At 46.5% G+C, this 72089-nt stretch overlaps 2 long non-coding RNA genes and 1 pseudogene across 2 annotated transcripts; 2 read left to right on the top strand and 1 right to left on the bottom strand.

The window, feature by feature from the left end:
• Positions 1–6613: 6613 nt before the first annotated feature.
• On the top strand, positions 6614–7501 carry LOC123167896 (uncharacterized). The gene is made up of 2 exons (XR_006484127.1): positions 6614–6682; positions 7182–7501. It is a non-coding gene; the product is annotated as an uncharacterized lncRNA (long non-coding RNA).
• Positions 7502–31624: 24123 nt separating this feature from the next.
• Positions 31625–38073, bottom strand: LOC123171252 (uncharacterized; annotated as a pseudogene).
• Positions 38074–61262: 23189 nt separating this feature from the next.
• Positions 61263–64565, top strand: LOC123169045 (uncharacterized). The gene is made up of 2 exons (XR_006484619.1): positions 61263–61895; positions 62240–64565. It is a non-coding gene; the product is annotated as an uncharacterized lncRNA (long non-coding RNA).
• Positions 64566–72089: the final 7524 nt, after the last annotated feature.

Genomic DNA, 72089 nt, shown 5'->3' with positions numbered 1-72089 from the left:
GGGTGGATCAAAAAAGTGTGAAACCAAGGCTTTAATTGCCACGTTGAATACATGCGGGTGGATCAAAAAAGTGTGAAACCAAGGTTTTAATTGCCACGTTGAATCGAAAAGTGTGAAAACAAGGTTTTAATCGCCTCGCTCGCATGCATGCACGTCCGCCACCCGCGCATGCAAACCCACGTCGCCGCCCTTCCCATGCATGCAGGCCTCAGGCGCAGACAACGAGATGGCCCAACGGTCCATCCAGCGACCCAGCGGGTGAGGCTGGCGTGGGACGGCCCACCCGAATTAGGCCCAAGCGAGCTTCGCGCCGGGCACATCCCAGGGGTGCAGGGAGTTTAGTCCCACCTCGCCGAGCGAGGGGAGCTAGCACCGGTTTATATAGCGGGCTGAGCTTTCCCTCTCAAGTTCCTTTCTAAAGCGGGCAGCACATTGCCTAACCGTCTCCGTCCCTGCCCTGTGGGGCCTACTTGCTACCTGTTTTCACAATCTGGCGGGCCTCTGCATCCTGGCCCAATAAATGATTGGGTTACTAGTCGTATGCAGGCCGTTGAATTGTGAAAGCGGGCAAGTAGGCGGGCTTTTTTTGTCTATTTCATTTTTTTCATTTGTCACCATTATTTCCATTGCAGCCTGTCCATAATGCTGCATTTTGGCAAGAACAAGCTAGAGTTGTACACACCCTGATTTAATGCTCAAAACGTCGATCTATGCCTCAAAAACTGGCTTTTGTTATAAGACCAAATGGTCCCTCCGGAATGCGGGCATTTTTTCGACCACCTCCAAATCACCTCAATTTTGGCACACATGATCTCTTGCACAAACAATGCTAGGTTTCCAAGGTTTTGTATTTTTTGAATTTTTTTTTGAATTTATAATGCCCTCTAGACTGACTGCTGAAAACATCGGTCTATGCCTCAAGGGGGTATTGTAAAATAATTTTTTTTAAAAATTTCTTTCATAGACATGTTTGGCACATGTGTGTCACCATGTACAAGAAAATTTGGGTGATTTGGAGGTGGTGGAAAAATTCACCTTTATAAAAAACTGGCTTAAGTTAGACCAAATGGTCCCTCCGGAATGCGGGCATTTTTTCGACCACCTCCAAATCACCTCAATTTTGGCACACATGATCTCTTGCACAAACAATGCTAGGTTTCCAAGGTTTTGTATTTTTGATTTTTGAATTTATAATGCCCTCTAGACTGACTGCTGAAAACATCGGTCTATGCCTCAAGGGGGCATTGTAAAATAATTTTTTTCAAAAATTTCTTTCATAGACATGTTTGGCACATGTGTGTCACCATGTACAAGAAAATTTGGGTGATTTGGAGGTGGTGGAAAAATTCACCTTTTTTCAAAAACTGGCTTAAGTTAGACCAAATGGTCCCTCCGGAATGCGGGCATTTTTTCGACCACCTCCAAATCACCTCAATTTTGGCACACATGATCTCTAGCACAAACAATGCTAGGTTTCCAAGGTTTTGTATTTTTTTGAATTTTTTATGCCCTGGGCAATGTCAGTTCGAAACACTCTAGAGATACTTCCTCAACCAATGATGCGACCCAAGGACCTTCATGCAAAAATCAGGCACCTGCATGCAAGAGTCGGGGACCTGCATGTGAATAGTGATTCATCAAGGCCTTGACAGCTGCTGGCACAGCGGCTGCCGCCCGATTTGCATGCAGCGAAGATGAACGTGCATGGAGGTTTCTCAAATATTTCCAAGCACACCCCACTGGGCCCCGCTTATTTAAAAAATACGTCAGTCATTAATGATCTCTAAATGAAGAATATGCATGATGATTATGAATATGCATGACAACCATAGTAAGGGTGAAGAATCATATTCATCCTACAATGAGGACCAACGCTTGCTAAAATCACCTCGATGAAGGTATTTAAGCAGGTAAAGGAGCTGGTCGAGGGGCGAGGTGGGACTATTTTTAGTTACACGAGAACAACGCGCGAGATCGTACGTGACGTGGGCCGTCCGGAGCTGCAACCTCGGATGGGCCGGTGTTTGGGTCGACGTAGGAAAACGGCCTGCCATGCATGAGCCATGCAGACCGTGGGATCGCGCGGGAGATCCGTCTGGCGGCCGTGCGTGCGTGCAGAAATACATCACAAAAATTATTCTACTCGACAATAACAAGTGCTCCATGCTAGCCCTTATTCCTGTTCGAAATACATCATCATTCTTAAAGTTGGACATCAAATGATACACACAGAAAATGGAAACGAAAGATGTCGAACTAATACAGTAACATGGCAGTACAACCGCACTTCACTAAATTACTGTCACGATGAAATAGAATGTAAAGACCACGTCACACAAAGCTGAATGGCACACGACTTTCTCTGGCTCATCGTCGGTTCATGCTGTATGTAGACATCACAGTTCAGCCTCGAGATCCTACACAGAAGAATAGAATAAATCACATGGACATCAATTATGAGTAAAACACATGCAAAAAATAAATATGAACATATTTCGTACCTCTAGCAATTTAGCGCATTTACGTCGATTGTGACCAGGATTCTTGCAATAGCCACAGATATTCTGTGATCTTGACTTCTTTGTCTTTGCCTGCAGCCTTTTCTTCGGTGCACCTCGGCCTGGCACATGCACGGGATCCAGAACCTTATCAACTTTCTCCGAGTGCGGCATCAACGGGCCAAACCTAATGTTGTTATGCTGAGCATTAGTTGACTCCTTGCTGTCAGCTTGTTCAAAACTTGATTGCTTGCCATGATGTTGTGCTTGCAAAAGCATAATTAGACGGTGATAGTCCTCATCAGAGTGGCATGCCTTGAAACTTGCGGCGTGACTACAATTCCGCAACTCGCGGTACCTCTGCAGGCTTACCGAATAGTCATACATCTGGTTTTTTCTGGTAGGTGCGTATGCACATTTTGCATTCATAGTCCACCTAGTGGGAACGCAACAACTGGGCAGAATTGTTTGTTTTAAAATCCCCAGTATGTAAAAAATGTGGGAACATGGTGTGCCTGCGCATTCCAGCTTACGGCAAGAACAACTCACCCTGTGCAAAAGACCTCCTTGCTCTTCAATGCGCACTCCAAACTTTTTATCCATTCTTTCCTGCTTGGACACAACATAAGTGGAATCTTCTGATCCATCTAGTATCTCTCTGATCTGACATTTGCTGACAGCATCTATGCTCCATAAGACCATCTTAAAGACACTAGGTGTGAAAACTGTTGCGGCGTGTTTCTCAAGCGGCGAAGCATTTTCTCTGTAAATGGAACGGACTGCAAGGCTTCGACGTCATGGAGAGCTTCGTTAATCCGTCGCGACGCAAGGCAACGCTCATAGTGCTCTAGCATTTCAAACAACGACATCTTACCCTCAAGATGCGTATGTAGCACAGAGTTCAAGCTCTCACTCCTCTGATTGCTGCTCAATCCTAGGAAACAACGCCCCTCAAGATATGGAGCACACCACAACTTTCTCATTTGATACATCTGATGCAGCCAAGACTCCTCACTGGTTACTTTATTCCGTTGTAAGAAGTATATCCATTCTATCTCATGCTCTTCAATGGAAGAAGTATCATAAATGAAAGATCTGAATTCCTCCTTTACGTCGTCATCATGCAGATGGCGTACAATGTTTTGCTGAATGTGCCATATACATAGTCTATGGTTTGAGTCTGGCCAGACCACCCTGATTGCTCTCTGCATTGCAAGGTCCCCATCTGTGATCACAGATATCAGATGCTTCTGTGCCATGCAATCAGAAAAGGTCCGCAACATCCACTCGTATGCCTGGCTTGTTTCATGAGAAATTATACCACAGCCAAAAATGGCAGTGCTCCGGTGGTGATTCAACCCGACAAACGGCACGAATGGTAGATTGTATTTGTTGGTTCTGTATGTGCTATCAAAAACAATGACGTCTCCGAAAGCCTCGTAGTCAAGTCGCGATTGACTATCAGCCCAGAACAGTCCCTTCAGATGGCCATGCTCGTCTACCAAGTACTTGAAGAAAAAATCCACATCTCGCTCTTGCCTCGCCATCATGTGCATGATCACCGTATTAGCATCACCGGCACTGATTGTCTCCTGCTTATTAGCATGGCAGAAATTATAAATGTCCCTCTTTATGCATCCAACCTTATCAAATCCACCATATTGAAAGCACAAAATATCCATAATACGGTATTTGCGGATCCCACATTTTTCCATGTCCGCAATGTCCGCTTTCTGCTCATCGCTAATTCGTCTATGCGAACGCAGCAGACAAGAAAGATCCCGTGGGGCTAGAGGATGGTTGTGCTCATCGATGAAATCCTTGACAAACCACCGACCGGTTTCCTCCTGTCTCGTAATGACCAATTTAGCATTACACCCAACATGAGTTAAACTTCGTGGCCTCCTCTTTCTATCTTCCATCTTTCTTTTCATGTGCTTCTCTTCGCGAAACCCTTGACGACTACACACAATTTTCCTTAAAATTATGTATTTGTTGGATCCATCCCACTCAACGTAGCTTTTCCTCACACTAAAACCTTTTTCAAGAGCATATTTGTTGTAGAATTCATAGCCTTCAGTCTCACTATCAAACATCTTGCTGACAACATTTAGATACTCGAACATACTCTCATCACTTGCATACGCCATGTCTTCCTGCATATGACATGTGAGGGAAACCAATCATCAACATCTTTCTGTTTATCAATGTTGCAGGTGTAAAATAGCTCATAGGCAAAGACAAGTGCATGGAAAAGACTTTGCTCGTTTGACATGTGAGGGAAACCAATCATCAACGCCCAACAAGTAGTATCTCATCTTCCTTTAAACTATATTTCATGCACTATGCAAACCTAAAGTGATGATGACTTTAATAAACTAAATTAAGTCAACTATGGAACCAGTATCTCATCTTCCTTTACTATATCTCATCTCAAACGTCAAGTATGTCACTTTTTTTCTGCGGTACCAAAGGAAGTAAGCAATGCCCTCAACATCTTAGTTAAACTAACATGATGCGATTAGCTCAAGAGAAACTATGCCACGATGAAGCTTTCTATTCGTTGTTCTAGTCCGTACAAATCTCGCATACTGCTAAATTACCCGGATCTTGTGGGGTTGAGGTTGTACTGCATGCACAGTGGAGGGGCGCAACGGCCAAGAGAACGAGCAGAACACCAAGCCGAATTCATACCTTAAGGATGGTACGCGCGAAGAGATGGGATCGCCCGCCGCCGTCGCCGCCGATTCAGCCGGCGCAGATCCGGCCTTCTTCTTCTTCGGTGACGGTGTGGGGGCTGGGGTTGGTTGGGTGGAGGACGAGGATGATGAATTTATTCCTCTCACCAGGCAGGTCGAGGACGGAGAAGGTTAGGAGCGGCGAGCGGCAACGAATACATCGGAGGAGGATTCTGAACTGGATCGAGTAGACATGGATCTGGTCCTCAGGTGATCGGTTCAAGAAAAGATATTTCCCCCTGGACCATTATGCCCTTATCGCAATTAACATATTAAATTTAATCAATTAAAATTCCCCGCAAGATCGGACGGCTAATAAAAATCAGACGTGATCAGACATGTAAGTACTGCTAAGTACTCCAAGTACTAACCCAATCACCGTAAAACAGCTCTCTGAATAATAGTTTGAATTTGTCTAATTAAACATTCAGTATACATATAGTGTTTTATGTTTTTCACCACCGAAATCCATGGTACTAAGTAATTTACTTAATCTATTAACATCTGACATACTTCATATATTAGGCAAATGCAACCTATGCCTCAGCTAATTGATAAATTGAACCTCCCTACCATATTCAGAACTGGCATGATGCAGAACTCGCATGGCGTACCCTGTTACAAAGGGAAAAAATATATAATTTTGTTACTTTGTACATTTTGTTCTTGGTTTCTGAAGAACCAAGTGGAACCTAGATTTTCATCGATCTCTACGTCATTGTTCATTATCTAGAACTATGCATGATATTGCATCTGGGCACTTAAATTTTGGTTTAAGTTTTGTGGGCTGTGCATATCCGATATGGAAATCATCTTGCCTTATCATTAGGTCAGCTCAATCCCAGCGGACAATTTCTTTGTTGCTCTATTATGGGGTTGTTTGGATTGGATCCCAGAGCCGCCGTGCCACAAAATTGGTCGTTGACAGAGTGGTTGCTATGCGTTTGGATGGACGCCGATTCTTTGGCGTGCCCAGGCTAGCTCCACATCTCAGTTCAATTCCACGCCAGTTATTTGGCGAGAAGCAGGCGGCCGATTGCTCTGCCAAAATTTTGGTGCCCCCGTGATTGGCAGGGTTGGCTCGGGCAGCATCCAAACAGGCCATATATATTTATATTAAACCATATGTTTATATCTTTCTGGTGATGCATTTGGTTTCTAAATTGATATTTTTTTAAAAGTGCATTGATCCTTGGTGGTGAGAAAAATTTTACTACAAGTTCAGTTTCTATAGTGTTGCAAAAAAGTTGACTACTAAATACTGATGCATACTAGACACACAACTTATTTGATTCCCATTGCCATATATCAACCTAGCTGAACTAAAGATGACTATTGATGTTTCTATATGGTTTGCAGTTCGGTCGGTGCCGTGGTGGAGGGTTGTCTTGTGGTTTGACCGGAGGGGGGGCACACCAAAGAAGTGATCTCGTCCCCATTGGTCAGGTACCCTTCATCTTTCTCTCGTTCGACCTCTCCAAGAAAGTTATATAGGTAGAGTAAGCTAATTGTGTTTTCCGGGTGCTGTATAGGACACTACGGTTAAAGATTGTTCTCATTTATATTGATGTTGCTAATTATCAAATCAATGGTTGTTATCTAGAGTGCTTCTCCTTCAGATTTGACGTACTATGTCTTCCAGCTTATACTATATATGATTTCTTTCCATGGTTTTAACTAATTATGGATATGTATCTAATTATGTTATTTTGGCATCAACAAATTACTCACCTAGCATTTATTCTGCTATATGGAAACAATCGGTGCCTATTTCTTTTTGATCTGAACACGGACATAATTCTGCTATATGTAAACAATCATTGGTTCTTTCCATTCTATCTAAACTGAGAAATAACTCTAATCAGTTTTTTTTTATTTACTGTCCAAGTATCATTCTTACCTAAAACTTGTGCTAAAACTGGTTTTTCTTTCATATGTGCCATAGATTATCCAACCCCCTCTGCTTCTGTACAATTTTGTCGACTTATCTGGCATTTTCTCGGCCGTGTGGAACCAGCACATCTACCTGCGAATCTCCAGGCTATGGTACCAGCGGGGTGGCTTTGATGATGGCCCTAGCAAGAGTATACATGTGTGCTCTTCTGTAGGGAAATCATGCCAACGAGACGGTGCCTAATGAGGTCATAGACATGTTTGTGGACACTTTGCATGAGAGAAATTTATACAAGTGTGCCAGGATCCATGTGAGGTTCCCTGTAACAATTCTGAGGGCAGTGGAAGGCACGTATACGTTATGGATCACTAGATCAACAATTGTCCATCACCTTAGGGTGTTCCATTTGGTCATGTTTGTTAACATGCTTAGTTGCTTCTTCTTTATTATGTTTCTACTCCAATAACTTTCTCATATTATATCACTTTTGTTATTAACCATCGTATCGAATGGCTGCGCTTTTGATTTCGAGCTTCCTATCGAGTGACTTTTTTTAATCTAATGAACGAACTGAGATCGATTATGCCTTATAGTTTCATGCTGGTACTGAGTGGTATTATGTCTCACTTCTATCATGTTTGAATGTTTCTCTTTCGCTGTATTGTTACCATATATGAATACATATGATATACATGTATTGCTACTGGCTAAGCATTCCCTACTTGACAAAAAACGTTTGGACCGGCACCCTCGCGCCAGGGCGCGATCCCGATCTAGTATGTATGAGCATGAGAATAAAAGGGACATCCACGCGTGCTCCTCCTTCGCCGCCCGCCTCGCCATGACGCGCCGCGGGTTGCGGGAATGAGCCGAGCCGATGTCTAAATTTTTGTCACGCACGACAGGTATACGAAAGGTCACGCGGGAGCTGAAACGTTTTTTTCTAGTGGAAACTAAATCCGAACGGCGCGCCTCTTTGGTTGAAGTCAGTTCGCTTCGTCTTCCTCTTTTGCTTCACCTCCCGTCGATGGCCTCTCGCCTCCTTCTCTTGCGCCTATAAAAGGGAGGTCGCTCCTCTCAGAGAGACGCACCAGAACTTCTTCTTCCTCTCGCCACCGGTTCCAATCTCTGGGTTGTTGTTGTCTTCCTCATCCCGGCTTGCGGCGTGCACCGCGTGTCAGCACAGTAGGCCTCCGAAACCGCACCACTTTGAGTCCTGTACGGGAGAAGGGTGATAAGGTTTTTGGGGAGCGCTCCGCGCGACTACTGACTCCTTCGTCACGGACGCCCCGGACTGCGACGACTACTTCCCCGATGTCGAAAACCTCTTCGACGACATGACTGGCGAGAACACCGACCCAAGACTGGTGCATCTGCTGCTGTTCAGTACGTTCTCATACTCTTTCTGTTTGAGGTTCTGCTTTAGTTTCTGGCTCTAGTGTGTGCTCTAGATATGTTTGGTTCTAGTTCATATATGCAGATGCTATTTACCTTCTCTCTAGATGCTATTTACCTTCTCTCTGCCAGATTGCATAACTTGTTTGATCTCTTCTTTAATAGTCATGTTTTATCTAGTATTTTTGTTAATAAAATCATTTGGTAAATTGTTCATATTTCCAACATGTTTTATATGCAGCATTGAAATCTCTCGAGGTTACTATGCTCTACTAAGAAGAGACTCGAATGTTTCGAGTTCCGATGATAATGTATTCCACTATTTTTTTACGGGGCTTTCTTCAGAAGACACCCCCCCCCCCGAAACGTAGAAGGGCAGAATGGTCATACGGAAGAAATGTATACCCACCTCCTATCATACCGTATAGACCGACGTTCGTATACCTCCAGGAATGCAAAAAAAAGACCGCCGCGCGTGTAGGGGAAAAAAGGCGTCTGCACGATCTTCTCGCCCGCCTGACGATCACGCACGCCGATCACGTCCATTTTCCAACTGTGCTATCGCCGCCGACTGAACCCCATCCGACGCCGCATCTGAATGTCGTCGTCCGGCGGCTTGTCGGCTGCGACTGACCGCGCTGTCGTCCCCCCGCCGCGGATCCAGCCCGTGTCGACCTACGCCGGCGACGTCTACACCGCGGCCCTCGTTTCCACGTCGCCACCGTCTTGCATCTCACCCTCGTCTTGCACGTCGCCGCTGGCTAGACCCCTGCCTGAGGGCCCATCATCGTACACTGGAGACGTCTACTCCGCGGCCCAAGGTTTGCCATCTAATCTCGTCGTCTAAACCTAGCATGCTACATGATAGGAGTCACACATAGTGATCTAGGGTTTATGGTTCACGTAAACATGCCGTCGCAGCGGCGCCTCCCCGGACGACCGCATGTTGTAGACAGTTAGTGTTGCACTTGGGCATGATCCACTGTACAAACTTAACAGATGATGAATTCACAATGTTGTGCAGTTTGGTGAGTTAGGCGTGTTGCCATGGATGAACAAACCGCATTGACGGGGGATGAGAGTGGTACTAATAAGGCGACTCAGAATGATAACGATATTTTTAATGAAGATGATGAAGCAGCGACAATGATTCCGTGTTGTCATATGATATCTTGCCTCCGGAGGATTTTGATCATAATGAACATGGCGCAAATAGTGAAAACGTAAGTGCCGTGTATTTTGATTTCATCTTTGAACCTGCAATGTATGGAATGGCTAACTATTTCTCTATGTATACAAATTTGCAGGAAGATGTGGATGTTGACAATGTGCAAAATAGTTTACAGGAATCATTCGCAGATAACTTGAGTCAGGTTCGTAGATAGATGTTGTACATCGATGAATAGTATGAATTAAATGATAGTAATTAACATATATATTTTCATATGAATTTTGTAGGAGTCAGATGGTATTAGCGGTGATCACGATGAGGTGGAGATCGACATTAAGGAGGCTCGAAGGCAGCAGCAAATGGTTGAGACACATTGGAAGGTGATGGCTATGACCTTTCGGTCGCAAGGTGATGCATACATATTCTATAACAATCACGCCAAAGAGAACGGGTTTAGCATCAGAAAACAGAAGGTCAAACGAGGTGCTTCAGGAATGATACGGTACCGGAGATTTCTTTGCTCCAGGGCAGGTAGAAGGCAGAGCAAGTTTTTATAACCATGGAGGGCCGCAAGCGCAGGCTTAGACCGGAGACTCATTGCGACTGCGGTGCACATATGGTGGTGAAGCTGGACAGAGAACGTGGCGTTTGGTTCATCGCGTCATTCGTGGATGATCACAACCACGCGATGGCTAGGCCCGAGGAGGTTTGTTTTCTGTGCTCACACAGACGGATTGGAGAAGGCACGAGGGCAGAGATATTGGCGTTGGAAGCGGCCGGGATAAGAAAGCATATAATAATGGACAACTTTATCAGCAGATACGGTTCGTACGATAAGTGCGGGCTTATCAGGAGGGACATTTACAATCTTTGTTGCGGAGAAAAAATGAAGCTCATTGCAAAGGGTGACGCTGAGACGGCAGTTGGCATTATGAGGAGCAGGAAGGAGAAGGACCCTGAGTTTTTTTGAGTATGTGCTTGACAAGGAAGGGCGACTGAAGAGTATGTTTTGGTGTGATGCACAGTCGCGGAGGGACTATCAGGACTACGGAGATGTGGTCGTGTTTGATAGCATGTATAAGATGAACAGGTATGGTATGCCGTTCGTCCCCTTTGTCGGAGTTAACAACCACCGTTGCACCACAGTGTTTGGATGTGCCATCATTGCTCACGAGACGGAAGGGACATATGTGTGGCTGCTGCAGACATTTATGAAGGCAAACTGTCAGGTGAAGCCAAAGTCAATAATCACACACGGTGACGCTGCAATGATCCGGGCTATTCGGACTGTCCTTTCAGATGTGTTCCATCGTCTTTGCTCCTGGCATGTCGGGAAAAATATGCAGAGGCACCTGCATTACAAGTCACTAGATGAGTTCAGATCGCTCCTATACTATGCCACCTCTCAAGCAAACTTTGAGCAGAGATGGACCGCTTTCTATATAAGTGGAAGACGGATAGAACTCAAGAGTGGCTTGACAGGATGTACAGGAAGAAGAGACTTTGGGCAGCTTCATATCTTTCCGATGGTTTTTTTTTGTTCGTATGCGAAGTAACCAGAGGAGCGAAAGCCTCAACTCCTGCCTTCACCTTCACCTGGACTACGGTATGACAATAGTTTATTTGGTTGTGCATTACGAGAACTGTATAGTTCGCCTGCGTGAGAATGAGGCGTACGATGACTGCGAGGCACACCAGAAAGAACAACCGTCGGTTACTGGATATAAGGCACTTGAGGAGCATGCCGCCAAAGTATTCACACCTGCTAATTTCTACATCCTGGAAGATTATTTGCAAAAGATGGGTCAGCTGGAGATATTTGAGACGCTCGCGGGAATTGAGCGTCAGACTTTTATGGTGACATGGAAGGATAACCACAAGTGTAGAATGTTGTTTATGAACCAGGTAACTCAGAAGAAACTATAACATGCAGTTGTCTTAGGATGGTTCGGAAAGGCCTGCCATGCAAACACATTCTTTTTGTTCTCCATCATCTGAGCATAACTGAAATACCAAAGTGTTCTGTCCTTCATCGGTTGTCAAAAAATGCGAGAGATGGATTGCCTGTGCAGCGGAAGAGTGATATGTTTGGATGGGGTTGGCCAGGGCCATTAGAGAGAGACCGGTATAGTCAAATAGGCATAAAAACCGCAGAGGCTGCTCATGTTGTAGCAAATGATCCCTTCTTGTTTGACGAGTTGATCAAGTGTCTGGACAACATAATAGCGCAGAAAAAGATACCAGAGGAGGAACTTATAGGAAGTAGAAGGTATGCTAAGCTTAAGAAGGAGGCAAGTCAAGCGCAACAAGTTGGACCTGGTATTGGTGATCCTCAGAAAGTTTCGACGAAGGGTGCACCTAAGAAGGGGCAGTCAAAGGGGGCCCCGACGTTACAAAGAATGGTAGGCCAAAAGATTTTACAGAGAAAAAAGTGGTCCTTTGTGCAGTCTGTGTAGTCAACCAGGTCATAACAAGGCTACATGTCGAAAAAAGCAGAGGTAAGATGCTACCTTCTTATTTTTCTTATGTTGCTACTTTGATTTTACCAACTATATTTTCTCACCCATATTTTTATGTTATGTTCAGGAATAGGGCGTAGAGAAGCATCTTGGTATGTTGGAAGAATAAAATTGGTCGCACGAGTCTAGTCCGAATAACCTATGTTGTTTCTTATTCGTACGTGTGTGCCAGAAAACTTTATGTCTCGATTTGTTTATGTGTGATGAAAATACTTATGTGAACATATGTGATATGACACATCATATTTGTTGAATGAATTGCCTTCTTATTTGTACTGCTATGTGAAAGAGTTCACAGTTTTAATATACTGCCTTTTTGTTACTGTACATTACTGTACATGTTGCAAAAAACATGGCCGGTCGTCGTTGTGCAAAAAAACATGCCCGACCGGCAGCTGCTGGACCGCAAGTTGGGATATATAAGTGGTCCTTTGTGCAGTCTGTGTAGTCAACCAGGTCATAACAAGGCTACATGTCGAAAAAAGCAGAGGTAAGATGCTACCTTCTTATTTTTCTTATGTTGCTACTTTGATTTTACCAACTATATTTTCTCACCCATATTTTTATGTTATGTTCAGGAATAGGGCGTAGAGAAGCATCTTGGTATGTTGGAAGAATAAAATTGGTCGCACGAGTCTAGTCCGAATAACCTATGTTGTTTCTTATTCGTACGTGTGTGCCAGAAAACTTTATGTCTCGATTTGTTTATGTGTGATGAAAATACTTATGTGAACATATGTGATATGACACATCATATTTGTTGAATGAATTGCCTTCTTATTTGTACTGCTATGTGAAAGAGTTCACAGTTTTAATATACTGCCTTTTTGTTACTGTACATTACTGTACATGTTGCAAAAAACATGGCCGGTCGTCGTTGTGCAAAAAAACATGCCCGACCGGCAGCTGCTGGACCGCAAGTTGGGATATATTCCCCCCAAATCAACCCGACGAGGCGACTCGGGAGGTCCATAGAGCCCAACAAGGGCCCAGCAGCCGGGTCCAACAGGGCGGCGATGTCAAGCAGTACTAGCAGAGGAGTTCGACCTCTGTACCACGACGGCATATTTAAGTCGGTCCTCTCCCCCGTCAGCTTCCGAGGTGGGACTAAACTCCTACGTCGGGCGCGCGAGGCGACGGTGACTGGGCCTTTCGTATTGGGCCGACATGGGACGGGCGGCGACATTGGAGAAATGGAGCCTCGTCAGCATTGCGTCGACCGCATGCAAAGCCGGCTCCTACTTAGTCCCACCTCGCCAATGGAAGGGCGCACCGACCGGCTTAAATAGCCGTGTTGGCTTGTTCTCTCGAACTCCTCTATTACCAGCGCCTTGTCAGCCCCGTTGGGCCTCCCTTGTGGGCCCTTGTGGGGTACGTATCGACCGCACGAGTCGCCTATCGGCTAGATTTGGGTTGGTTGCACAGTCCCCTATGGGTCCACAAGCGAAGGTCGGGCTGTGTTTTTTTTTCAAGTCAAATTTTTTTGTCAGCAAACAAGCAGGCGTCCGCCTGCATTTATATGTGCCTCTAACCGCCAACAAACGGCGGCATTATCATCACATAATAATATTGCACATACAGGCAGCCATCCGCCTCCATTTATATGAGACTCTAAGAGCCAACAGACGACGGCATCATCATCACATAAGCATATAGCACATAGAAGCTGAACATATATAGTTGGAAAATCAATATTGTAGCTAGTACCGACGACGGCACCTTTATTTAGTTGCGAGACGTGCATAATCATGCCCCATTACAATAAAAATGTTTTAATATCCAAATTGTTCCAAGTGCTGTCAACGGCACGTTTATTTAGTTGCGATAATAAGAAAAATAATGTCCTCGTAGCCAAAAACCCATCAACGGACTAATTTCTTGTCCATGATCTTCAGAATCTTCTCTTTCACAGTTTCCATCGTGTTGCATTCTGGAAAAAGTATTTCAGCTAGAATGCGTCCCTTGAAGCATTAACCTCAGCTTGATCAAAGTCAAATATCCATTCATCTCCGTTCCAGTTTTGAATGCATTTCACCACAAACAGACCACAAGAAACTCTGCAAAAAACCGCGAGTCAGGCATTGCTGGGTCAGAGAAGTACTTAGAAATTAAACAGTTGAACATACCCGTCCTCTTGTAACGGCATATCATACTCATTTATTGGCCAGGAAGATACGTCTGGATGTTCCGTTTGTATAAGGGAGTTCACCTCCAACGTATCTTTAGCTATTTCTGCCCTCTGAAATAAAATGTGAAGTTCATATGAAGTACATAACTAATTACTATATATCTTGTTTCATGTAAAGAAAGAAGCTTACCAGCTTAGTAATTTTTGCAAGAACTCTCTTGCTGCATTTACCAGTAGAATTTAAAACTTGAAACTCTTTTTTCTTGTTGTGCATGAGAATTGTTATCCAGTGATTTTCTTCCACATGAAAAGGAAAGTATGCCTGCAACAAAGTTTATTCAAGTTCTTGGACACACAAATAGTTATGTACTATGAAGGATCATACAAAAGTGAAGTACCTTATATTTAATGAAATACTCATCATTAACTCTAGACACCATTTTAGTTTGGTTTGTAAAATGCTCCAGAAAATTGTGCTTAGAGTTCTTCGTGTCTACTGTTGCAAAAGATGGGTCGGTTGAATTACCATTCTCCTCAAAACGAAGGGGTCCCCTTCATCTCATGTACCGGGTGTGTTGTGATGCATACCTTTCTCACGTGCGGACTTCTTCCCGTTCCCATTGGTGAAGGATGCCTCCACCACGTTGTCCATATTTTCCTTTGCAGGAGTTGATTTTACATCTGGAAAATATTTTGATGGACCATACTTCCTCATCCAGTCTTCAATATGCTCCACAAACTCAACATCATCACCAAACCCTCTCTTTGTCTTGAAGACAAGACCTTTCTTCTCCAGCTCTTCCAGTACTATCTGCAATAACACATGGGAAGCATTAAGTACATGCAAACATTATGAATAATCCCATGTAATTTGAAGTACACATCAGTAATTACCTCAGCACATTTTTTAGGGACAAGGCGAATTTCTTTTTGCATATCTTTGATGCATTTCATCACTTGATCTAAGGTAGTGTCCTTGCTCGAGGAAGCCTCGTCTCTATTATTTTTCCTTTTTCGTGAATGACCTGTTCTATCTTCTGGCTCAGATTCTTCCTCTACAAATTTCCCCTCTTGAGCAATTAATGTCTGTCTGTACTTCTCACTTATTATGTCATCAATTTGTGCCATGTTAAATCAGTTTAAATTACTCAACATTAAAAACGTTCCATAACTGCATGCATGCGAACCATAAATACTTACCCTCCCATTCCCGCGGCCGTATGATGTGTCGTACGCGTCACGCTTCATAGCCTTAACTTCTAGCCAGTTAAGCATCAGCGGATATTCATGAGCCAGTGGATTGAATGTCTCTTGATCAAGTGGCTGCACTTTCTCCCAAAACAAATACTGCATGAACATGAAATATATTAGCAATCTTAACAGTACAACCTATAGTTGAAAATAAAATATATAACATACAATTTACCTGTATGAGGTCAAGGTTTCCCACCCGCCATGTAAATTTTGTAAGATCTGATACAGTCTTCGTGATGCCATCGACGCAAACACGTAAAGTAAACGCATTCCAGTTAAATGATTTGATGCTCTCCACATCCTCCACTAACTTGTAAAAAGCATTAGGAACTTCTACCGTGGAGTGTGGTGCAAGGACCGTGCCAAGAAGAACCAACACAATTCGACGCAGGTAATCATCATCATACGTGCCACTAGTAGTGATGTCCTGTATAAGCTGGTCTATCATTATTTCATTCGTACTGGAATCTATGAAACGACTCAGCACCTTCACCTTCGCCTTTAACCCCCCCCCCCCTTTACCTAAAGCTTTCATGGCATCTCTGCCCTTGTTCTCTAGCCCAAAAATATCAAACACATCTTCAGTGCGTAATGATATCGCACCGTTTCTTGATGGCATGATGAAACTTTTTCTGCAACGCATATGATTTAATAATGAACTTTAGCAAACACTTGCGCATGAGCACACTAGGAATCATCAATATTTTTTCTAGTCTAGTGCTTGCAAAACGCTTTTTTTGCCTAGAGGTCAGTTTGCTGACCAGCAGACACCACTTCTCAACAGAACAACAAATCTCTCCGTACTCCTCCATCACTACGAATAGGAGAAAAAAACTATTAGCTGCTTTACATGTCAAGATGATGAACATGATGAATGCACCATTCGAAAAACAAAAAATTACCTCCCACCATTACGGCCGTAGGTGGCCGGCCGGGGGGGGGGGGGCGACGACGGCGGCGTGCTGTGGAACTGCGGCCGGCTACGTCAGACACTTCGGGCGACGTGATGAGCCAGATGTGGACGGACGACCACGGCGGATGGCGTGCTGTCGATCGGCGGACGGCGGATGGCGTGTTCTCAAACGGCGGAGGACGGACGGCGGCGCGGCGTCACGGGGCCAGAGGGGGAGGATGGACGGCGGCGTGCTGACGAGGATAGGGTGAGGGGCGTCAGGGGGTCGGGGGCAGATGGCGGCGTGGGTTAGGGCTTGGGGCAGGGCGTCGTGGGTGACGAGGGCATATGGCGGCGGGCGTGCCAGGTCCTAATATGTAACATCCCAAATTTTCATTTTTTGAAATGTTATACATTAGATCATCATGCATATCATATTTTATTGCATTTCGATTTGCGATCCTCGAAATTCTAAGCAACTCAAGGACCCACGGAGAGAGTTGAGGATTTCACGATTTTTCATATTTGAATTTTATCAAATATCGAAACGAGGATCAATTTGTTTTAATTATTTTTCTCTCCGAAAATACTTTCATATTCAAAATATATGAGAGGGGATAATATGACTTCCCCAAAAATAATGAAATATTGGAGGAAAAATATTAAAAACAAATGTTTGATTTTATTCGGATTTTATTTCTATTTTATTTGCATAGGAAAAATACATGTTTTTCGAAATTGCTTTTTAGGCCCAAATAAATATTCATCTTGTCCAGCTTATTTTTAAAGGACGGGGAAAATTTATTTCGGAATTTTTGGAGTCCGTTTAGTATTTCTTTTCTTTCTTTTTCTGTACGTTGGAATTTAAAAAAAAAAACGAACCGACCTACCGGGCCGTGTCCGTCCCGGACACCTCGCCCGGCCGGCCTTATAAGCCGGGAGGCCCGAGCCGCCAGCCCCCCCCCCCCGAAACCCTAGCCCCGCCTCCGATCCGCCGCCCGCACCACCGAGTCCCGCCGCCGCCCCGTTCCGCCACCCCGCCGCCGATCCCCCTCGCCGTCGGAGCCGCCATCCGCCGCCGCGGTTTATTTTTTTTTATAGATCGGTTTAGTTTTTTCCGGTTTATTTATTTATTTTGCGGACGTTCGTCCGTACGTTCGTTTTAACGAACGGTTTTTGTCGTTTAGCCGCAGACAGCGAACGTTCGTTCGTTAGCCTGTTCGTCCGTTTTTCTTTTTCTCGGATTTTCCGCGATTATTTCCCATCGCGATTTCTGATCCGATTTTCGTTTTAGTATAACTTTTCGCTCGTTTATCGGAATCAGGCGATTCAAGCGCCTAGAGTTTCATCTTGAAACCCTCTTTCTGTTTAACCAACTTAAACAAGATTTTGCTACTGTAAAATTTGACTTGAATCCAGATTAGTAAACGGAGCTTGTTTCTTTCGCAGTTTGAGTTTCGTTGCTTCGTTCGATTTGATTCTTTTTGCAAACCGGAGTTCTTAAGTTGAACTTTCTGGTTAGATCTCTTATTTGAGTTTTACCCATGCACCCTTGCTTGATTGCTTATGTATGTTGTTGTTTGCTTACGATAGAGTACCCGGAGTGCGAAGCGTGCTACTACGAGTCTCTAGGTTTCACGGATCATCAGCAAGGCAAGTAACACTTTGATCATATCCCATTACTACCCAGTTTTATTGCATTAGTTTCAATCCTCAAACATTGCATGATTAGGAACTAATTAAATTATGGGTATTGGGAAGTAGATGAGGTAGTACCTATTGCCCTGTTTATTATCAAACCTTTGGGAGTTACTTCTACGTTGCTTATATTGCTATGCTTTGCTAGTAGACGTGGATTGGGTTTGAGTGAATTCATGACAGATGTGAGATTGTTAATTAATCGTTCAACTTAAGGTGGCTACTTAAATAAACCACTGGGTGGATTGAGGCACCTGGAGAACCCAGTGTTGCCTGTATTTTTGGATATCCCGGAGTACCCGTGTGATCATCCTATGGACCGTCACCCAGACTCTAAGGGATCGAAAGATTATTCATGCTAGAAACTTCCGTGTGCAGCCACAAGCTATTATGGGCTCTAGCATAGTTGAGTAGGTTGTGTGAGCTCTTGAAGAGGTAGACTAGTAGATGTAGGGGATGTAGGTGGTACTGTCTACCCGGAGTAGAGAGTTAATGCTTCTGAAAGACTGTGTCTCGGTCATCCGTTTCTCAAACACCATGTAGTGCGAGAAATCCAACGGAGGAGATTGAGTCTTGTGGGGAAAAATGCGCAAACCTCTGCAGAGTGTACAAACTAATCATGGTTAGCCGTGTCCCCGGTTATGGATATCTTGAGTATCTAGTTCTTGGATTATCATGTGGATCTCATCATCATGTTACTTAATTTAAATTTGATTGGGTTTGATCACGTTTTTAATTGGGAGTGAGTTGGAGGTACCTTCTCAATGTTTAACAACCACCATGATAGTTAAATAAAATTTATTCCTTTGCAGTAGGGAAAAGTTGGCTTTTCGCAAAACTGTAACCATAGAGCTTTCCACCAGCCAAATATGCATGTAGTGATAGCATTATTCTGTTCAATACTCTCTATGTGTTACATTGCCAGCATATTCCATGTGCTGACCCGTTTTCGGGCTGCAATGTTTATGTTGCAGACGACGATTAAGGTGTCGTAGGTCGTGGTCTTATACTCAGTGATGCTGTTGGAGTTGATGTACTCACTTTATCTTCCAAGCCTTCCGCTGTTATCGTTTTCAGATGGCCTTAAGCCATATTTATTGTAATAAGTTCTCTTTTGAGACATCCGATGTAATAAGTGTGTGATTGCTACTCTATTTTAAATCCTTCAAGTACTGTGCGTGTCAGCATTACCGATCTAGGGATGACACTGATGCACAGAGATCAGACTGTTTGAGGTCTGGTCGCTACATAATCACGATAGGTTCGGTCGGGCCCACGTCGCCTCTGTCTCCACTGTCGTCCTCAATGATTGGGCCGGGCCCCAGACGACACGGGTGGATGAGGGTCGGCGGGCGGCAGGCATGCTAGTTTAGTCCCACCTCGGCCGCCGAAGGACGCCCCGACCAGCTTAAATAGCCGCGTCGGTTAACCCATGCATGGTCATATTTAATATTGTGATATGACTCTACATAACTGTCCGGCAGTACACTGTCTTGGTACTGCCCGGGCAGTTATGTACAGTCACATCGCACTATTAAATATGTTTTTATTTATTCGTATAATTTTGTAATTTTGTGTATTTTTTAACCTTACACGAAAAACAAACATGTTTCCAACTTTTTTTTACTTCGTCAAACGTCACGAAACATTTTCCACACCTTGGCATCACCATCCACAGCACCCACGATAATTTGCATATTTTTCCGACGCTCGATGCATTTCCTAGGATTTTCCCGGTCAAAAATCACTAAAACACTGGCCGGACGTGACACAACGTTCGTTTTGTGTCCGTTTTCGTTCCAACCTTGCGTGGGGGCCTACGTTGGCCATGCCCACATGTACGCACACTTTGGTGCACTTGCATGCATGCGATCACGTAGCCCCAGTGCAACCAGCTACTTTTCGGTCTGCCGGAGAGGGGATTTGCAACTACGTTTTTTTTCTACTCCGTCAAACGTCACGAAACTTTTTCCACACGTTGGCATCACCATCCACAGCACCCATGACAATTTGCATATTTTTCCGACGCTCGATGCATTTCCTAGGATTTTCCCGGTAAAAAAATCACTAAAACACTGGCCGGACGTGACGCAACGTCCGTTTTGTGTCCGTTTTTGTTCCAACCATGCGTGGGGGCCTACGTTGGCCGTGCCCACATGTACGCACACTTTGGTGCACTTGCATGCATGCGATCACGTAGCCCCAGTGCAACCAGCTACTTTTCGGTCTGCCGGAGAGGGGGTTCCCAACTATGGTTTTTTTCTACTCCGTCAAACGGCACAAAAACATTTCCACATGTTGGCATCACCATCCACAGCACACACGCCAATTTTCATATTTTCCCGACGCTCGATGCATTTCCTAGGATTTTCCCTATCAAAAAACACTAAAACACTGGCGGACATGACGCAACATTCGTTTTGTGTCCGTTTTCGATCCAACCTTGCGTGGGGGCCTACGTTGGTCGTGCCCACATGTACGCACAATTTGGTGCATTTGCATGCATGAGATCACGTAGCCCCAGTGCAACCAGCTACTTTTCGGTCTGCCGGAGAGGGGGTTCGCAACTACGTTTTTTTTCTACTATGTCAAACGTCACGAAACTTTTTCCACACGTAGGCATCACCATCCAAAGCACCCACGACAACTTGCATATTTTTCCGACACTCGATGCATTTCCTAGGATTTTCCCGGTCAAAATCACTAAAACACTGGCCGGACGTGACGCAACGTCCGTTTTGTGTCCGTTTTCATTCCAACCTTGCGTGGGGGCCTACGTTGGCCGTGCCCACATGTACGCACACTTTGGTGCACTTGCATGCATGCGATCACGTAGCCCCAGTGCAACCAGCTACTTTTCGGTCTGCCGGAGAGGGGGTTCGCAACTACGTTTTTTTTCTACTATGTCAAACGTCACGAAACTTTTTCCACACGTAGGCATCACCATCCAAAGCACCCACGACAATTTGCATATTTTTCCGACGCTCGATGCATTTCCTAGGATTTTCCCGGTAAAAAATCACTAAAACACTGGCCGGACGTGACTCAACGTCCGTTTTGTGTCCGTTTTTGTTCCAACCTTGCGTGGGGGCCTACGTTGGCCGTGCCCACATGTACGCACACTTTGGTGCACTTGCATGCATGCGATCACGTAGCCCCAGTGCAACCAGCTACTTTTCGGTCTGCCGGAGAGGGGGTTCGCAACTACGGTTTTTTTCTACTCCGTAAAACATCACGAAACTATTTCCACACGTTGGCATCACCATCCACAGCACACACGCCAATTTGCATATTTTTTCGATGCTCGATGCATTTCCTAGGATTTTCCCGATCAAAAATCACTAAAACACTAGCCGGACGTGACGCAATGTTTGTTTTCTGTCCGTTTTCGTTCCAACCTTGCATGGGGGCCTACGTTGGCCGTGCCCACATGTACGCACACTTTGGTCCACTTGTATGCATGCGATCTCGTAGCCCCAGTGCAACCAGCTACTTTTCGGTCAGCCGGAGAGGGGGTTCACAACTACGGTTTTTTCCTACTCCGTCAAACGTCACGAAACTTTTTCCACACGTTGGCATCACCATCCACAGCGCCCACGACAATTTGCATATTTTTCCGACGCTCGATGCTTTTCTTAGGATTTTCTCGGTCAAAAATCACGAAAACACTGGCCGGACGTGACGCAACGTTCGTTTTGTGTCCGTTTTCAATCCAACCTTGCGTGGGAGCCTACGTTGGCCGTGCCCACATGTATGCACACTTTGGTGCACTTGCATGCATGCGATCACGTAGCCCCAGTGCAACCAGCTACTTTTCGGTCTGCCGGAGAGGGGGTTCCCAACTACGGTTTTTTTACTCCGTCAAACGTCACGAAACTCTTTCCACACGTTCGCATCACTATCCACAGCACACACGCCAATTTGCATATTTTTCCGACGCTCGATGCATTTCCTAGGATTTTCCCGATCAAAAAACACTAAAACACTGGCCGGACATGGCGCAACGTTCATTTTGTGTCCATTTTCGTTCCAACCTTCCGTGGGGGCCTACGTTGGCCGTGCCCACATGTACGCACACTTTGGTGCACTTGCATGCATGCGATCACGTAGCCCTAGTGCAACCAGCTACTTTTCGGTCTACAGGAGAGGGGGTTCGCAACTATGTTTTTTTTCTACTCTGTCAAACCTCATGAAACTTTTTTCACACGTTGTCATCACCATCCACAGCACCCACGACAATTTGCATATTTTTTCCCACGCTCGATGCATTTACTAGGATTTTCATGGTCAAAAATCACTAAAACACTGGCCGGACGTGACGCAATGTTCGTTTTGTGTCCGTTTTTGTTCCAACCTTGCGAGGGGGCCTACGTTGGTCGTGCCCACATGTATGCACACTTTGGTGCACTTGCATGCATGCGATCACGTAGCCCTAGTGCAACCAGCTACTTTTCGGTCTGCCGGAGAGGGGTTCCCAACTACTTTTTTTCTACTCCATCAGACATCACGAAACTTTTTCCACATGTTGGCATCACCATCCACAGCACCCACGACAATTTGCTTATTTTTCCGACGCTTGATGCATTTTCTAGGATTTTCTCGGTCAAAAATCACTAAAACACTGGCCGGACGTGACGCAACGTTCGTTTTGTGTCCGTTTTCGTTCTAACCTTGCGTGGGGGCCTACGTTGGCCGTGCCCACATGTACGCACACTTTGGTGCACTTGCATGCATGCGATCACGTAGCCCCAGTGCAACCAGCTACTTTTCGGTCTGCCGGAGAGGGGGTGCGCAACTACGGGTTTTTTTCTACTCCGTAAAACATCACGAAACTTTTTCCACACGTTGGCATCACCATCCACAGCACCCACGACAATTTGCATATTTTTTCGACGCTCGATGCATTTCCTACGATTTTCCCGGCCAAAAATCACTAAAACACTGGCCGGACGTGACACAACGTTCGTTTTGTGTCCATTTTCGTTCCAACCTTGCGTGGGGGCCTACGTTGGCCGTGCCCACATGTATGCACACTTTGGTGCACTTGCATGCATGCGATCACGTAGCCCCAGTGCAACCAGCTACTTTTCGGTCTGTCGGAGAGGGGGTTCGCAACTACGTTTTTTTTTCTACTCCGTCAAACGCCGCGAAACATTTTTCACACGTTGGCATCACCATCCACAACACACACGCCAATTTGCATATTTCTCCGACGCTCGATGCATTTCCTAGGATTTTCCCGGTCAAAAAACACTAAAACACTGGTCGGACGTGACGCAACGTTTGTTTTGTGTCCGTTTTTGTTCCAACCTTGTGTGGGGGCCTACGATGGCCGTGCCCACATGTCGCTCATTTTGGTGCACTTGCATGCATGCGATCACGTAACCCCAGTGCAACCAGCTACTTTTCGGTCTGCCGGAGAGGGGGTTCCCAACTACGGTTTCTTTTCTACTCCGTCAAACGTCCCGAAACTTTTTCCACACGTTGGCTTCACCATCCACAGCACGCACGACAATTTTCGGTATTTTTTTGACGTCCGATGCATTTTCTAGGGTTTTCTAGGCGAAAGTACCCTAAACCGCTATCCGGACGTGGCGCGACGTGTGTTTCGTGTCTTATTTCGTTCATATCATGCGTGCAAGACTACATTCAGGATACACACGCACTCGCAAAATTTCGTATCGTTACATGCATGCAATCACGTACCTTTACATTGAGCATCATTACTAATTTCTTATGCTTTAGCATATATTCGTGTACAAATGCATCAATAAATCAATACTCTCGAATGAAATGGACAAAACAAATTTCATTCAACACAGATAAGATATTTTACATAGTCGAGCGAACTCGATGATGATAAGTTCATACATAAAGTCTAGTACTTAGGCTTAGAACGACATAACCAAATTAACTAAACAACACACTAAAAAACTACTCGTTGTCGCTATCGACGAGATCAATCACGGCCGGGCCGTCGCCGCCGTCATCGTCGCTCCTGGACCGGTTCGCGACGTCGTCCCAGTCCACCGGGACGTCGTCGGAATCCTCTTCCGCCTCCTCCGCCGGCGCCTGCTGCCACTCCGGCGGCACCTACTGCCACTCCGGCGGCACCTGCTGCCACTCCGGCAGCGCCATCGCCGCCTGCTGCGCCGCCATCGCCTCGGCCGCGTCGATTGCGGCCGCAATCTCGGCGGCCTCCATCGCCGCCGCCGCCGCCGCCGAAGCCTCTGACGCCCGTACGGCCACGTGGTACCCCGGGGTGTCATCCGGATCGCCGTCCTCGCGGAGGATGACCTGCTCCGGCGGCAACTTGATCTCCGGCGGCGAGGGAGGGGCGGCCGGCGCGGGCGCCGCTGCCGGGTGTGCACCGTGGCCGCCGCCACGTCTACGGCGATCGTGCGGTGGAGGCGGTGCGCGAAGACGGCCGCTGCGGCCCGTCAGGTCGGGGGTCACGCCGACCGCCGCAAGGCGGAAGGCGGCCATGACCTCCCAATAGTCTTTCCCGCGCCAAAAGTGCTTGCGGCCTTCGATGTTGTGCCGGCCGCCGCTCTGGTTGCGGAGCTCCTCCTCCGTCGCGCAGGGACCCGGCGTCGCGAAGCCGTCCGCGTCGATCTTCCAGTTGCGTGGAAGACGACAGCCCGGCGGCACAGGGAGGCAGTAGCGATGGAGCTCCTCCGTCTCCGGCACTCCGATGCTCGTCGGCCATGCACCGGGGATGTCGTCGTCATCGTCGCCGCCGCCGGTGCTGCTGCTGCCGCGGTAGAACGCCATCGACGGTGGTCGTCGGTGGAACGGGTGTTGCGAGGGGCGTCGGTGGGATGGGTGTGGGCGTCGGACGGACGGGAGGGGCTTCTTATATAGCGGCGGGCTGCGGGCGGGGCGGGGCGGTGGGAGGGGTGGCGGGTGGGACGCCGGGGCTATAACGCCGGCGTGTTAATGACCGCGCGGCAGGCGGGCAGGTGGCAGGCGGTTTGACCCTCGGGCGCCACGATCGACACGTCCGGAGGGGGCAGGCCAGGCGGCGGGCCTGTCGGCTGGCAGGTGAGGAGGCGGCAGCGGTGGCGTCCGGCAGGCGCGGCGGCAGGCGAGGAGCCGACAGCGGCGGCAGGCGGCAGCGGTGGCGTCCGGTAGGCGCGGCGGCAGGCGGCAGCGGTCGCGCGGCAGGCGAGGAGGCGGCAGCGGTGGCGTCCGGCAGGCGGCAGCGGTGGCGCGGCAGGCGAGGAGCCGACAGCGGCAGGCGGCACGCGCGTGAAACCGCCTGCGTGCATGCGCGCCTCGGGCGGCGTGATTGGTGGACGGGAGGGGCCGCGACGGGTGCGGACTGGCGGGGGCGGGGGACGTGGGGGGTGGGGCCGCGACGGGTGCGGCGCGGCGCGGATGACGACGCGCGGCAGTCCTACGCGTTGACTGCGGGGCTGCCGCGTTGATCGCGGGCGGGCCGCGCGGGTACGTCTGCATGCCTGCCACGTCACCAGGCGCGTGCGGACGGACGGTTTAATTTTCTTTCCCTCGCGGACGGGCGGGCTGTATTCATATACGTATAGCTCCGGCTGTTTCTTTTTTTGCGGGCGGGCGGGCGGACGCTTATTCAAAATATGTCCATCCTGCCCTCTGTTATGAAGAGGTATTGGGCAATCTCGGCCGTCCTTGTGTTTGAGGGGTCTACCGAAGCGGAAGTGTTTTTTTTATAGATCTGTGCAGCAGCAGGACCTTTGCCACTCCACTATCTTAATTCTTACGGTAACACCTGCAACTAAAAAGGTGCTCTATTTACTATCTGCCCTCTAATTATTATTTGTGATTTGTTGATTACCTCATCTTTTTTAACCATTTTTTTAGGTATTTCTCCTAGAGTTATATTTGTCCATCTTACACCAAATTAGCTATTTTTCTGAATCATCGAGTCCACTGTGAATAAATCCTAATTCATCTCCAGAATGAAGCAGTAATTAATTTTGAATACAATGCTTAGTTCGCGGTCTGCACGGTTCGGGCTTTGAGTTACAGCCCACTGCAACCTAGCTAAACTTAGCTGCTCTGTACCCCTCTTTTCTCCAATCTGTCATCGTAGTTCTTGGTGAGTGGCGCAAAAGGTTGACGAGTATAAGGGATTTGGTCATACTTGCATTGTTTTGTAAGTTATGAGGAATCTTTTCCATTATATTTTGTAGAATCATGGTGGCTTCGCGAGTTTTTTTTTAACATGAGTGGTTTTTTCAACTTGGTAGATGTTGATGCCAGGCTAATTTTTGGCTGCCTTCTAAATAAATTTTAGACATTCTTGCAGCTCTCAACTCATTTTACATTATATGTACAAATTGGTAGATGTTATCGGCCTGATGATTGGTGTTACGGATTTATTGCCTCCAACTGGTGCTGCTAAAGAGCCAAGGCGCCAAATATGTATCACTGATGAACAGCATATTTCCCATTGGTTTCTATGTTTACCATCTTTACACACATTGTTGTGCCAGAATCCTGTGTAGTCAAGCGACTACACAGGTTAAGCGTGGTTTCGCCACTGGTTACAGGAGTACAGGCAGGCCACACATCAAGGGCAAAAACACAGGAGAGTTTTACAGGAGCAATGCCGACAGGTGATCATCCAGTACCACGCAAAGGAGGGTGAAGGCCCGGGACTCATTTGAGTGTCAGTCGTCCTAGGCCTCATCTGTGGCGTCATACATAGCTGCTTCTTCGTCCAGCTCGTCAACGACGTCGTCCGAGAACTCATCCATTGCCTCGAAGAGAACTGGCAGCATTGCGTCCCCCTCCAGCTCCTCGACGTCCTCACCCAAGTTGGCGGCAGTGGCGTCATACATAGCTGCCATGGATGCTTCTTCGTCCAGCTCGTCAACGATGTCGTCCGAGAACTCATTCATTGCCTCGAAGAGAACTGGCAGCATTGCGTCCCCCTCCAGCTCCTCGACGTCCTCACCCAAGTTGGCGGCAGTGGCGTCATACATAGCTGCCATGGATGCTTCTTCGTCCAGCTCGTCAACGATGTCGTCCGAGAACTCATCCATTGCCTCGAAGAGAACTGGCAGCATTGCGTCCCCCTCCAGCTCCTCGACGCCCTCACCCAAGTTGGCGGCAGGAGCAGGTGGCATCTGAGGAGGTGGTGGCATCTTCATGACGGTCAGTACGTGCATCCAGTGACGGTAGACTGATGTGTCAAAAAAGACTTTGCCGAATCCCCCGTTCGCGATGAGAGGATCTGCATCTAGAAACTCGAGGTAAGGCCGACCGGTGCTAAAGTCAGCCTGAATGCCAAAGCCAACGAACATCACCATATGCGTTCCCAGCGCATCGCCTTCTTCATGACTAAAATCATATATTTCATCAGCTCCATGTCTCCCCAAACGGCTGTTTGCCGGCATTGAGCCTACCACACACCTACCGTGGAGTATGTGCTCCGCAACAGTCTCAAATTTCACCTTGCACAGCTTCTGGTAGTCCTCGAGTTTGATTAGCTACTCGCCTTGCCAGTGATCGGACGTAGCGGGCACTCCCTGTTCCCTAAAGATCCTTACTGCCCTCGTTTCTCTGTCCTCAATCATCGGTATCTGAGACTCAGCAAGCATCTGCCTCTCCTCTGCGAGTGACATACCAAGATCGGCCTCGTATTGGTCAACATACTTATAGGCATTGAACTGAATGTTGTTACTTGGTAGGTACTTGATCAATAGCAAATTGTCTATAGGCATCGGTCTCACCAGAGGAGCAAAATGCCTGAAACAGACAGCTCTCGTCACCCTTCTGATCTCTGACAACCAGAGGCATAATATGGCGCCCTCGAAAAAGATTCCTTCTCAAAGAAAACTCTAGCTCGCCATTTGGGAGGCGTTCCAGATTCCATCTCTGCTGGTTAAACCTCAATGCCGGCGCCATGCCCCCTCAACGCGATCTGCGTCGCACGATCTCAATATGATCCGTCAAGCAGATGCTTCGTCAGCACGATCCGATGATGTGTGACCTGCCCGATCTAGTTTAACGACCTGCTTGCTGGATTTTGTGGAAGCGGCTCGATCCCAACGTGCCGGGCAAGGAGGTAGGGTTTTCCAACACACACAAAAAATCGCTAGAAAGCGAGCACGCGCGACCGAGCAAGGACGAGGTCGAGGAGCCTCGGGCGCGGGGAGATCCAGCAAGGGGAAGGAGAGGAGCAAGGCGGCGCGGGGAGCTCACGGTCGCAGGTGACGAAGAACGTCGGCGGGGCACGGCGCAAGGAGGACGTCGAGGAGGCTCGGGCGCGGGGAGATCCAGCAAGGGGAAGGGGCGTAGCAAGGCGGCGCGGGGAGCTGGCCGTCGCCGGCGACGAAAAACGGCGGCGGGGCACAGCGAAAGGAGGAGGTCGAAGAGGCTCGGGCGCGGGGAGAACCAGCATGGGGAAGGGGAGGAGCAATGCGGCGCGGGGAACTGGCGGTCGCCGGCGACGAAGAACGGCAGGGGGGGCACCGCGCAAGGAGGAAGTCGACGAGGGCCGGATGCGCGAGGGCAAGTGGCTGTGGCGCTGCGGGAATGGGTTCGGGCGCTGGGGGCTCTGGAGTCCGGACGTGTCCGGACAGAGAGGTGGGGGGCTGAACCTCTCTGAGCCGTTGGATCTCTGATCCGACGGGTCAGATCGAGGGAAATTGGCCGATCTAGGGTTTTGGGTAGGGTTTGCCACCAAGGCTAAGAGAAGAGTTGGAAATTAGAGGCATAGTAGCAAGTTTTTTTATTGGAAAATACTCTCTCTGTTCCAAATATAAGCATTTCTAGACATTCTAACAAGTGACTACATACGGAGCAAAATGAGTGAATCTACACTCTAAAATATGTCTACATACATCTGTATGTTGTAGTCCATTTGAAAACTTATATTTAGGAACGGAGGGAGTATATATTTTTTCCCTAGGATTTTCTAGGGTTTGTTCGTCCTTTCGTGATCTAATCGTCGGAGTCCACAATTTCCTCATGTCCGGTCGGCCTTGGGTCGCCGGGCGCAAGTATAGGAGATCCAGAGTACCTACATTACGAAGAGCGCGCATTATGAAGAGCACAAAGTTCCAAGGTTGATCGCCATTAAAACCTTACCCATCCTCACGGTCACTACTTACCTATCATCACACTCGGTCATCTCTGTGTCTCTCACTCTCCCTCTTATCTACCGCCATGAACTCCGGCAGCAACTCCAACCCCTTCCCTTGGGGCATTGGATGGAGGGCTTTCTTCCTCGGGTGCTCGCTCAGTGACCACACCAAGAGTCGGACGCGGTGCGGAAGAAGGCGATGCCGGAGAAGTTGAAGATGCTGATTCCTGACCCAACAAAGGACACTATGTCGGTCGACATCCTACGCTGGGCCATGAATCAAGCCGACTCTAGCGACGCACGACAGAGGTCAAGGTGGACCAAGTACAGAGAGTACATGCGCCCTCATGACCATCGTGCCGCATCGTACTTCACGACAGGAATTGTGGTGGCGGTGGAGGAGGAACAAGAAGCGGTGGCGATGGAGGTGGGAGAAGAAGTTGCGGTGGCCATGGTTGTAAGGGCGCCGGAGCCAGGACACCGAAGCATGCCAATCGATCTGGACTACGACGAGGAATAAAAGACGGTGGTGCAGCTCGAGGAGAAGAACAAGGGCAAGGGTAACCGCGGCTTCAAACGCCTCCAGGGTAGCTGAGGCTAAGATCTAGAACTATTGTGTAAGATTTACCCCCAATCCACCTTACCCTTGTACTCAATCTCGATCGGTAACCTCAAATCCATCAGTACTACGAACTCATGACGATGTTATGATCACTCCTATGGCTATTTATCCTGATTCCCCATTCCCCTAATGTAGATCGAACCTAAACGCGGATCGAATGTGAATGAGTAGGTAGGAGGTGAAAAAAGTGCTTACCGTCATTGTCGTGCCGAAGGTGATGATGCGGAAGCCGGTGAAGGGGCTGGTGGTCGCCTTGCTCTTCTCTGATCTGCTGCACGCCGTCGCCGCGCCGCCGTCGGTGAGAGTGGGGAGAGGGGATAGGAAGTGCTAAGGGGGCGGTGAGGGTAATAACTGCCGGCTCTTCGGGAAGCAACGCGGCTTCTCGAGCGTGGCTCCACGCGTGTCGTTCAAATAAGAGTTGTACCCGTACGGAATTATCCTCTTTCTCAGTATGATCTCTATCATCATCTCTATTCCCTTTATCAATTTTCCTATCCTACCTAGGTCTATGAATTTCTCTATCAATTCCATTACCTTATCCTTACCCATGAGGTTCCTACATTTGATCCTAAATTGAGCTAGGAGTTGTTTCCGGGCATAGACAGACAAGGTTAGTTTGTTTTCCTTAATTCTCAGAGAAAAGACTCGTTGCTGGAACCGAGAGCACTGGCGATTGCTTTCTTTCTGACCTTCAGCCGAGAAATTCCATACCTTCCACCGACTTCTTTTGTGTGTGGCCAGAACGTGATGCTTTCCAATGCCGAGTACTTTTCTTAACAATGCCCACGTGCATCGAGTGGGCCTGGCTATGGAGAAACTGTCAATCTGAGCGTTCCCAGCGAGACAGGGCCACAGGTCCTTTAAAGTTCGTGCGATGCAGGCCCAATAGTGTATGTGGGCAACCAAAAAGGCCGGATTCTTTCCGTGCGGGGATGGTTGGACCTAATGCAGGCAACTAAACACGCCCCTGATGTGTTGTGCCGGCGAGCATTGGTCAAAGCCACAACACATGGTAGAAATGCACGGGCATCGCTATGACTAAGCGCGCTTAGGAGTGGAAAATTCTTTAGTCCTCTAGAGTGTAGTGCAAAGTCAACCATAATATAATCTACTCCCTTCGTCTAAAAATAAGTGTCCTTGATTTTGTATAATTTTAAATGTATAAAAGTTGTACTAAATCAACAACACTTATTTTGAGACGGAGGGAGTATGATTCTATAGTCATGTAGAAGTATTGCAAAGTCAACAATAACCTATGATTCTTTAGTCATGTATAGAAGTATTGCACGCTTAACAGAGAATCCATGAATAAAGTATATACTGTTCTGTTAAATTATCCAGAGACCTTGCTTCCTTCTCAAAGGCTTGGCAATAAGAGTAATTGTCTAATTTCAATTACGTGTCAGCGGAGGATGACACAGGTCAAATAAGATGAAAACAAGGAACAAACAGTGTCACATTAATTCATACATGCACAAAGTGTAAAATCTAGGAGTGGAAAATTCTTTAGTCATGTAGAAGTATGCAAAGTTAACAATAATATATGATTCTTTAGTCATGTAGATGTATTGCACAAAGTTAACATAGAATCCATGAACAAACTATATATATACTGCTCTGTTAAAATTCTCCAACCCCATGCTTCCTTCCCAAAGGCTTTACATTAAGAGTAATTGTCTAATTTCAATTACGTGTCTCGGAAGATGATCATGAGACTAAGTGGAGGATGGCACAGGTAAAATAAGATGAAAACAAGTAACAAACAATTTCACCTTGATTCGTACATGCACAAAGTGTAAAATCAAGCATCAATCCTGAGCCCTGATGCTCCAGAAACAAACCTCAGTTTATTTACAGTATAAGCAGGCGCAACATGCCAACATCACTACAACCAAGCTTACAAGATAGTCAACCCATCGACTAAGCCAACAGAAGTAAAGAGCCAGCAAAACTGCTTGGGTCTTGAACTTGTTGGACCCGGCCACCTGCCCCCTTCCATGTTGGCTTGCCTGCCCCTCTGCCTCTTAGTCGTCGGCGGCGTCAAAAGCCCTCATAGTCGGAGGCTGCGTGAACATCTTCATACACGTTTTATCAGCAACGTCCTATAAGAAATAAATACACGAGAAACGATTTACAACCAACCAAATAACCAGCAACATTGTGTTAGCTGTACTAATAAACGTCACAGTGCCAAAGAAATGGCATTACCGTCCAAATATATCTTACCTTTTCTTTCCTAGCTTCCATCTGCAAAAGGGGGTGAAACACATGTACAGTTAACAGCAAAGAAACAAGAATGGTACAAGGCTCAGCAAAAAAATTAAACATAATATCGTTCATACATTTTCGTCATCTGAGTCGCTGCCCCAGCCTTCATAAGAATAGTATCCAATGTGTGAACCCACCTTCACCTGACCGGCAAGGTATGCACTGGCACTGATGGGGTGCTTCATATTGACATCCCTATCCATGGTACAACCATAGCAGTATCCTTTATATTAAAAAAAAACACAAGAAAAGAGTTAACTGCAAGGTAACCAACCAGGCACCAATATTACATCATAATTGCTGACTATTTTAAGTACTGAAAGTAAAAGATTTTCTTTGTACACATCAGTCATGGCCATGCATGAACCAGTTTGAAAATGTTCACAAATCTAAAGCTAACGGATCTAAGCAAGGGGCAAACTAACAACTCACGAAACTAAAGATCAAGTGCTGTGGTCAGAAACACATTTATGGCTATATGTAACAGATAATCTCAAGTTGGTGCCAACCACAAAATGCATTTCAACAATACTCCAAATCTAAGAAAAGGGTAGAATGTACCATCATCAGTAGATTCAACCGGACAGAAACAGGTGACCGACAATTCCTCTTCTTTTCCTTGTAGCACACATTTGACTTCCGCAAAGAAAAGGTTTTCAATGCCAGAGTTAGAATCACCAGCTCCTTTAGTCACCGTGAAATTGAGATGATAGTAGCATGTAGTACGCCCCTCACAAATTGTTTTGCCGTGCAAAACATCTTTGAGTTCATATGCAAGATCCTATCGTAAGAAGCATGGGTCTGATCAACAACTATTGCATGGATAAAACAATGAGAGAGAGAGAAGGAGAGAGAGCAAACCCCCGAAAGGCTGTGATCCTCATTATGCTTCTCCACCAAAGCTTGAAGTAATCAGCGCATTCGATTATGGAATTGCTGGATGATATAGGATCTGGAAAGCTTCTTCCTTCTGCCATCAGGCCAATAACGAGCTTTTTCTATAGAAATCTCTCGTGACGGAACCCCACCTTTATTCATTAGCCTAATTCAGATCGGAGCATTGTATATGGTTAGTAGCTTGTACTTTCTCAGAAGTGGACAATAGTAAGTTATACTGTACAAAAGTTAATGTTATCAGTAGGACTACGATGCACTAGTTTGGACAGAAGGTTGCAGACTTGTGAGCAACAAGAACAAGACCTGAAAAAAAAAACCAGGATTGTTCACATGTCTATAAGTTCTCGGAGCGTTACTCTTAGAGAAAAAACTATCCCTTTTTTTATTTCAAGGTTGCAAACTGTTTGGCCTAGTTAACTAACAGAGCTGAACTTTCCGGCTATCACCATTAATTGACGGAAATAGAGTTGTGTGATACTATATTAGTTTCAGCTATTTCTATGATACATACATACATGCATGCATGCATGCATGCGTGCGTACATGCGTACATACATACATACATACGCGCGCGCGCGCACACACACACAGAGACACACACACACACATACATACACACATACATACACACATACACACATACACACATACATACATACATACATACACTATTTAAACAACTGTCTCGCAAATAAATTTACAAAGGTATACTACTAACTTTTGGTGCCATCGAAACAGGGATATACTACAAATCATCATTGTATACTAGTTGTGTTTCCTACAGTCAAATTGTAAGGCTATCAGAGGAATCCAGCTTGAAAATTCATTTGTTATTAATTTCGACATAATGAGTCAATAGCAGATATGCACTATAGTAAGAGCGGTGAACATTCATCCGGAATTGAGTTGAGGAGATTTACAGATTTGGATTCCGATGTTCATGAAAATAGCGATCCATAGCCTTATCGACTTCCTCTAAGCTCTGAAACGGCCCGCCTGCTTTCGGATATGTGTGGAAAGATCCCTTAAGATCAACCCTGATGTAATATCCGAAACCCCAGTCCTGTCGTTCTCGTTGCCAAATGCCTGGCCCAGAAGGTGAGGCAAGGCAGTTCCCTGATGGTGGTGAGGCCATAACAGTGTCCTGATCCGGCTGCTGCCCAGAGGAAGAAGAGGAAGACGATTTCTCCTCCAATGTTGTAGCCTTGAGCGAGTCCTTGAGGGAAGACACCTCTGCAGGCTTCTCATCAGGAACCTTGTCGGAACCGGACGATTTCTCCTCCAATGCTGTACTAGCCTTGAGGGATGACACATCTGCTGCAGGTTCCACCACGAACTCGAACTGGAATATGTCGTCGCTGGAAAAGCAATCAAAATAAATTGGAATTTCCATTGATCGATCAGTGAAATGAAATACAGTAGTAATAAACTGGAATAAGTAGAAGATAAGATTCGAGAGGGAGAGGGAGAGGTACACACGTCGGAGAGGGCGGCGGATCCAGGGGCCTCTTTAGGAGGCGGCGGGCGATGTAGATGCTGGTGTAGAATGTACGGACTGCTTGCTCAAGATCCTGGAGATCTCGGAACACTCGCCCAATTTTGGCGGAGAAATACCTCGGGTGATAGTTCCCCTCCTCGTCCACACGGACGTAGACCGTAATCGGCTCCGCGCCGCCGCCGGGACTGCGCCGGGGGAGGCACTCCCGAGGAAGAAGCGCCTTGGACGCCATGAGAGCGGCTGCCGGAGGAAGACGACTAGGGTTTCGATTGGGGATAATCCTCTCAGATTGAGATTTATTTTTTTTGTTGAGAGGTCTCAGATTGAGATTGAGGAGAATATAAAAGAACCGAGACACGAGCCAGGCCCTTCTTGAGGCGCGCGTCTCCTCCCGGCCCAAATATCACTTCGTGTTCGCTCGATTTTATTTCTTCTCATCACTCGATCTTTGTTTTTTTAGAAGACTAGCAAAAATGCCCGTGCGTTGCAACGGGAGAAAATTTAATTAAATTCCCTAGCCTAGGCTAAAATATAAACCATTATTTAATTTATAATCCACAACAATTTTTCCCAAAATAGAAAAGAATGATGCTTTCAATCATGCCGTCTTTGCAAAATGATTATAGTTCAGTTTGCGGCTTCGTGGTTCCATTCTCACCTCCATGCCACGATCAATTGAAAAGAAAGAAAAAGATGTTTTGGAATAGGGCCATCTCAGCCCATGTAGGGGCGAAACAAAAACATATTATTTTTCGTTGATCCACAACTGAATCAAAGAAAGAAAAAAAGTGTGGAGCAGCCTAGCTCGGCCCACGTGTCGGAGAAACAGAAATGTTGTGTGGTCCATCGGGAGATAGATGATGGATGAAACTAAAATTGGAGGGAAGAATCATTCCTTCCTTTAATATTGATATATAATAATTAGTATATAATAATTACTATCTATGAAGATTTTCAATCAGCGAACATTTTTTTAATTGATGAACTTTTATTTTCGTAATTCATAATTATTTTCTGTTTTTGCGAACATTGTATTGAAAATTCATGAACATGTTTTGAATTCGTGAAATCTTTGTTCAAATTCATGAACATTTTACTACTTCTGAAACATTTTTAAAAGTTTACATTTTCTTTTGAAATTTGAAACTTTTCTGAAATCCAAAATTATTTTCAAGAATAAAAAAATAAAAAGGAAAAACAAACTAAGATAACTGGTGTCGTCCCTCCCCGCTCATGGGCCAGCCCAACAGGGCGCATGTTTTTCTGAAACTTTTTTCAAAATTCACATTTCCTTTTGAAAATTTTCTGAAATCTCAAATTATTTTAAATAAGGAAAAAAGAACCAAAATGAAATAAGAAAACAGCGGCTCCCCGCTAATGGGCTGGCCCAATAGGGCGCGCGGTACGAAAGCATATAAATAAAAGTATTCCTATCTTTTTTAAAGCAGTATGCCTGCTAGGTGGACTGGTTGGTGTAGTGTGGCTAAAACTAAATGGACGGGATTCGAGTCCGATATAAGGCAATTTTTAATTTTTTTAATGTAAAACGGTGACGGACCAAAAAAAACGTAAAACGTACTAAAAACATCTTATGGACCAAAAAAGGTGGAGAAACAATCTGTCCTTTAATATTAGGTAAAGAAACGTCTATTGTTTACTTATGATTTTTAAACAATCACAAATTTTAAAATATATCCATGGGTTTAAAAATACGTCGGGTAGGGGGGCCCGAGCTGATAGTCTTTTCCAGATGGTAACATGACACAAGGGGACATGATGTTTACCCAGGTTTAACCCTTTTTAAAGAGGTAAGACCCCGGGTCTTGCTTTAGCTGTATTGATGAATGGGGTACAGAGTACAGGTAAGACCCCGGGTCCTGCTAGGTGGACTGGTTGGTGTAGTGTGGCTAAAACTAAATGGACGGGATTCGAGTCCGATATAAGGCAATTTTTAATTTTTTTAATGTAAAACGGTGACGGACCAAAAAAAACGTAAAACGTACTAAAAACATCTTATGGACCAAAAAAGGTGGAGAAACAATCTGTCCTTTAATATTAGGTAAAGAAACGTCTATTGTTTACTTATGATTTTTAAACAATCACAAATTTTAAAATATATCCATGGGTTTAAAAATACGTCGGGTAGGGGGGCCCGAGCTGATAGTCTTTTCCAGATGGTAACATGACACAAGGGGACATGATGTTTACCCAGGTTTAACCCTTTTTAAAGAGGTAAGACCCCGGGTCTTGCTTTAGCTGTATTGATGAATGGGGTACAGAGTACAGGTTGATCTACAGTGAGATCATATGTGATCGATGGAGTTGGCGCTACGGTCGACACCCATCGGCTTATAGACACGCGTGGATACCTAGGGTTACACACAGGTCGGTTACATTTAAAGGTAAACATCTCTAAGTTTGCCTTCGTGGCCTTGGAGTATGCGTCGGGTCTTCAAAAGATTCCTTCCGAATTCCTTCATGGGGCCTGATGAATGTGGCCCACTGGCTCATCATTTTGGTGGGGGGGGGGGGGTCCTTGGTCGAACCCACTAGATACAATGTGGTTAGCACCCCCTTATCCATGACACCATCAGTAGCCCTTGAACCGGTCTTCAAGCCAAGGACTATCCTCGGATGACTGCCCTCTATCTTTGGTCTTCAACCTTGCAAACTGGTTCAACAACTTCCTCACGTGCTTACTTCCAAAGCGATCAACATCTTGCCCGAGGAATAACATACCTCGGTCATCCGAGGAGCCTCAATCGAGTTTCCAAAGAGGCTTTTTTCTTTCGTACGATCCGAAAACCCTTTCAGTGTAGAATTACCTTAGCGGCTAGGTCTTCCCGTGCCGGGATAAGGGCGTCAATTCGGTCGTGTTCTAACAACTTTGACCAAACCCGAACCACCACTATGTACTGTAAAACCGAGCGGTCCTTTCAGATTTCATTATAGAATTTTAGCATAGCTCGAGGCCACATCCATTGGCACGTGTAATCAATAAAGAGACCGTGCTCGGATTTACAACAGTGTTATCAGCAAACCTCTCGATTCGCGCACGCATGTAACACATATCGCATAGGGAACCCGCGAAATTACTGCCACTCAGTATGCCCCTTTGATGTTTTTACTAGCCCATAAAAGGCACACGGTGAGGTGAATCAATCTTCATGCCTCCCTTCTTGCTCCCATCACCTCCAAGCTCCAACGCCTGAAGAATAGAGTCCAAAAAAGTTTCTGATGCCCTTTTCCATTTTCGAGCGGTGGTTGGAAACTGAACTCGTGTCGCGACGGCGAAGGCCTCTAAGGGAAAAACCGAAGGCCACTATAGGAAGTCAGGGGCTGCTAGTGACACGAAGAAGGCAGCAAGCAAGAGGGGCTAATGGCTCCCCTCCATAGGAGACATCACTGATCTCTAAGCGTCGCATATCTTCCGGTTGCTCGGTGCCGCTCCCACTCATCGAAGAGTCATCGTACTGCTCCTCCTTCAGGGTGCCAGAGCCCCACGACGGTGAGCGCGTCATCTTCATCCCGCATCTCATTCGAGATGTGGGATTTCTTATACATCTATCCCTCTGAGGCCTCCTTTATTTCTGCGAAATCCAATTCCATCACTTGATACGTCCCTTTTGCATCATGTTTTCCTACTGTTATTTATAGTGTTTTTAATCAATATAACATTTTGTGGAGCAATTATAATACTTATTCTCTCTTAATATGCAAGATTTACATAATAGGGAGATTGTCGGCAGGTGGAATTCTGGACCTGAAAAGGCTATGTTAGCGATACCTATTTTGCACATCTCCAAATGAGCTAAAATTTCACAGGGATTTATTTTGGAATAAATAAAAAATATTGGAGAAAAGAAGTACCAGAGGGGGCCACCCAGGTGCCCACGAGGCACCAGGGCGTGCCCTGGTGGCTTGTGGGGCCCCTGGTCAGCCTCCGGTGTCCATCTTCTGGTATATAAGCCCATATGCCCTAGAAAAAAAGATAAGGAGAATACTTTCGGGACGGAGCATCGCCGTCTCGAGGCGGATCTTTGGCGGGAGCACTTTGCTCTCCGACGGAGCGATTCCGCCGGGGATACTTCCTTCCGGGAGGGAGAAATTGAAGCTATCGTCATCACCAACAACCCTCTCATCATGGGAGGACTAATCTTCAACATCACCATCTCATCTCAAATCTTTCATCTCTTGTGTCCAATCTTTGTATCAAAACCTCAGATTGGTACCCGTGGGTTGCTGGTAGTGTTGATTACATCTTGTAGTTGATGCTAGTTGGTTTATTTGGTGGAAGATTATATGTTCAGATCCATTATGTTATTCAATACCCCTCCGATCTTTGACATGAATATGATGTGTTAGTAGTTACCTTTGTTCTTGAGGACATGGGAGAAGTCTTGTCATAAGTAATCATGTGAATTTGGTATTCTTTCGATATTTTGATGATATGTATGTTGTTGATTCTCTTAGTGGTGTCATGTGAACGTCGACTACATGACACTTCACCATCTTTGGGCCTAAGGAAATGCATTGTGAAGTAGTAATTTGATGATGGGTTGCTAGAGTGACAGAAGCTTAAGCCCTAGTTTTGGGGCTATTCCGTAAAGGGCTGATTTAGATCCATATGTTTAATACTATGGTTAGATTTATCTTAATTCTTCTTTCGTAGTTGCGGATACTTGCGAGATGAGTTAATCATAAGTGGGAGGCTTGTTCAGTAAGAATAGCACCCAAGCACCGATCCACCCACATATTAAATTATCAAAGTAGCGAACGCGAATCAAACAAACGTGATGAAAGTGTCTAGATGAAATTCTCGTGTGTCCTCAAGAGCGCTTTGCTTATTATAAGAGACCGTTTCGGCCTGTCATTTGCTACAAAAAGGATTGGGCCACCTCGTTGCACTTTAGTTACTATTGCTACTTGTCACTTGTTACAGATTACCTTGCTATCAAAATATCTGTTAGCAACAATTTCAGTGCTTGCAGAAAATACCTTGATGAAAACTGCTTGTCAGTTCCTTCTGCTCCTCGTTGGGTTCGACACTCTTACTTATCACCTATACTTGTGGGTCATCCATGCTCTTTTCTGGCGCCGTTGTCGGAGAGTGAAGCGCCTTTTGGTAAGTGGAATTTGGTATGAAAACATTTATATTACATGCTGAAATTTAGTTTCACTTGTTACTATGAAAAACAATCCTTTGAGGGGTTTGTTCGGGGTATCTTCACCTCGACCGGAAGCACAAAGAGTTGCTCCTCAACCTACTGCACCTACTAAAAATATTTATTATGAGATTCCTTCGGGTATGATAGAGAAACTGCTAGCTAATCCATATTCAGGAGATGGAACACTACATCCTGATATGCACATAATCTATGTGGATGAAGTTTGTGGATTATTAAAGTTTGCATGTTTGCCTGAAGATAAATTTAAGAAGAAGGTTTTATCTTTATCTTTGAAGGGAAAGGCATTGACATGGTATAGGCTATGTGATGATAGTGGAACTTGGGATTGGAACCGGTTGAAATTGGAATTTCATCAAAAGTTCTATCCTATGCATCTGGTTCATCGTGATCAGAATTATATATATAATTTTTGGCCTCGTGAAGGAGAAAGCATCGTTCAAGCTTGGGGGATGCTTAAGTATATGATATACACATGCCCCAATCATGAGCTCTCAAAAGAAATTATCTTGCAGAAGATTTATGCTCGACTTTCTCGTGATGATCAAACCATGCTCGATTCTTCTTCAACTGGTTCCTTTATGAAGAAAACTATTGAATTCAGATGGGATCTTATGGAAAGAATTAAATACAACTCTGAAGATTGAGAACTCGACAAAGGTAATCAGTCAGGTATAATACTTGAGTTTGATTGTGTTAAAAATTTTATGGATACCGATGCTTTTCAGAAGTTTAGCACTGAGATAGTAGCCTTCTTTTATGAATCATTTGCTACTCATGTTAATCTCCCTAAGGAGAAGTGGTTTAAATATCATCCCCTTGTTAAAGAAAAGATTGAGGAGCCCATTATAGTTAAAGATGAAACTATCATTTATAGTGTTGATCCAGTTGTGCCTACTACTTATATTGAGAAACTACATTTTCCTGTTAGGATAAAGAAACATGCTAAGGTTTCAACCGTTTAACAAAAGTAATATTAGAGCACCTAGACCCTCTGAACAAATTAAAGTTGAACCTAATGTTCCTCTGGTTAAAGATCTCTTGGTCGATAATATGAATGGGCATGTTATTTATCTCTGCGATGGAGCTACTAGAATTGCCAAACCCGATACTAAAGATAAGAATAAGCCTATTGTTGGCATGCCTGTTGTCTCTATTAAAATAGGAGATCATTGTTTTCATGGCTGATGTGATTTGGGTGCTAGTGTGAGTGCTACCCGTTTACCTTATACCAAGAAATTATGAATGATATTGCATCTTTTGAAATAGAGGATATTGATGTTACTATTAAGCTTGCGAATAGAGGTACTATTTCACCACTTGGGATTGTTAGAGGTGTTGAAGTCTTGTGTGGAAAATGTATGAATGATACGATGTTTAATTTTTTTTTGCTGAGCAACGACTCAGGCGACGAAAATGTATGAACAATACAGTGTTTAATTTTTTTTTTGCTGAGCTTTTGTACCCTTCTTGTTGCTTTGCTGTTAACTATACATGTGTTTCACCCCTTTTGCAGATGAAGCTAAGGAAGAAAAGCTAAGATATATTTGGACGGTAATGGCATTTCTTTGGCACTGTGGCGTTAATTAGTACAACTAACACAATGTTGCTGGTTACTTTGTTGGTTCTAAGTCGTTTCTCATGTATTTATATTTCTGCAGGGCGTTGGGGATAAACGTGTATGAAGATATTCCGCGGCCTCCGACTACGAGGACGTTTGACGACGACGATAGGACTTTTGACGACGACGAGGACTAATAGGCCAGAGGGGTCGGCATGCCAACATGGAAGGGGAGAGTGGTTGCGGCCCAACAAGTTCAAGACCCAAGCAGCTTTGCTTATTCTTTACTTTTGTTGGTTTAGTCGATGGGTTGATTATCTCGTAAGCTTGGTTGTAGTGATGTTGCGCCTGCTTACTGTAAATAAAATGTGGTTTCTGAAGCATCAGGGCTCAGGATCAATCCTAGATTTTACACTTTGTGCATGTACGAATCAAGGTGACATTGTTCTTTCTTGTTTTCATCTTAATTTGATCTCCTCTTAATCTGATCTTCTGAGACATGTAATTGAAATTAGACAATTACTCTTAATGCAAAGCCTTTGGGAAGGAAGCATGTGGTTGGAGAAATTTAGCAGAACAATATATACTTTATTCATGGATTTCGTCATTAATTTCATAAAAAAGGGAAATATGAACATATAGTGTTTGCAATTTACTTCATGAGCCTGGTTTAATTTTTCTTTTCTTTTTTTCTTTTGTATCATCTCTTTGAAGTTCCTGAAATTATTATCACCTACTCCCTCCGTTTGAAAATATAGTGTGTCCATGCTTCCCGAGGTTCAACTTTGACAATAAATTTAACCAACAAGACTGACTGCGGCCGGAGCAAAAAATATACAATTGAAAACTTCTTTTAAATATGAATTCACTGGTATAACTTTTGATCCACCGCAATCGGTCTCGTTAGTTAAATTTATGGTCAAAGTTGAAGCACGGGAACCGAGAACGCACTATATTTTAAAATGAAGAGAGTATGTAATACCTAAAACGAACATGCAAATTTCAGAGTTTAACCGCCTTCACTAGTAGAAAACAGGGCTTAGGTCACAGGACAATTTTCACATTAGCCCCGGTTCAGTCACGAACCGGGACTAATGTGAGCATTGGTCCTGGTTCGTGCGGCCAGGGGCCTGCCGGGCCTCGTGGGGGCATTGGTCCCGGTTCGTCCGGACCCTTTGGTCCCGGTTGGTGGGACAAACCGGGACCAATGGGCCACGCTCCTTACCCACCACCTTTAGTTCTGGTTCATACCACAAACCGGGACTAAAGGGCTGGCCCTAGTTGCGGCCAGTGTTTAGTCCCAACTCGCCAACCGAAGGGCGCTCACACCAGTTTATAAGCCCGTCCCTCTATGCCTTATTGAGCTTCTCTTAAAGTGAAAATAGATGCCCTTATACAGGGAATTTCACTTAAATTCACAGTAAATTGAAAATTACTGTGAATTTAAGTTTAATTTTCTCTATAAGCGCATCTATGTTCATTTTTTTATATTTATAAAATAAATAAACCTTAATAAAATAAATAAAACTAAATAAACCTTAATAAAATAAAATAAAATAAATTATAGTAACTACAATAAATAAACCTTAATAAATTAAGTAAAAATAGCAGCAGTAAAATAAATAAAAATAGCAGCAGTAAATAAATAAAATAAAATAATTAAAGTAAAATACATAAGTAATTAGAAATAAAATAAATAAGTTTTTGTTGTAAGTAGAAACAAAACAAAACAAATAAAGAAAAGAGAAAAAAAAACACGAGCCATCAACTCCATAACCGCCATATCTGGGATAGAGAAGGGCGATCCCTTGGAGTGGGATTCACATACAGTTGCCCGTAACATCTACCATTCGAGCCTAGCAGGTGGAACTCGGATCTGTCAACAGTGTCAAAGCGGCAAATAGCAGGCGGAGGAGAAGCCACCGATGTCATGTGTAGATCCCTTCTAGGTCTTGCGGATCGTGCTATTACAGCAATTTGGTTGGTTGATCCCAAAAAAAAGGAATTTGGTTGGTTTTCTTGAAGCCCTAGCTTGTTGTGCCGTCCTATTCTCTCAATGCAATTTAGCAAATGCTACTACAGTACAGTAAAGGGCACAAAGAAAAAGCACGCAGTGAAGGAAAATACCTCCATATCAAAGCTGCTACTTATCTTGTTGGTTATCAGGATGTGGATATGTAGAATTTTCTCTAGCCACGGCAACAGACATGCATTCATCGAGGGGGTTCACTACAGAACAAAATAAATGCTGACGTTAGTTGTTGAGGGTACGTTTGACATCCCTGAGAGACTAGATAATGAAAAGATGAATCGTCAAACCTGGATGAACAAAGACGCTACCAAGTGGATGAATCTGATGGCCTGTCCTCCCTTGAAGATCATGCGTCCTCCCTTGAAGGCGCCACCAGGGCCATGGACGCCTCATACACCGCCGCCGACGTGTTGTAGTGATGAGGTATCGTGCAGGATCTGACACAGGATCACCTTCAGGCAAGATGAATAGGTCTTCAGGGGCACGACGGCCCCTGCATCGTGTCCCACAGCACGTCGCCACCCCTCGTCCCTCCCACAGCTCGTAAACCTTAATAAAATAAATAAAATAAACTATAGTAACTACAATAAATAAACCTTAATAAATTAAGTAAAAATAGCAGCAGTAAAATAAATAAAAATAGCAGCAGTAAAATAAATAAAAATAAAATAATTAAAGTAAAATACATAAGTAATTAGAAATAAAATAAATAAGTTTTTTGTTGTAAGTAGAAACAAAACAAAACAAATAAAGCAAAAGAGAAAAAAACAGAGGAAAAAATTATGCCACCTACTGGGCCACCACGGCCTGAATACGACTAGAAACCCATCCATGGGCCAGGATTCAGGCCCGCAGAAGGCCCAGTAGGCCCACAGGCAAATAGTGACAGAATAGGCCCGTAAGCCTGCATTTGAGAGGAGCTCGAAGTGGTCAGCGCAGCTGCGCTTATAAACCACTGTCGAAGCCTCTCGGCTAGCGAGGTGGGACTAAACATCCCACCGCACCGCGCCAGTTCCAGCACAAGGCCTTTGGTCCCGGTTGGTGCCACCAACCGGGACTAAAGGGGGCATTGGTCCCGGTTCGTGGCACCAACCGGGACCAAAGGCCTTTAGTCCCGGTTGGTGCCACCAACCGGGACCAATGAGTTCCCTATATATACCCCATCGCCACAGCAGAGCACTCCAGAGTGCTCTGTTTTTTCTGGCCGGCGAGGGGAGGGCATTTGGGTGCTCTAGCTCACCTCCTATGCACATGAGGTGTTCGATGAAATGTCTGAGCCACACTAGTTAATCTTTGTCCTCTCGAAACTCGACCTCCGAGCTCCATTTTCCCCGAGATTTGTCTAGGTTTAGCGGTCCGTCACGTCCCGTCCCCGTCTTCACCGCCGTCGATCGCCCGCGCCGATCTCGTCGCCAGCACCACCGTGGTGAGCCTCTTGTTCTTATCTTCTTTCTGAAAGGAAAAAATTCTTACTTTAGATAGTTACTTGTCTAATTTTGTTACTTTTATTATTCCTTCTTATTACATAGTGCGATGGTTTTGGTATCCGCCCCCGTCGGCCCTCGTCCTGTCTATGATTCGGATGTGGTATATATTATCTTTTTATAACTATTTGGTTCATTTATTGTTTATGACAAATATACCGACCAACGTGACATAGATTTTATTTATCTAGGAGGTGGTTGAACCGGAAATTCTAACCGACCCTATTGTCGAGAGGTTAAATTTAGTTGAAGAAGAAAACAATTACTTGAAGGAAAAAATAAAAAAAATTGAGGAGGAGAAGATGATATTGGAGTTGCATGTTGCGGATGTCGTCGATGATCACAAGATCAAGATGGATGCAATGCGCTTGAAGATTAGAAAGATTAGAAAATATGCCATTCATACCGAGGCTTGGTATCATTATGCCGTTGGATCAATTGTTACCTTGGTTGCGATTATGATCGCATTTGTTTTCGCATTGAAATGTTTTACATAGTTTCAATGTATGGTTTAATTAATTAGATGCTCTGGAGAGCTATATATATGTTGTTAGATGAGAACTATGTATGTACTTTGGTTCTAATGTGATGATGAACTTCTATTAATTTGGTCACTTAATTATCTATTCATGATGTTCTGTAATGGTTTTTGACACACTTAATTATATATAATGCACGCAGATGAACCGGCAATGGATGTACGGTGACAGACACACCTCCGAGTACATTAAGGGCGTGCATGATTTTCTCGAAGTGGCTGAGGCAAACAAGCAGAATGGTTTTATGTGTTGTCCATGCCCTATATGTGGGAATACGAAGTCTTACTCTGACCGGAAAATCCTTCACACCCACCTGCTTTACAAGGGTTTCATGCCACACTATAATGTTTGGACGAGGCACGGAGAAATAGGGGTTATGATGGAAGACGGCGAAGAAGAAGAGGACGATGACAACTATGTGCCCCCTGAATACGGTGATGCTGCAACGGGGGAAGCTGCTGAAGATCAAGAGGAACCAGACGATGTGCCCAATGATGCTGCAAGGGGGGAAGCTGCTGAAGATCAAGAGGAACCAGTGCCCGATGATGATGATCTCCGCCGGGTCATAGTCGATGCAAGGACGCAATGCGAAAGTCAAAAGGAGAAGCTGAAGTTCGATCGCATGTTAGAGGATCACAAAAAAGGGTTGTACCCCAATTGCGAAGATGGCAACACAAAGCTCGGTACCGTACTGGAATTGCTGCAGTGGAAGGCAGAGAATGCTGTGCCTGACAAAGGATTTGAGAAGCTATTGAAAATATTGAAGAAGAAGCTTCCAAAGGATAACGAATTGCCCGACAGTACATACGCAGCAAAGAAGGTCGTATGCCCTCTAGGATTGGAGGTGCAGAAGATACATGCATGCCCTAATGACTGCATCCTCTACCGCGGTGCGTACAAGGATCTGAACGCATGCCCGGTATGCGGTGCATTGCGGTATAAGATCAGACGAGATGACCCTGGTGATGTTGACGGCGAGCCCCCCAGGAAGAGGGTTCCTGCGAAGGTGATGTGGTATGCTCCTATAATACCACGGTTGAAACGTCTGTTCAGAAACGAAGAGCATGCCAAGTTGATGCGATGGCACAGTGAGGACCGTAAGAAAGACGGGAAGTTGAGAGCACCCGCTGACGGGTCGCAGTGGAGAAAAATCGAGAGAAAGTACTGGGCTGAGTTTGCAGCTGACCCAAGGAACGTATGGTTTGGTTTAAGCGCGGATGGCATTAATCCTTTCGGGGAGCAGAGCAGCAATCACAGCACCTGGCCCGTGACTCTATGTATGTATAACCTTCCTCCTTGGATGTGCATGAAGCGGAAGTTCATTATGATGCCAGTTCTCATCCAAGGCCCTAAGCAACCCGGCAACGACATTGATGTGTACCTAAGGCCATTAGTTGAAGAACTTTTACAGCTGTGGAATGGAAACGGTGTACGTACGTGGGATGAGCACAAACAGGAGGAATTTAACCTGCACGCGTTGCTGTTTGTAACCATCAACGATTGGCCCGCTCTCAGTAACCTTTCAGGACAGACAAACAAGGGATACCACGCATGCACGCACTGTTTAGATGACACTGAAAGTATATACCTGGACAAAAGCAGGAAGAATGTGTACCTGGGCCATCGTCGATTTCTTCCGACCAACCATCAATGTCGAAAGAAAGGCAAGCATTTCAAAGGCGAGGCAGATCACCGGAAGAAGCCCGCCATGCGTACCGGTGATCACGTACTTGCTATGGTCAATGATTTACACGTAATCTTTGGAAAGGGTCCCGGCGGACTAGCTGTTCCGAATGACGCTGAGGGACACGCACCCATGTGGAAGAAGAAATCTATATTTTGGGACCTACCCTACTGGAAAGAGCTAGAGGTCCGCTCTTCAATCGACGTGATGCACGTGACGAAGAACCTTTGCGTGAACCTGCTAGGCTTCTTGGGCGTGTATGGGAAGACAAAAGATACACCTGAGGCACGGGAGGACCTGCAACGTTTGCACGAAAAAGACGGCATGCCTCCGAAGCAGTATGAAGGTCCTGCCAGCTACGCTCTTACGAAAGAAGAGAAAGAAATCTTCTTTGAATGCCTGCTCAGTATGAAGGTCCCGACTGGCTTCTCGTCGAATATAAAGGGAATAATAAATATGCCAGAGAAAAAGTTCCAGAACCTAAAGTCTCATGACTGCCACGTGATTATGACGCAACTGCTTCCGGTTGCATTGAGGGGGCTTCTACCGGAAAACGTCCGATTAGCCATTGTGAAGCTATGTGCATTCCTCAATGCAATCTCTCAGAAGGTGATCGATCCAGAAATCATACCAAGGCTAAGGAGTGATGTGGCGCAATGTCTTGTCAGTTTCGAGCTGGTGTTCCCACCATCCTTCTTCAATATCATGACGCACGTCCTAGTTCATCTAGTCGACGAGATTGTCATTCTGGGGCCCGTATTTCTACACAATATGTTCCCCTTTGAGAGGTTCATGGGAGTCCTAAAGAAATATGTCCGTAACCGCGCTAGGCCAGAAGGAAGCATCTCCATGGGCCATCAAACAGAGGATGTCATTGGGTTTTGTGTTGACTTCATTCCTGGCCTTAAGAAGATAGGTCTCCCTAAATCGCGGTATGAGGGGAGACTGACTGGAAAAGGCACGCTTGGAGGGGGGACTCAATAATATGCAGGGACGGATATTCTTGGTCTCAAGCACACTACACAGTTCTACAGAACTCTACCTTGGTGACCCCGTATGTCGATGAACACAAGAACAGTCTGCGCTCCAAACACCCGGAGCAGTGTGACGACTGGATTACATGTGAACACATCAGGACTTTCAGCAGTTGGTTGGAAACACGTCTCAGAGGTGACACCACTGTTTGTGATGAGTTGTACTCGTTGTCCAGGGGACCATCTTCGACTGTATTGACTTACAAAGGATACGAGATAAATGGGAATACATTTTACACGATCGCCCAAGATCAAAAGAGCACCAACCAAAACAGCGGTGTCCGCTTTGATGCAGCAACCGAGAGGGGAAAGGACACATATTATGGTTACATAATGGACATATGGGAACTTGACTACGGACATGATTTTAAGGTCCCTTTGTTTAAGTGCAAATGGGTCAATCTGTCAGGAGGCGGGGTACAGGTAGACCCACAGTACGGAATGACAACAGTGGATCTGAACAATCTTGGGTACACTGACGAACCGTTCGTCCTAGCCAATGATGTGGCACAGGTTATCTATGTGAAGGACATGTCTACCAGACCGAGGAAAAGAAAAGATAAGGAAGCGAATACATCATACGATGAGCCAAAGCGGCACATAGTTCTTTCAGGAAAAAGGGACATTGTGGGAGTGGAGGGCAAGACAGACATGTCTGAAGATTATGAAAAGTTTCATGAAATTCCTCCCTTCAAAGTCAAGGCTGACCCAAGCATCCTGATAAACGATGAAGATTATCCATGGTTACGGCGCAATAAGCAAATGACACAAGCGAAGAAAAAGTGAAGACTTTCTCCCGCAACTATTATGATGATACCATGCCAACTTTGTAATAGACGAGTATGATACCATTGTCCGTTTTGTACAAGAAGTGCATCTAGTTTTTGCCGTAACCCTCTCAACTTTCTTGCACATGCTATGTGGATGAAATGATGATACCATGCCAACTTTCAACCTTTTCAGAGTTCATTTGAAATGCTTTTCAATTTTAGGGTCTTATAGCTCAAAATAATTAGTAAATGCATGAAAAATAACAGGCCAAAAATTAAAAATTATGCCACCTACTGGGCCACCACGGCCTGAATACGATTAGAAACCCATCCATGGGCCAGGATTCAGGCCCGCAGAAGGCCCAGTAGGCCCACAGGCATGTACAGAGAGGTTAGGCCCGTAAGCCTGCTTTAGAGAGGAGCTCGACAGCTCAGGCGCACCGCACCTTATAAACAGGTGCGGCTCTCTCTTAGCTAGCGAGGTGGGACTAAACTCACCACCACGCCGCTGTGCAAGGCCATTGGTCCCGGTTGGTGGCACGAACCGGGACCAATTCCACCCTTTGGTCCCTGTTGGTGCCACGAACCGGTACTAATGAGGCTGTGGCCCCACGAGCACCTTTAGTACCTGTTCGTGGCACGAACCGGTACTAGAGTTTCTTACTAAGCAGTTTTTTAGTCCCACCTCGCTAGCTGAGAGGCACTAGGAGCGGTTTATAAGCCCTGAGTGCAGAGACGATGAAGAAGAGGCGCAATGCTCACGTTGCTTAGCTTCAAGCCTTGAGGAATAAGGTAGACTGCATCGAGCTATGTGCAGTGCAGTCTACACTATTCCGAAAGGCTTGAAGCAAATCAACGCGCATTGCGCCTCTTTTTTATTTTTAATCATTAAAAGCAAAAAGAATTTTCATAAAGAACTTTTTTTGATAGAAACTTTAATAGCAGAAAGAATTATCATAAAGTAAAATAAATAAGTAATTAGAAACAAAATAAAATAAAATAAATAAGTTTTTTGTTGTAAGTAGAAACAAAACAAAATAAATATAGCAAAAAAGAAAACAAAAAAACTAAATACAGCAAAAAGAATTTTCATAAAGAACTAATGGCACTAATAGAAAGTTTATATTTTTTCTAAAACTAATGGCACTAACAGACAGTTTATAATTTTGCTGACCTAAAAGCAAAAAGAATTAAAAAATAAAGCAAAAAACAAAAGAAAATAAATAATGCAAAAAACAGAACCAAAAAACTGGAATTTTTTTAAAAAACTGCCACCTATTGGGCCACCACGGCCTGAATACGACTAGAAACCCAACCTGGGCCAGGATTCAGGCCCGCAGAAGGCCCAATAGGCCCACAGACAGCACAGTGTGACATTAGGCCCGTAAGCCTGCATTTGAGAGGAGCTCGAGAGGGCAGCCGCAGTGGGGCTTATAAACCACTCCGAGCCCCTCTCAACTAGCGAGGTGGGACTAAACTTTTGGCCGCGGGCAGCGCAAGGCCTTTGGTCCCGGTTGGTGGCACCAACCGGGACCAATGCCCCCCTTTAGTCCCGGTTGGTGCCACCAACCAGGACCAAAGGCCGCCGCTTCCCGCCCTTTGCGCTGCTGAAAAGGGACCTTTGGTCCCGGTTGGTGGCACCAACCGGGACTAAAGGGTGGCATTGGTCCCGGTTGGTGCCACCAACCGGGACCAAAGGTGTGCCTATATAAGCCAACACTTGAGAAATTTTCAGATCCCTCGCCAGTTGCCCCGACGCCGCCAGGCTGACCGTGCTCGCCGTCGCCGCCCGCTCCTCGTCGCCGTCGCCTCGCGCCCTTGCCTCGACGGGTCGCCGCCCGGTGCTCGTCGCCGTCGCCCTGCCCCCACGCGCCGCCCCGCCTCGTGCTCCCCTGCTCGCGCGCGCCGCCTCGGCGCCCCGAGCCCCCTGCCGGCCCGCGCGTGCTCGCCGGCGCCCTCGCCGCCCCCGCCCAGTCCCGCCCCCGCGCGCCGGCGCCCTCGCCGCCCCCGCCGTCGCCATCGTCCTAGCCGCCCCCGGCTCTGTTTTTTTATTAGTTTAATTTTTTTGATCATATATATATATATATATAATTATATGTGTATGTATGTGGCTATATGTTTTTGTTCATATGTGGCTATATGTTTTTTTTATTAGTTTAATTTTTTTGTTCATATGTGATGTATATGTGTATGTGGCTATAATGTATATGTGAACAAAAAAAATTGTATGTATGTAGATGTTCAAAATGTATGAATATATATGTCAAAAATGTTTTTTTGTTCATAGAAAGTTTTTTGTTCATATATAGAAAGTTTTTATATATGACAATGGATATATATTCGATATATATGAGAAATGATGATCCATGGAAAAGTTTTATATATGCAAAAGTTACAATTTTAGAAAAGTTTTATATATCTAGCTAGGAAGGGAAGAAGAAGAAAAAGAAGGATAGGAAAGAAGAAAATAAGAAGAGGAAAGAAGAAGAGGAAGAAGAGGAGAGGAAGAAGAGGAGAAATAAATAAGAAGAGGAAAAAGAAGAAAAAGAAGAGGAGAAGAAGAAAGGAATAGAGGAGAAGAAGAAAAAATAGAAAATATTCTATTTTTTCTTCTTCTCCTCTTTTTTTTCTTCTTTTTTTTTCTTCAATCCTCTCCTCTATTCCTTTCTTCTTCTCCTCTTTTTATTTCTTCTTCGTTTTCTTATGTTTTATCGGGTCTGTCGTCGTCGATATATACCCCTCCCGATAACTTCAACACGAGGGGGGATAACTTCAACACGAGGGGGGTCGATATACCCCCTCCCCGATAACATTATTTTCCCGTGTATATATGTCGTCGTTGTCGATATAACCCCCTCCTGATAACTTCAACACGTGGGGGGGGTCGATATACCCCCTCCCCGATAACATTATTTTCCCGTGTATGTATGTCGTCGTCGTCGATATTACCCCCTCCCGATAACTTCAACACGAGGGGGGATAACTTCAACACGAGGGGGGGTCGATATACCCCCTCCTCGATAACATTATTTTCCCGTGTATGTATGTCGTCGTTGTCGATATAAACCCCCTCCCGATAACTTCAACACGTGGGGGGGGTCGATATACCCCCTCCCCGATAACATTATTTTCCCGTGTATGTATGTCGTCGTTGTCGATATATATAACTCCCTCCCAGATAACTTCGACATGATGGACGGTCGATATGTATACCCCCTCTCGACCGTGATAACTTATACCACGGGAGCACCCCCGGCCCTCTCGCTCGACCAAAACTCTCGAGGACACCCAAACCCTAGAAAAAAACGATGTCGGTCTCCTACCCCCTCCCGCCGCGCCCCTACCCTTGAAGCGTTGCCTAGGCCACCCCAAACCCGGAATAAGCTAGGTCTACGTTTGCACTAATATATCCACCTGCTGTCATGTTTGTGTAATAATTGCCATGTTGTAATATTTGCAGAAACAATGGAGCACGGACGAGATGAGCAAGCAGAAGAGGTGTTGGGGGACATAATCTTAGCCGGAGGTGATATCTTGTCGTATCTTAACGACAATGATGGTCTGGAAGAACAGGGTGAAGAAGCAGGCTACGGTGATCGAAGAGTGGAGGAGGAAAGACATGATTATGATGGCTCCGGTGACCCAATGCTGGTGCAAGAAGGAGCCCGTGGTGACGGCTCCGGTGACCGAACAGAGTCCGGCCAGGTAAATATATTAGTTAAGCCTGTGCTGACTAGCTAATTGATGCATTCATTGTTTTGGTATGTACACATATTAATTAACACTCGTCTTTCTTCTTTTTTCTAGCCCTCCGGATCGAGCACAACTGCGGTAAAGAGACGAGGCCCGAAGAGAAAGTTGCGCTCGGATGAAAGGTTTGAGATCACAGCAATCGCGCGCGACGGCCAACCGATTGAACCCCTCCGGACAAAGGATGCTTTTGCTGCTCAGTGCGGGGTTCTAGTTAGGGACAAGATCCCGATCAGCATCCACCAATGGTATAAGCCTAAGAAGGAAGACCCTGAGGTGTCTTATGTCAATGATATGCAGAAAGATGATCTTTGGACTGAGCTGAAGGCAAATTTCACCCTACCGCCAGAGGAGGATCCGGAGAAGCCAGTTATAGAGCAATTAATCAAGTCTCATGCTCTTAAGAAGATGGCAGACCTATTCAGGAGGTGGAAGAATGAGCTGAAAACGTTTGTCGACAAAGAAGAGACACCAGAATTCATCGGCCGGTATGAGAAGATCAGAGATCACTGGCCCGCATTTGTGGCCCACAAGACATCGGAAAAGAGTAAGAAGATGTCAGCGACAAACAAGAAGAATGCTGCGAAGAAGAAGCTTCACCATCGCACGGGGTCAGGTGGCTACCTCAAAGCCCGGCCTAAGTGGGCCAAGTCTGAGAGGGATCTGCTTGATAAAGGGATCGAACCAGAGACAATGAACTGGCCAGACCGTTGCCGGACTTGGTTCTTCGGGGCTGGCGGAACCTTGGACCCTGTATCAGGGAGGTGTCGTTGGACGGACGAGCAACTTGCAATACCCGTCAAGAAGCTTAAGCACTATATCGATGCAGCGCAGCAAGGGACGTTCGTTCCAGACAGAGAGAACGACGAGCTCACAATGGCCCTCGGGAATCCTGAGCACCCTGGACGGACACGAGGCACGCCAGGCTCCGTTCCGTGGAAGGCTGGTTTTCCGGACGCGGGCGGTTACAAAACCCAGGAGAGGAGGAAAAAAGTGGAGCAGATCCAAATTCAGAAGCTGCACGAAAGGGTTCAAGCGCTAGAGGAACGAGACGGCAATCGAGATGCCGAAACTGCCCCCGAAGCTACACCGCCATCTCAGCGGAGAAGCAGCGTGGCTTCCACCGAGCTGCCTCAGCTGGAGCATGCGGCTCCTGCTAGCTACCCCGTGGATGCTATCACGGAGTCTCAACATTGCCACCTTATGGCGGAATGGCAGAACTTGAAAGTCAAGGCGGCTGTTGGCTCTGTTTTACCTACTGAACCCGGCGCAACCTACCACTGCCGGCCGATTCCAGAAGGATATGCTAGGGTGATGGTGGATGAAATAACGGAGGGATTTGAGGACCTCCAGCTTGACCACCCTACCGGTGAAGGGGAGACTCGGCTGGGTTTAGCTCTGAAGACTCCATGCCTATGGCGGAAGGAGCTCATCAAGCTTCCGAACTGGACGGCTCCGGCGAGTAAGGGCACTCCGCCTCCTCCTCCGCCTCCTCCTCCGGCGAGTGATCAGGGCACTCAGCCTCCTTCTCCGGCGCGTGGCGGCACTCCGCCTCCTTCTCCGCCAGCGCCGGCGCGCCAGAGCAGCCAGCCTCCTCCTTCTCCGCCTCGTCAGCAAGGGCGGAAGAGACCCGCCGCCGCTGCGGCTGCTCCGGCGCGTCGTAGTCCTTCTCCTCCGCCTCGTAAGCAAGGAAAGAAGACAGCCGCAGCCGCTCCGTCTGCTCTGCCGGCGTCTAGCAGTACAGCTGCCAGAGGCGGGAGGCAATACAGATTCGGTCCTTCTCTGAAGACTCCAGAGAAGTTACCATATGAGAGGACCGAGGAGGAGAACGCGAAGATCGTGCGAGCCGAAGTGAAGAACTTCTTTGAAGGGGTGAAAGCAAAGAAACATCCACCTCCGGAGGAGAAGGTAGATCCGGTGAAAGCAAAGCGCACTCTGGCTGCCCTGACAAAACCACCAAAGTCTCCGCCGAGAGGCAACTATGAGCGCGTTCTTGCAAAGACATATGCCGAAGCGGAGCGGTCGGGAAGTACTGTCAGTGATAAAAGGATGAAAGAACGACGAGCTGGGAAAAAAATTGCCCAGCTCGGCGAACAAGCGAACCAATCGTGCCCCCCGCTCAAGGTGTCAAAAGACATCGTCGCTAATGATCCGAGTATGGTGCCCGGTTATAGCAATCTTGGAGATTACCTGCCCGACGATGTACATTATGAAATCATGGAGGTGGACGAACACAAATACCATTACGGGAAGCCTCTCGTCAAAGATGAAGATCTCTAAGCACGATGATGCGAAGACTACATGATTGGTACATGAAAACCTGCAGAGAGTCTGATGGGATGGATACTTTGACGCTGAGAGTTAAACCGGAGCATGACCTCGTTGGAATTGATCTGCTGAATGTTCCATTTGAGGATTTCTTCCAGTTTTACAATCAAAAGGCCCTCGATAAAACAACGATCACTTGCTACTGTCTGTAAGTAGTACTACTTCTGTCATTAAGTCTCTCTATATAGGTCAGCTCTTTCATTGCATGTATTTATACTTATCCTCACTATATTATGCAGATTGAAGATCGCCGAATTGAAGAAAAGACAAATCGGTGATATTGGGTTCATTAACACAAATCTCATAGATGCATATACGGTTGAAAAACATCCCAAAGAAGCCGAGGCCAACTTGCTACAATCGTTGGTATTAAATCAAAACAAAGATATAATACTCTTTCCTTACAACTTCAAGTGAGTGTTACTGTCTTGTGCATATTCGGTTTCCCTTATTAGTCCAGGTTATGGTAATGTAATTGATGACTTATGCATGCATGCGCAGCTTCCACTATATTCTCCTAGAGATTAAGCTTGAGCAGGGAGTAGTAACCGTCTTAGACTCGAGACGAAAAGATCCCCAGGACTATGCGAACATGACTCAAATGCTCGAGAAGTAAGTTAAATCGATCATTATCCACCATATCAGCAACTTTGTTCATTTCCTGATATCAAGTAATTGTTTTCTTTGTCTGGCAGGGTTTGGAGAAAATTCACCTCAAAAGCTCCGGGACTGCCGAAGAAGCTGCAATTTAATCACCCGAAAGTAAGTACTATAGTAGCATGTTCCGCGCATCTCCTAGTGATTCAAGCGCTAGTTTCATCAATACCATTTAGCATGCTTGCTTATCAGTTTGATTGACCTCTATTTCTTGTAAAGTGGTTGTGGCAGGAACCCGGGAATAATTACTGTGGATACTACGTTTGCGAGTCCATCCGCTACACGACCTGTGAGCGGGGCTACACTGAAGAACAATATGAAGTGCGTAAGCAATAATATTCACAATTTTATTTTATTACCATCATTTGTGTTGAGTTTCATTTATTCATATATATATGTATTGACCCCCTTCTTCAAATTAGATGTTTCGGAAGCGGGATGAACTCCTAGCAGAAGATCGTATGCGAGGAATTCAAGAGGAATTGGCGGCATTCTTCCTTGACCACGTGATCGCTGAAAACGGAGAATACTATGTGGACCCTGTGTTCCTACAATATAATTAGGAGATTGTATTGTAAGAGATAATTATTGTATATATGTAGCCAGTAGTGTCGGATAGATATACGAGAACTTGTTGTTCGACCAATATCTCGGAGAAGGAGAGGTGGTCGATATCACTTCTCTCTGTATGCATATGTTCATGACGATCTTCTGTTTCCTTCATTTGATTACTAGCTAGCGTGTCTACTCCTCTCCATACGTATATAGTACGTAGCGTCGACAAAGCACGGAGATAAGAGAGGACACTTCTCTCTATTAATTAGCTAGCTAACACAATATATGAAACACCTAAATTAACCCCCCAAAACCCCTAAACCACCCCCTTTCAAAAAAACAAAACCTCAGCTCCTGCCAGGTGGTGACGCGTGGATGCCTATTGGTCCCGGTTGGTGGCACCAACCGGGACCAAAGGCCCTCCTGCCTGGGCTCCCCGCACCGGCCACGTGGACGGCCTTTAGTCTCGGTTCGTGTAAGAACCGGGACTAAAGGGCTAGGGCATTAGTAACGACCCTTTAGTCCCGGAACCGGGACTAAAGGCCCTTATGAACCGGGGTAAAAGCCCCTTTTCCTACTAGTGCTACTCCCTCTGTTCCTTAATATAAGTCTTCTTAAAAATTCTAAAGCGGACTATATAAGAAGGAAAATGAGTGAATCTACACTCTAAACATATATATTTTAACAGATAGGTGCTTATACATGTGTTGTTCAAACGCTATACATGTGTTGTTCAAACGCTATACATGTGTTGTTCAAACGCTATACATGTGTTGTTCTACACTCTAAAATATGTTTATATACATTCTGTTAAAATAGGTGCTTATACATGTGTTGTTCAAACGCTATGATCTTGCATTTCAATGTTCATATTACGGGTAGGCGCTACACGGGGATGCCACACTGGCGGGCTATCGTCGGCGCCCGTCAAAAGCACCTCCTTCTAAGGCGACTACACATGTAAGTTACGCGCCTGTCGGCCAGGCACGGATATGGGGGTCAGACGTCGAAATAAGTTTTTGAGTGGGTCAGTGAACAGAATAAGATCCTCAAGGATAGCATCTCCTAGAGCAGAGAGGCAGTCTCTCTAGTTCTTTCCTCTCTTCTTATGTTAGCATTTGAGCAAAGAGAGAAAAATAACGACGTTTGGCTGCACTTCCAAACAATTTGGAGGCGATTACGAAGATGTTGCAATTGAAGAAAAGATATATCATGGCAAGATCCTTCCATTTTTTTTTGTTCACATGCACGCTGGTTTTGCTCTGTATGATTAGTCCCTAACTACATAATTTTCTGGTGTATTTGATAGTAGTTGGTCATTTAGATGAGTGTTTTGGAGCATTTGGAATAGGATTTGTCGTGAGAAGTAAACTAAGAAGTTGAACATCAACGTACGAGCTATGCAATACATAGATTTTTTTTACGTGCATCGTGCAAATCAGATGGTTTTTGACTTCATCTTTCTCCACGTCATATCTTTTTTTTTTTGCGAAATTCTCCTTGTCATATCTTAGTCAGAAATAAAGATAGCTACCCCAGTAGGTCGTCTGCTTAACTGTTTTTTTGGTGAATACGCTTAGCAGCGTATCATTTCATTGATAGAGGGGGAAAGAAGTTGGTACAAGTGGCATCCATGCAGACGTACACTAGAAGGCATCTGGAGGGATGCAGCGAGCAGGGGAAGGAGGATGCTCAGCCTCGCTACAAGTGATCAGGTTACAGGAATAACAGCGGCTAGTCCCTTGGCGCCGGCCTTAGCCCATAGGCGAGCGTCATCCTGGATGGAAAGCACAAGATCATCGGTGGAGGGGTGCAGGCCGTCGAAGATGACGGCGTTGCGATGCTTCCAAATGGCCCAAGCATTGAGAGTGACGATGGAGTTGAGCCCTTTACGCAGGCCGCTCGACGAGGTGTCGGACGCGAGCGCCCACCTAGCGAAGAAGGTCGTCGCGCCATCCATGGGCGGAGTGGTGAGCCGGCACCAGGCCAGGATTTCATGCCAGGTGACCCAGGCGAAAACGCATCCAGCTAAGAGGTGGTCGATGGATTCCGTCTCCTGATGGCAGAGGATGCAAACGGTGTCGTGCGTGAGGCCGTGGCGTGCGCGACGCTCGGCCGTCCAGCACCGGTCCAGAGAGGCAAGCCAGAGGAAAATCTTGCTGTTGAGAGGGGCCCAGCTCTTCCAAAGAAGCTTCCAGGAGGGCGGTGTAGTGGATCCGTGAAAGAGAGCGTGATAGCAAGACTTAGCCGAGTAAATGCCGTTTGTCGTCCAACGCCAGGATATCTTGTCAGGCGTGGGGGATAGGGTCACGCCTTGGAGCTTGCGCCAAAGGTTGATGTACTCGAGGACCTCCGGGATCCCAAGCGCGTCGTGGATGTCGCGAATCCATGCATGCTGCTCGAGGCCCTCACATACCAAGGTGCGCCGCCTGCGCCGATTTGGCACGAGAGAGAAAAGGCCAGGGGCGATCTCGGAGACGGCCTGGCCGTCAAGCCAGTGGTCGCTCCAAAAGAGGCAAGTTCTCCCGTCTCCAAGGTGCCAGGATGTGGAGGCGCGGAAGGAGCGAGACGTCACATCGTCCATTGGGAGCTGCAGATGATGCCAGGGCCGTGAGGGGTCGGTGGCTTTGAGCCAAAGCCAGCGGCAACGCAGGGATATCCCGGTGAGGTGCAAGTCACGCACGCCAAGTCCGCAGAACTCGAGAGGTCAACAAACACGCGGCCAGCTAACAAGGCAACTGCCGGATCTGGCGTCATGCCAGCCATGCCAAAGGAAGTCACGGATGATCCGCGTGATCTTCTTGAGAATAGTCGGGTTGATGGCGATGGCCATGAGGATGTGCACGGGCATGGCGGAGAGCACGTGGCGCTCGCCACGGGTCAGGAGTGCGGCTTTCCAAGTGGCCAGCTTCCGCGTGATCTTGTCCAGGAGCGGCAGCAAGGACGAGGAGGGTGTCTTGCGCACGGACAACGGGAGGCCCAGGTATACCAAGGGGAAGCTGGTGACTGCGCACGCGAGCGTGGAGTCGATGGTCGAAGCCACCTCCTCATCGCACCGTATGGGTGTGGCCGAGCACTTGAGGAAGTTCGTGCAGAGACCCGAGGCCTCGCCGAAGAACCGGAGCAACTCGCGGATGGTGGCGAGCTCCGTGGTGGTCGAGTGGCAGAAGACGACCACATCGTCGGCGTACAGAGAGATGCTGGAAGCGGCATGGCGGTTGGTGAGCCGTTGTAGCATTCCCGCGCTGACCGCGTGCTGGAGGAGAGAGTTTAGGGTGTCGATCACGATCGCGAAGAGGAGCGGGGATATCGGGTCGCCTTGGCGGAGCCCGCAGGCATGATCCACCGGGGGGCCTGGGTTGCCGTTGATGAGAACCCGCGTGGATGCAGTGGAGACTAAGATGCACACCCATTCACACCAGCGATGTCCGAAGCCAAGGTGGCGGAGAGCTTGAAGAAGGAAGGGCCAGGATACGGTGTCGAACGCCTTCGCAATGTCGAGCTTGAGAAGGATGCGCGGGGCCTTGAGGTTGTGAAGCAGGCGCGCCGTTTGCTGGACAAGGAGGAAGTTGTCGTGCACACTCCGGCCGGTGATGAATGCGCTCTGGTTGGCGGAGACGATCTGGCTCATCCTAGGCGCCAGACGAAGGGAGAGGACCTTGGCAAAAAGTTTGGCGACAATGTGAATCAGGCTGATCGGCCTATAGTCAGAGAGCCCGGCCGCGTCCGGTTTCTTGGGAAGAAGAACTAGCAATGCTTCATTAAGCTTCTGGAATCCCATGTCATTCATGGCGTAAAGCTTGTCAAAGGCTTCACATATGTCGGACTTGATCGTGGTCCAGCATGCACGCAGAAATTCCGCCGTGAACCCGTTCGGTCCGGGTGCTTTGCCCGTAGGCAGATTCTTCACGGCGTTCCAAATCTCATCCTCCGTGAAAGGGTGCTCAAGGTCGAGCAGATCGAAGTGGCGAGGATCGATGCCGTCGAGGTCAAGAGAGTGCTCCCTTTGGGCAGAGGAGCCCAGAATGGAGGTGAAGTGCTCGAAAGCAGCTTTCGCCATGTCCACCTCGTCGGTGAAGACTTGCGAGCCCACCCGAATGCCAGCCACGTAGTTCTTCTGCGCGCGGTGGGCTGCCTGGATCTTAAGAAACGCGACGTTAGTGTCGCCATCGCGGAGCCAGCTGAGCCGAACTCGCTACCGGAGGATAGATCGCTCGAGGGAAGCGAGGCCGAGGTAAGCTCGCTTGAGCTCGCGCCGCAACCAGCCCTCGGCCGGCGTGAGGGGCGGTGATCTTGGGCCATGTCCAGGCGGAGGATGAGCTCGCGCGCAATCTGCAACTGCAGAGAGATGTTGCCCGTAGTACGCGCTCCCCAACTGTGAAGTCGACGGGCCGTGGCCTTGAGCCTAGCATATATGCGCCGGAACGGGTCAGGGTCCAATGGCACGGCGTTCCAAGCCTCATGCACCGTGTCGTGGAAGCCATTAAGCTTGGGCCAGAATCGTTCGAAGTGGAAACGGCGCTTGCTCGCGCCGCGGGGCGCACAATTGATGAGCAAGGGGCAATGGTCCGAGGTAGCCGTAGACAAGCAGCGTAGGAGGTGCTGCGGGTTGATGGTCTCCCAGGAAGGTGTGCATAGAACGCGGTCATTGCACATCAAGGTTGGGTTGTTTTGCTCATTGGACCAATGCTTAACTGTTTCTAGAACCCCATATTGGTGGGAAATTTGAAATATGTCGACTAACCTATAATCTATAATACCTAAATAGTTCATCCCCACTATCTTATTTCTCTTGACATGCAGCCTATCCACATCAACAGATCAGCCACATCATCGCTCTACATTCGGCTTACAGGTGGGACCAACCAAAGTTTATCAGCATAAAGAACACGGACGAGACTTGCCTGCTCCCCGCGCGTGCGCCCGCCCGTCTGTGCTCCCGCGTACGTGGCTTGATTTGGTTGGAACAAAATAAGACTCGGCCCCACCCCTTAAAATCAGGAGGGAAGATGATTAGATTAGAAAGAAAAAAGGAAAAAAGACAGCCGTAGAATGAAGTGGAAGCACGGATAGGAGCAGGCAAGCAAGATCCAGAGAACGCCACCTCAGCGATCAATTTAACGTTCGCTCGCCAGCGGTACAGAGTACAGAAGAGGACAACCGCCTCGTGCGTGTACCGACGTGTACCCACCATAGAAAAAAAATACCCAACCTTTTCCGCAGTCATCTTTCCCTCAAATTTTCCCCACGCCGGTGGTCAGATCCAGAGGAGCCCTCCTTGGGCCGGCGCCTCCCCACGCCGGTGGTCAGAGCCGGAGGACCCCGCTCATGTCCTTCATCTGCTCCGGACCGACGTCGCACCTGCGGCCTCGGACAGATCAGATGCGGCCATCTCGACGGGGCCCCACTTCCAGCGGGATCGGGAAGGAGCTCGGTGGCCTCCCCCAACCTCCACGCCGCCGCCATCAACGCATACAAGAGCCGGAGGAGCTCCCTCATGCCGTCGTTGTTCTCCGGGTCCTTATCCAGTCGGCAGCCTCGGACGTGCCTGATGCGCCCATCCCCGCCATGGCCATAGTTCCAGCGTGACGAGCTGGGCAAGGAGAGGCTCGCCAGCCTCCCCCGCCTCCTAGCCGCCGCCATTAAGGCCCGGAAGCAATCCCCCGCGCAGCTGATTTACCAGGTCACCTCAGCCGTTGTCACGGCGGGCAGGGCTCCCGGCCAGTCTCCGTCATGGCCGCCGCCACCAATTTCGGTCCCCGGCCACAGGTGCGCATTAATTCGGCTGTTGATTGACCTTCCAGCTACCACCTATTGCCGCCGCTATCCTTTCGCCTCCACGACGTATGCTCTCCCGGCCACAAATGCCCATGAAAGACTGAAACTGCCCACGGCACCGCATCATTCATGGCCCCTATAGATCGCCCTCCATTACCCTACCAATGCGGAAAAACTGCTGCTGTACCAGTCTATGCTGCCATCGTCATCCAGCACACGCACATGCTCGCGTCCTATCACCTACGAACCGTCCTCCACTCTGGAAGTTGTACTCTCCCTAATATTAGCTACACTGATTTTTACCACCTCTGAGCTTATTTTTATGAATTTCTCAGATTGCAGTTTGGATCGAAAGGTGCTCGATTATTCGCTTCATAGGACTACTGCTGCTCGGATTGATTTCGTTGTTACACAGGTCTTTTGTTAATCGCGTTTGTCCAGATTGTTCTTTGATGTGACTTTCATATGCAAAAAGCATACAATGCTAATATGGAATATTGGGCTTTCAATTTTCATTGTACTTCTTATTTCTTCTTCTCAACACAACTTTGCTCATCCGAGAAAAAATCACGGAGCCTTGGTTCCAATATTATTTTCTGTTTTGTGTGTTTATTGTAAGATTGATTATATCCACTTCTAATTGGGATAATATGTTGATCCTAGAGTTTAAACTCTAAAATTGACAAGGGCGGTGTGTTCAGGATGTGGTTGAGAGAATAGTAGTTTGCAGATACTGGATTAACTGATCAGAAAGAGTATCATGGAATTGGATACGAACTTTTCTGAGGTTCTTGCAACTTAGATTAGCAAATCACTTTTACTATGTACAAAACTGATCTGTTTCTTCTCATTTAGGATAGATGTAGTAGAAAAGATGCCATCATGCTTCTCCAATATACTCCCTCCATCCCAAAATAAGTGTCATTGATTTATTACAACTTTGTTGTGTTTTCAGTGCCGTGTGCCGTATTTTGATGTGCTAAAATGTTATGAAGCTACTAAATTTATCATTTAACATCCAAGAAAACTTATGCATGTTGATATCTTCATTTTACCATCTTGGGTTGACAGGAAACAAGCTATCCCCGTGATTTTTAGCTTTGATGTGCCCTGACGTTCTGTAAGTAGCCTCTCTATCCCTCTCAAATTATTTATCTTAAAGATCACGATGTATACACAAGGCGCAATAAATCATCTTGCTTCTTTCCTGAAAAGTGTACTGAAGTTGCTTTCTTATTTCATGTTTCCGATGGACAGATTATAAACATTGCATGCTGGTTGGTAAACAAAATTGCTCAAGCAATTTCGAAGTGATGTGTTACTTGGTGCAGTCTAATCTGAACATTATTCTTATTTTTCTTTGTTACTGAAGATTATTTCGTACACACACACACACACACGCAACTGTGAAGGTATATGTGTTTTTTGTTTTTGGACAAACCATATATACATGTTTGACTGCTAATCATGATGCCTTGCTTCCTTTCTTTGCTGAAATTTTACAACAGTGCCTCTACTAACCTCATTTCAATTGATGAGTACACACCTTTTGTTTGTTTTTGTGTGTATTAAATAGCATAGGAATTTTCTCCCCTGGAACTTTCCAGTTCAGAGAACTGAATTTGACACGCCAAATCATAAGGCAGCATTCAACATTACTAAGCAAGGGAACTTCAGAAAATATTTTCCTGTCCCTGGTAGAAACAGAACTGAAGATTACACCCTTCAGGTTAGATATGGACACACCAAATCAGAAGACACCTTTTTTTCTTTTTGGTGAAATTGCTTCCAAAATCTTGATTGCATTCATATCACAAAATAGTCAAAATGCTAAGCTAAATTGTACTACAACAACACCCTATCTACAACTACAGCTAGCAGCTAAAACAGCTGAGCGCACATCACATGGACCTAGCCAAGTAGGTTTGCAGTGCAAGACAGTCTCGACGACATTGACAGAGCAAAATTCGTCGTATTTCTCCCATCAATTGTTTTGTTCTGTGATGGTTCTGATGCTGAACAGAAAATAAATGTATGCTTGCTGCTCATTATCAGGCTATGAGGCAGACAAAGCAACTACAAAAAAATGTATCCTAGCTATCTTCATAATATGTTGCAGCAGCAAGTCAAGCCATAGAAAATATATGAATGCTTGCTGTTAATTTCATTGGAGTGCAGGAATGGTTGACCGAGAGCAGTGTGTAGATCTATGAAGGCCAAACCAGGCGTTGGAGTTGAGGGTTTGACACAATTTGGATCAAATTACTGCTATCTATCCAACCGATCTTTCTCTCCTCGGATCTTGGTAGTTCATACCTGAGATTGTTTTCTATGCCTAAGAAAGTGGAATGGAGGGAGTAATGCCTTGAGGTCTTATTTATTGTAATTATAGTCAATGTAGTTCCATTTTCATATTGTAGAGAAGATATTCGTTGTCTTACCTTTGGCCTGCAGGGAATGTCAACGGGCTTTACCTATGGAACACTTAGTTTATTCTCAGTACTCTATCAGCAATCATTTTTGTTGAAAGTATATGTACTGCCATAGCAACAGTGGTGAGAGTTCATTGTCTTAACAGGACACTCTTGCATTGCTATGGGCTTGGCCTCAGATCAGATTGTATTGAACATTATTGCATTTTATTGTTAGCATCCCACGATCCATTAAGTTATTTAGAAATTATGACTTATACTATGTTCATTCATCCCTATCTTTGCTAACAAGCATTTCCATGTTTAATGAAATGTTTTTGAAGCATACATTCACGCAGCAACGCGCAGGGTGTCATCTAGTCTAATAGCAAATAACAGGTGGGGAGTGTGGGGAGTGCAAGCGGACGAAGCAAAAACTGAGCTAATCATTGCTACTTAATAACCGTGCTAATTCCCTCGCAGGCTTCACGGGCGCGTCCGCCTGCATGCGCACCGTCCGGTGACCGGACTCACTTCTCATGGTGACGGCAAGAAGCTCCAATGGCGAACAGAGGATAGACATGACAGAGATAATAAAGGGCAAAGAATAGATCGATCCTAAGAGCATCTCCAGCCGCGTCCCCAACAGGCCCCCAGGGTGACTTTTTCCACGTCGGCACCGGAAAAACCCCCAGTCGCAGCCCTAAGACGCCGAAATCTGCCAGCTCGGCCCGTTTTTGGGCCAGGCGATCCCAGGCCGACCCAGCGCTCGGGGGTTCTGGCGGCAGGGAAAACACGCATGGGCCACATTGTCAGGCGAAAAATCAAGGTAATCGTCCGGATTCGCCCCCCACCCCCGCGCGCTCGGCCACCACCCCGCCGATCCCGGCGCCGCCCATCCCCCAGCACCGCTAGATAGGCCATTCCCCGCCGGAAAAGAGAGAAGGTTTCGCCGCGGCAACCTCTCCACCACCTTTCGTGCGAGTTTTTCGGCGCTCCGGCCACGCAGGGCGGCATACCGGCGTCTCTACGCCCACCGCGCCCGCCAGGTGTTCGGCGATTTGCCTGCTCGGCCAATGGACTCGGACGACGAGGAGGCGCTCGTCGCGTTGCTGGAGGAGGAAGCCGCTGTCGACGTCCAGGACGAGGAGCATCTCATGGTCCTCACCGCCCTTGCCGGCCTGCTCGTGAGCAATGAAAAGCCGCGGCGAGGAGGCTCGGCGCCGGGGCGGCTGAAAGCAAAGAACCGGCATCGTCTGGAAGGCTATTGCATGCTCTACTCTGACCAGTTCGCCGATGCTCCATTGCACGGCGACAAAGTATTTCGGCGCCATTATCGGATGAGACGAAAGCTTTTCCTCAGGATTGTGAATTCCATCCGGTAGTTCGACAGCTACTTCAAGTGCAAGGATTGCACCGGCAAAATTGGATTCACCTAAATCTAGAAATGCACGACAACTATGAGGATGCTTGCACACGGAGCTCCCGGTGATTCACTCGGCGACTACGGGCGAATGGCCGAGTTCACGACCATTGAGTGTTTCTATAAGTTCTGCAAGGCAGTGGTGGCAGTGTTTGGACCGCAATACTTGCGGTCACCCAATGCTGAAGACACTTCTCGGATCCTAGCGCAGAATGCAGCAAGAGGATTTCTTGGGATGCTTGGAAGCATCAACTGCATGCATTGTAAATGGAAGAACTGTCCATTTGCTTGGCAGGGGATGTACAAAGGCGCCAAAGGCGGTTGCAGTGTGGTACTTGAGGCAATGGCCACACAGGACCTCTGCATTTGGCACTTCTTCTTTGGTATGCCAGAAACTCACAATGACATCAACATGCTGCAGTGCTTCCCTGTCTTTGCCAAGCTTGTTGAAGGTCATGCTCCTCCGGTGAACTTCGAGGTCAATGGCCGGCACTACAACAAGGGGTACTACCTAGCTGATGGCATCTATCCGAGATGGTCTACGTTTGTGAAGACTATCTCAAACGTTGTGCCAGGAGGCAAGAAGTCCCACTTTGTGAAGGTTCAGGAGGCTTGCAGGAAGGATGTCGAGTGGGCATTTGGTGTGCTCCAATCTCGATTTGCTATTGTTCGGTACCCTGCTCAAACCTGGTCGAAAGATCAAATGTGGGAGAACATGACTTGCTATGTCATCTTGCACAACATGATCATTAAGAGCGAGCAGGAAGAGCCAGTGTTTGACACTGAACCGTATTACAGGCAGGGTCCTCTTGCGCAAGTTGATCACCAGCTACCGGCAACTTGGACTGCCTTCCTCAATATGCGTCAGCAGATTCGAGTCCCACAGGTGCATCAATAACTGCAGCAGGATCTGATGGAGCACCTATGGAGGCTCAAGGGCAGCGCCTAGCTCGACGTGTGATGAAATATGAGTTTTATTTGTTGAACTATATAATTTGTATTGAACTATTTGTTGTTGAACTATTTGATTTCTATTGATTTTCTGTGATGAACTATGTGATAACAAATTACTTTAATTGAATTTGCGCCGAACCACGGCTAATATGGGCTGATTTGCGCCGATATCGGGCCGATTTATCGCCGAAACTGGGTAATTTGCACCGAACCACGGCTAATATGTGTCCTTTTCCATATTACTACCCCTGTCTTTAAATATAAGATTTTTAGAGATTTTTCTATAGACTACATATATATCAATGTATATATACATATATTTTAGAGTATAAATTCACTCATTTTGTTTCGTATGTAGTCCATGCATAGAAACTCTAAAATGCTTTATTTAGGAACGGAGGGAGTATATGATACTATTTCGCAACAACACCTGTGGCAAAAAGTTAAGACAAAAAAATTCTGCAACCTCATTTATGTTGCAAAAGTCCTTTCACAACAATACTCATGATTCAAAAGAGTTCAGACAAAAAAACTCTGCAACAAAACCTCTATTGAAAATGTTTCTGCAACAAGAAGTCTATTGCAAAGAATTCTGCAACACTCGCTTTGTTGCAATGGTAAGGAAGAGGCTGGACCGCTGCATAGCCCCGATCAAACGGATGCGGAGGTGGTGGATCCGCCGGCCGGCGCATAGCTTGGCCCCAAAATAATACCACTACTCATGTTGAGATGTAATCAAGCTTTTAAATAGCGGCCGCTACCTCGCTATTGCGGCCACAAGACTGCTATATCCTCCACTATCCACAACATCGGAAATGCAGTAATTCTTCTTTATTCTTCTAATTGATTGCAATTAAACTCGGCTTAATCTTTTTTTTCTAAAAAAGATTGAGCCGAATAAAAATAGCTCGCTATAAAGTGTTTAAAATTTTGTTGTGTAATCTATTTGTGTAAATGTGTCTTGCTTACATGGTTGCACTTTGCACGACCAAATATTGATCACTTATATTTCCTTTGTCCCATGATATAATAGTGTTTTTTACACAAGTATAGTGTCAAAAACGCTCTTATATTACTGAAAAAGGCTTTCGCCACGTTTTATATATAAATTAACCACCTGAGCAACAAGGTTCGACAAATGTTCTCACTGCACACGCACACCAAAGTAGCATACACGCAGAGTATCCAGGGTTTTGCTGAGGGCACAGCTCAACACGCCCTAAAACAAAGACAAAAAGATAGGAGCAGCGGCAGCACGTGCCGCGAGGCGGCTAATCTGGCTCAGGCGGTGGTTGGGGAAGCGGAGGCACCGAGCGAAGAGCCATCGCATGAAGATCTGCAATAATGATGTTGACGGAGTCTCGATCCTAGGGCCAGCTAAGCGGCCGTTAAAGCTGCAAGTAACCACACATTTTGAAAATCGCATCGGTAGCACGTCAAAGAGGAACATGCGGGATCACAAGAGTATTGAAACGCTCTTATATTATGGGACAACGGGAGTAGTTTATATTCTTATATAAATGATGAATGCTCAAAAGTAAATGTCACATTTCTTAGAGCATCTCCAACAGCAGCGATAAATATAACGCGCCCGGGAAACATGTGTTTTAGCTCGCGTGGAGCGGTTTCGCGCGCTCCAGCGGGCGCGGATGATTTCGGCGCGCAGCAAAAAAACGGGCGCGCGCGCGAAAAAGCGGCTCGGCACGTGGCAGTTTTGGCGCGCGGCGTCTTGGCTAGCCAACCGCACACTCGAGCGCCCCGCCGCCCCCTTCTTCCTCCCGCCGCCCCCTTCTTTCTCGCATCCGGCGCGCCGCAGCCGCCGCTGCGCCCTTCTCCCTACGCCTTCTCTCCCACCATTGACTCCCCCGCCGGCGACATGCGGCCGCGTCGCCGGAGCAGCTCCGGCTACCGCGGCATCCGCGTCCGCCCTTTCGGCATGTTCTACGCAGAGATCGGCTCCGATGACGTGCGTCTTGGTCTCGGGACGTTCGAGACCGCGCACGAGGCCGCCCACGCGCACGATGCGGTGGCGTCGCGCCTCTCGAGGCCACCCTCGCGGATGAACTTCGACGACACGCGGACATGCCAGCGGGCGCAGGACCTCGCGCCTCCGCCGCGTCTAGTAACCGACGTGGACCGTCAGGAACACCGCAGGCGGCAACGCCGCCTCCTCATCGCCGAGGCGAACGAGCAAGCAATGGCGGAGTGGCGCCAGCACGACCCACAGGACGTCGCCGACGAGAACGCCTTCTGGGCGAAGAGGAGGGCAAAGCGGCGCGCGGAATGGGCGGACAGGCACCGGTGGAAGGCACTGGCGATATCGCAGTGCGACTTGGGACAAGCGTCGTTCTTTGACGACAACGATCCTCGGTGGGAAGACGCATTTCTGTCGACGTCGGATGACAACACCGAGGAGGACGACGACTCGAAGTAGTTTCTAGTTTATTTGCACCGTACTATCGTTTATTATCTATTTTTATTTGTATCGTAAGACTAGTTTGTGATGTTCGGTTGAACTATGCTATTTGTATCGTTGAATTTTATTTATATGTTGTTTCTTAAATATTGTTCGTATGTGCTTTGGTTGCTCTCGCGTGCCTTTTTTTTTGCACCGTCTGTTGGAGCGGTTCGCGCGTAATATTTTGTAGCAGCCGTTGAAGCCACCGCTCTGCCACGCGCAAAAATATGCTATTTCAATGTTGTAAAATTTGTTTTAGCACGCCCGTTGGAGATGCTCTTAACTATGTACGAACGCCTAGACCTGCTTGTCGTTGGCGGTTCGCCGTGGACACTATTATGATAATAAATGGTGCAGTGCCAGCGTGGCCGATCTCCACTGCATAGCTCACAGGTGAAAAATCTGTATTTGCAAATCTCACTATCTCAGCTCCTAGGTTCGAATCCAAAGACCCAATTTTTTGTAACTTTTTTTGCTACACGATCTGTGCTCAGCATTCACAGGACAAATGTTCATCCGTATGCTCTGTACATGCTCTGTTTTTCACAGGACAAAATTTCATCATTATTCAGCATTCAGTAAGCATGTGTGTATTCAGCATTCCAAAACATTCAGAACATGCATGTATGCATGAAGAAACATAGCAGGTACATTGTCAAACAGGTTCAGTTTCATGCATGTTTTAGCAGTACAAAATTCATTTTAGAAGCACAAAATTATGCATGGACAAAATTCAGTTTAGCAGTACAAAATTCAGTTTAGCAGTACAAATCATGCATGGACAAAATTCAGAATTCGCGGCAACATTCAGTGACAACCATACATGAAACGCTCTTCAAATCTGAAACTCTGTTCCAAATCATGTGACAAACTATACATGAAACTCTGCTCCAAATCAAGTGACAAACCATACATGAAACACTGTTCCAAATCTTAACCACTGAAAAAACTCTGAACTTTATAATTTCTGAACCTATATGACAACCACCAGACCTTCTGTCTTTCTCGCAGTTATTACTACTGTTTCAAGTGAATGAACAGATCTTCTACTACAACCGGTACGCAAAAATTTGCGAGCATTCAATCTGAACAAAACAAGACATGAACTAATTTCTGAATTTAATTCGCACCATGAGCAGCATCTGATACTAATTGTGTTGTGCTGCTTTGGCACCACAGCTGAAGAGGATCGTCCAGTTGGATCTAGATGCGTGGCATTGTGTGATGGCAAGGGAGCCGGAAGCCCTGCATCGGCGACATGTTCGGTGGATTTTACCTGGATGTTATAGTGATCGTTTTTGAGGGTATTATCATCCAGTATCACTGTAACAATAAAACCCTTCCCTAGAAGATCTAATATTTCCCGTGGTTTGTTTCCACTTCGTGCCTTTGTTTCTTACCAAAAGAGATTTTCGCCCCGCTTTATATATAAAACAACGATCATCAACAACCCGGTACAAATGCACGCCACCACAACACCACACACACGCACACAACCAACGCATATACATCAGCGCTGAGCGCAACAACACTACTCCTAGTTACGTAGAGATGAAGTCGCATACAACGAACCGTGGGCTCCAAGGCAGCGCCTTCAGGAAGGATACGACACCACACACCACAACACCACACACATGCACACAACCAACACATGATACATCAGCACTGAGCGCAGCAACACTACCCCTAGTTACGAAGAGATGAAGTCGCATACAACGAACCGTGGACTTTAAGGCGGCGCCTCCAGGAAGGATACGACACCGGAGCACCGCCACCGCCCGACCTTAGGGTTAGAGTTTCCCTGGAGCAACACGACGGGCAATGAGAGCCGCGACGACACCTTCAAGAAAGGAACGAGCTTTGTCGCCGCCGGTTCGTCCGAAGATAGAAGAAGGGAACGAGCGCTTGACCACAGCGTAGAAGAGCGAGACGTCCAACCAGTGGACCGCGGTCGCGGCTGCAACGATGTCCGGCAAACCCTCACCAGCGACAAGGGTGACGAGGTCGTCCTCGAAGAGATCCTCCGACATGTGAAAGTACCACACCTTGGGATGCACCGGCGGTGTCCCGGAGCAGGGCCCCGCTCATGTTTGGTGGCCACCATGCCGTAGTGCTCAGCGACGCTCACGGGGGCCTGCCCCTTGAAGAATGCCTACGACAGAAGAAAATTTTAGGGCAAAATTTCCTATAAGCCTTGGTGCTGGACCACAGTTTGCTAGGGGGCTCTTCGGTTGGCCTAGGACATGTCTCCACTAACGGGTCTCATTGCCTATTAGTGGTGATGACCTACATCGAAACATGTGGCTAATTATGTTAATAGACCTCTTCCAACTAAAAACCTTATTATTTTACACATGACCAAAAGTTATTTTGGTAAATATAAGTACTTCTATCAATGTAAAACATCACTGATGTTGAGCGTGCCACTTGATTAAACTACTCGTCCTCTCTTTGAGGTAAAATATACTTGAATGCCCTAAATATGTAGGTTTGACAAAATGCCTTCTGCAAAAAAAAGAAGACAAAAATGCCAAGTAGGAATCAGAAGGACAAGAGTGGTGCAAGAAAAACGACATCATCTATGTGAGTGGGTCAGTTATAACCAGAAAATTTGTTAATTTTATCAAATCTGTTGTTGGCATAATATTATCGCATATTTGTATAACTTCTTTCTCAAGATGGACGGGCATGGCAAGGCGCTTTTATGTTCTAGTAATGCAATGTGTGGTGACAGCTAAAAAAACCATCGGGAAAGACACAACTATCAGCGCTTGGATAAGTTAAAATCAATTAAGCGTAGTCAACTGAGAATTAGTTAATTCAGGGTATCTCTGTTTGTAGTATAGTAAAAGAGTGTCATTTCCAAACCGGGTGGACCCGATCCAGTGGCACTTACTGAGCAAAAACCGGTTGCAGTTTCGTGGAATTAAGAAAGAACC

The sequence above is a fragment of the Triticum aestivum genome, chromosome 7D, assembly GCF_018294505.1.
Source record: "Triticum aestivum cultivar Chinese Spring chromosome 7D, IWGSC CS RefSeq v2.1, whole genome shotgun sequence".
Classification (NCBI taxonomy): domain Eukaryota; kingdom Viridiplantae; phylum Streptophyta; class Magnoliopsida; order Poales; family Poaceae; genus Triticum; species Triticum aestivum.
This window is presented reverse-complemented; position numbering and strand designations above follow the sequence as displayed.